At 52.1% G+C, this 61,423-nt stretch overlaps 3 protein-coding genes across 4 annotated transcripts in view; 1 reads left to right on the top strand and 2 right to left on the bottom strand.

Annotated features, from left to right (window-relative positions):
- The first annotated feature begins 4,463 nt into the window (after positions 1-4,463).
- Positions 4,464-22,715, top strand: ROBO3 (roundabout guidance receptor 3). Its single transcript, XM_068977341.1, has 28 exons — positions 4,464-4,623; positions 7,575-7,901; positions 8,194-8,351; positions 9,032-9,152; positions 9,251-9,389; positions 9,688-9,815; positions 10,198-10,322; positions 11,968-12,139; positions 12,441-12,646; positions 13,213-13,294; positions 13,592-13,757; positions 13,958-14,124; positions 14,990-15,111; positions 15,292-15,517; positions 15,738-15,859; positions 16,065-16,236; positions 16,344-16,529; positions 18,658-18,681; positions 18,773-18,815; positions 19,029-19,168; positions 19,713-19,907; positions 20,072-20,210; positions 20,383-20,595; positions 20,980-21,128; positions 21,257-21,367; positions 21,546-21,713; positions 22,200-22,384; positions 22,704-22,715. The coding sequence occupies exons 1-28, from the start codon at positions 4,464-4,466 to the stop codon at positions 22,713-22,715; spliced, it is 4,158 nt and encodes a 1,385-aa protein (XP_068833442.1).
- Positions 22,716-24,615: 1,900 nt separating this feature from the next.
- ROBO4 (roundabout guidance receptor 4) lies at positions 24,616-39,232 on the bottom strand. 2 transcript variants are annotated; one of them, XM_068976907.1, is made up of 18 exons: positions 39,125-39,232; positions 38,215-38,544; positions 37,852-38,009; positions 37,554-37,674; positions 36,937-37,064; positions 36,615-36,843; positions 36,254-36,366; positions 35,388-35,556; positions 35,061-35,246; positions 34,886-34,928; positions 32,385-32,521; positions 31,999-32,262; positions 27,791-27,898; positions 27,471-27,609; positions 27,092-27,337; positions 26,605-26,963; positions 25,381-25,587; positions 24,616-25,243 (listed from the first exon to the last, which is right to left on the bottom strand). In XM_068976907.1, the coding sequence occupies exons 1-18, from the start codon at positions 39,186-39,188 to the stop codon at positions 25,233-25,235; spliced, it is 3,012 nt and encodes a 1,003-aa protein (XP_068833008.1). In that variant the 5' UTR covers positions 39,189-39,232; the 3' UTR covers positions 24,616-25,232. The 2 variants fall into 2 exon arrangements, with proteins under 2 accessions (XP_068833008.1, XP_068833009.1); XM_068976908.1 differs by having other exon boundaries at positions 38,215-38,540; positions 39,125-39,176.
- Positions 39,233-58,345: 19,113 nt separating this feature from the next.
- HEPACAM (hepatic and glial cell adhesion molecule) overlaps positions 58,346-61,423 on the bottom strand; it is a 16,992-nt gene continuing 13,914 nt past the window's right edge. Inside the window, exons 4-7 of the mRNA XM_068978895.1 lie at positions 61,346-61,423; positions 60,195-60,268; positions 59,826-59,896; positions 58,346-58,648 (exon numbers count right to left, since the gene is read on the bottom strand). The exon at positions 61,346-61,423 is cut by the window's right edge and continues 16 nt beyond it. Of these exons, the coding sequence (XP_068834996.1) occupies positions 58,346-58,648; positions 59,826-59,896; positions 60,195-60,268; positions 61,346-61,423 (526 nt within the window). The remainder of the gene's footprint in view (positions 58,649-59,825; positions 59,897-60,194; positions 60,269-61,345) is intronic.

Here is a 61,423-nt window from a genome sequence, read left to right as displayed (position 1 = left end):
GAAAGAGAATAAATTTGTATTGCTGTAGTCTACCTGGGGCTTCCTAGGTGGCTCAGACATCTGATAAAGAATCTGCCTGAACAATGCAGGAGACCCAGGTTTGATCCCTAGGTCAGGAAGGTCCCCTGGAGAAGGGAATGGTTACCCACTCCAGTATTCTGGCCTGGAGAATCCCATGGACAGAGAATCCTGGTGGGCTACAGTCCATGGGGTCGCAAATAGTTGGAAGTGACTTTTAGTTTCACGAGTGCACCCAGTTTGTGGTTTCTGGTTATACCAGCCCTAGGAAAATGAGAGAGAGAAGGGGTGAGGGGAGAGAAGGAGAATGAGAATGAATGGGAGGCAGAGAGAGGAGGTTAGTGGGCTCTGAAGGGGCAGTTGTTATGAGGACTAACTAAACAAATGTTTGTTTATTGGATTTAGTCACTAAACAAATATTTATGGGGTGCTTGCTCTGTACCAAGTTTAATAACAGGAACCAGGAAAGCTCTTGTTCTCCCTAGCCTTTGTTTCACCTGCACTGGGATGTGGATATTTCTACCCGGTTGCCTTCAGATTTCCAGACCTGGTGGTATGTGTTGCACAGGAAACTCCCTTCAGGCTCCTCCTGGGGGTGGGGGTAGGGGTGGGGGCGCTCTAGGACAGGGGCCCTGGCCTATTATCTCAGCAGCTCCAGGGGCTGAGCCAACAGACCCTAGCTCCTGCTGGGGGAAGGCTCCTGCTGTCTGCTTTCCAGCCGGGGGCCTGTTCTTTGCTCTCTGATCCCCCCTCCTGTTTGGCCCTCTGGCCCCTGCCGGCTGGGTCACTGCCCCCTGGCATCACTGCTCTGAAGCCAGCAAGCCTGCTGGGCCATTCACAGGCATAGCCTGGTAGGGGTGGGGGACAGATGTTCGACCCTTGTCCCCCCTCCCCCAACCAAAACACACACATATGCTCAATGTATATCAGTGCCCCAGGAAGGGATCCAGGCAGAGAGAGTGATGGGGGGGTTACAGGCTCTGGGGGGATGTAAATGGACTGGGCGTGTATGTGTGTGTGTGTGTGTACTGGAGAGAGGGAGGCAGGGGCAGTAATCAGTGTGAGAGAGGCAATTACATGCCAGCAGCTCATCCATGACCAGCTGGCATTCAGGCTTTGAACCTCCAAGAAGCTTCCCATGCAGCCCCCAGCTCCGTTGCTGAAAACCCCCAGCTACATTCTCTGGCCTCATGCGATGGCATGAGGCCAAGGAAGTTGGCCTGGGGTAGCTGTACTCTCCAAAGACACTCACGGCCACGCCCATGCACGCCTGCTCCAGACATGCATTTCTTCCCACCAGATGCCATAACCCATCAGAGGAAACTTACCCTCTCTCTCCACAGTCTCTGCTCTCCCCACCCTCCCTGCCTCTTGCCACTCTCCTTTTTGCCAACTTTTGGAGCGCTTTAGATGCTGTCCTAGTGTCCATGTGTTATAGGTTAGGAAACAGAGACAGACGCAGTGAGTTACCTACTCTCTCTAAGAAAGAGGTAGAAGCCAGAGTCATATTGGTTGTGTGTTGGGCGAGGTGGTGGGACACAGGCAGTGAGGAGATAGAGAGAAGGCAAACTCCTTCCAGAACTGCCTGTGGGAACAGCTGGACTTGAAAAGGCACAGGGCAGACACTTGGCTGGTGGTCAAGTGGTTAAGACTCTGAGCTCCCACTGCAGGGGCCAAGGTTCGATCTGAGGGTCAGGGAACTATGATCCCATGTACCATGAAGGGTGGTCAAAAAAGAAAAGGAAGGAAAAAATGGTGCAAGGCTACTGTCAAGCCTGTCCATCTGACCTTAAGAAACGGAGGCTAGACTTTTTCTGCCCAGCCTCTGCCCCACCCTCCACTAAGTCCAGGGCTCCAGGGGCCTTGCCTGGAGGGGCTGGGACTTAGGCTGCAGTTGGGAGGTATTTATTCTTCAGTACACCCCAGCTGAGTACTGCACCCTCTTGGTATTCAGCTGAGCTGATTCAAAGGGAGCATATTCTAGAGATACAAAGAAGTACAAGGAAGAAAAGAGCAGAGAGAAACAAGAACAAAAGGGTATGGGGAAGAGGTGAGGTGGGGAAGAGGGCTGGGAGATTTGGGCCAGGAGAGTCTGGGAAAGGAAGAGAGTGGCCCCACTTTGTCCAGCCTCCACACCTAGGATGCCAGGCATTAGGAGGCAGCCTTGCCCATGGGCTAAGTTGCAGCCTCCGCTCAGGGAACCCTGAGCAAATAGCCCTGATCCCCACATAAAGGGCCAATTAACTGTGCTGTCTCCAGGAACAAATCCGCTAACAGGGTGACAAGCCCCCAGACGCTGGCAGGCCCTGTGTTTGCTGAGAGGCCAACTGGGAGCAAATCAGGGGATTAGGATGGGGCAGGAGCCACATGGCGGGATGCGGATTCCTGTCTGCTGCAGCCCTCCTCACCCTGGAGCCAGGAGGCTGGATTCCTGTCCCAGCTCAGCCTCTGGTGTGATGGAACCCAGGTGACCCGGGTGGGTCTGCAGGAGGGGGAGCAGAGGGCTCCTGAATTATCAGAGCAGAGCAAGTGGTCCGATTTCTCCTGAACAACCAGCAGACAGGTCCAGAGTGTGAAGTCTTCTCATAGGCAAAGATTGGGCCTTCTGAGTTTGTCATTCCTGAAGGGGTTGTTTTCTGAAGGAAAAATCTACCCCTTACCACTTCTCTTATCTGAATGCAACTTCGCTCTGGAGCAAGGACCAGATCCTGGCTCAGTATCCAGTGCTTTAGAATGAACGTGTCACCAGCGCCTCTCCCTCCTATCCCACCTCAAGGTCGGCTCGGATTTAAGTCATCTGGGGGGCCCCAGATCCCTAGTCCAGCAAGGGCAGACAGGGTGCTGAAAGAACAGTTCCCAGGGCGCAGCCTCCCTCTGCTTCCCCCTCCGCTCCCCCATCCCCCACCTCCGCACCTCGGGCTTCTGGCCTTGCTAGTCCCGTCGCGGGCAGAGCTGGGGTGGGGAGGGAGGGAAGGCGCGGCGATAAGAAGACACCCAAACATTCGGTCATTTGCCCTGAGGATTGAGGGCGGTGTTTTGGGACAAGCCCTCACCCCTTGACTAAGTCTCTGGTTCACTTGAGAGCTGCCTGCCTGAAATACTCAACTCTTGACTTACCTTAGTCTGGAGTCTACGTCTGTGTGGTACCCCACTCCTCCCCCAGAATCTTGACCTCTTCCCCTGCCTTCTCCCACTTTGGAAGCAGCCACCCCAAAGCTGATCTCATCATAGAGCCCTCTGACAACCGAAACTCCACCATAAGCGGGGCCTTATATCAGATATTAACTAATAGGATGCCTCTGATCTCTCTTCCTCTGATATCCCAAGACCACCTACAGCCTAGGAAACTCTGTGTGTGTGTGTGTGTGTGTGTGTGTGTGTGTGTGTGTGTGTGTGTAGGTAGGTAGGTATGACTTGGAGGTCTTCAGGTATTAAGAACTCCAGGAAAGTCGGAAGCGTGCTGGGAGCGGGCAGGTGTGTGGGGTGGGTGGGGATTGTTGTGACCTTCCTACCAAGGAGGATCGTTATTAAGTTTGAACAGATTCCTGCGAGTTGTCCATCAACCCCATCTCTTCTCTTGCACTTGCCTTTACAAACACAACACTGCTCTTTGTCTTAGCCCCGGACACCCTAGTTTCCCTTCAGTCTCCTCCAAAAAGTAAAACAATAAGTCAGAGCATAAAATAAGTCAGAGCAGAGCAAATAGACGTGAGCTGCTCCTGGGTTTCCCTGGGCTTTCACCTCAGGTTTTATCCCTGTGGAGTATCCTGCAAGAACCACGAGATTAAGGGGTCTGGGGTAAGGATTCTGGGGTCAAGACGCAGCGTCTCATCTCCGGGTCTCTCCGCTACAAAGCAGCGACTGCTGGGCAGAGAGGTGGACGCACCGCGGAATTACTCTCCACCCAGCCCCAACTCCCGCCCCAAACCACCCAGCCGGCCGCACTCCCGCCGCAAAACCCAGGCACAGGGGCAGACTCCGACAGAGTCTCATCCCTCATCTCGGGTGCTTTGAGAAAGGAGAGAGACTCTCCTGCGGTGCCCAGAACCGACGCGGGACGCCTGGAGCCGGGCGCAGGCCGCGGGGCGGGGACTCCAACTCGCGCGCTAGGCGACTCTAGTCTCTGGCCCTGCTAGTGGCCGTCGGGGTGGGGGTGGGAGGGCGGAGAGAGGCGGATTAATCCCTTAATTACGCGGTGATCGGCGTGGCACCTGCTTTCTCCCGCTCGGCTCCCCGGGGACCCCGGCTCTGGGGGGTGGAGAGAGAAGGAAGGAGGAAGGGCGCGCGGAGGCGCGCACGGTACCCAGGCGCGCCGGCAGGAGAGCGGCACCGTGGCTGGGGCAGCGCGTAGAGGCTGTGGAGGGGCTTACGGCTCCCGGCCCGCGGGTCTTAGACCCAGGGGCTGGGCCCCGAGCCCCCAGCCCCGGGCCCCATCTGGGCGCGCCATGCTGCGCTACCTGCTCAAAACGCTGCTACAGATGAACTTGTTCGCGGACTCCTTGGGCGGGGACATCTCCAACTCCAGCGACCTGCTCTTCGGCTTCAACTCCTCGGTGGCGGCGCTCAACCAAAGCCTGCTGCCCCCCGGAGATCCTTCTCTCAACGGTAAGACCCTGCCCCGCGGGGACTTCAGATCCAGGGATGGGGGTAAGGTGGGAGGGAGGCGCGGACGGGGAGGTCCAAAGCGCTCCTGCCTTGAGGTCCGGGATCAAGCGGCGCCCTCCAGCGCTTCCCAGCGCCTCCCGGGTGGTGGGAACCGATGGGTAGTTTGGGACTTAACGCATCTTAGTGAGGACATCGTCGGGAGGTCGAGGGTTTGGGAGGAGATGGCTACTGAGTCCACCGCTTCTCACCTCCCCAACCGACGCCCACGGCCACCCCAGGTGAGAAGAACCGGAGTATGAGAGGCCCGGACCCACTGCGCCGAGGGTAGAGGAGGGGGCTCAGTCACCCGAGGGCCTGGGCCAAGCCGGGCCACTCGGTGACCCACCCAGGGCGCAGGTTTCCCTTCGGGAGTCTAAGTTTTGCAAGAACTCACTTAGGACGAAGGTGATGACGCCAAAATGTTTAATGTGTTTGCTACAGAAGACGACCGCGGCGGCGACCGTTTCAGGGAAACTTACAAGTTTGCCCCTCAGAGGTAGAACTCACCGCAGCCCCACCCCGGCAGAGCTGCGGCAGGCGGGCAGCGCCGGCGGGGAGGTCATTACCTCTAATTACGGTGATTAATAAATGACTGAGACAGCGCGCTATCCCGGAGCGCGGCGGGGCGGCGGCGAGAAGGGACCACCGGGGGCTTGGGGAGAGCCCGATGGCGCCCCTGCCGGCCACATCGGAAACTCGCGCTTCCCTGAACACCTTTGCGGTTGATACCTCTTTGGAGGTCACAGCCTCCGTCCCTCTGCCTCTAGCCACCCGAATCTATCAGCACCGTGCTGGGGGCTGCAAGGTGGCCAGAAGACCCGGCCAGTGAGTGTGTTTGTGAGCGGGGTGCTCCAGGTGCTGGGGGAGGAGCCCCAGAGCCCCATTAGCATGGCCATTAGCTATTCATTAGCTGCTGCGAAGCATCATCTCCTGAGACCGGGAATGGCAGGGAAGAAATTCCAGGGAAAGGGCGCCCACAGCTGTGTGTACAGGAATTAAGGGGAAAGAGCTGATGAGAAGGGCATGGTAGGTGTGGAGGGAGCAGGGAGGAAGAAATTGGGGAATGATCTGGGATTCCCCAGTCTCTTGACCGTCCTAGGTTCCTAGGGGGGATTAAGCACAGAGCCCTCCCCACAGACACTTTGGAAACCTCTCTGCTCCCCCAGGGCTCTTACAGAGTGTTGTCGCCAACACATTGCCTCCTTTAAACTCGAAAATGTAAGGAGGTGCGTTGATGGTCACATTTTTCGACTGAAGAAACAAACTCAGGATGAATAATATCCCAATGGTAACAAAAGCAGTGTAAAGTTTGACAATAACCAATTCCCATTACACCTGAGGTTATGTGAAGGGCAGAAAGGGAATATCGGAGCCTGGAAAAGTCTGATTCAGGTGGAGACTGTAGAGATCAAGATAAGGTAAGGTGGCCCAGGAGAAGGAGCCCTTAACTAAAGGTAGATTAGCCATATTCATGGTGCCTTCTCCCAAGTTCTTTACATACACCATGGTCTTACGACAATGCATCACAACTCCCACATACAGGTAAAGAAACTTCGACCCAGAGAAGTTCATAATTTGCCCTAGTTCTTACAGCTAGGAAGTGTTGGAGTCTGAGATTCCAACCCTGGTCAGTTCCATAACATTGCTTGAGCGTTAACCGCTCACTAAAGGGTTGCCCGTCTGGTCTGCCTGAATGGGGACTGGAATGGGACAGAGGAGAAGAGACGAGAAACAGAGATTTCCATCTAGGATGGAGGAAATCGAGAAAAATTTCTTCCTTCCATAAGTGGGAGGGAAACTGATCTTGTCCCAAACTGGTTATACACTCTCCCCAGGATAGTACCAGGCTGGGGCAAACCGTGCAGCTTTGTCTCAAGGACTTCTGAGAGCCGGGGCTGAAAATGAAACTCAGTACGACTCAGTGGCTGGAAGCCACTGAGGTCCCCGTGGGTGCTGGAACAGGGCCAGGGTGGGGATGGGCAGGAAGGCAGAGAACCGAAGTGTTGAGTGGTCCTTGGTTATTTAAGGACATCAGGTTAGACAAGGCGGCAGCGACGCCTACTGGCCACTACGGGGTACAAATCCATTTTTGACAAAGCTGGGGGTTGGGTGTCTGAGCTCAACCGGCTCCTGGATCCTGGGTCCCAAACTGAAGGTGAAAAGTGAGCCGAAGGCTGTAGACCAAGTGAGGGGCAGGAGCAGACATGCGGGTGAACGGATCTGAGTGACCAAGAAAAGTCAGACGAATTCCTCTCTCAATGATTCTTAGCCTCTCTTGGCTACATCAACCTGTAGAATAATCAGTTGAAAACTATGCCTTCTTAGAAAAGAAGCGTTACTCACTCTTCCATCATCAGTTGTGTTCAATTCTTGTGACTTAAAAAGACCAGGAAACCTGGTTATCAGGGGTGTCAGTGAGAAGGGCACTCTGCCCAGTTACAGAATTCAGGTTAAGGGCCGCTTCCAGCTCCAGGCCACAGCCCATCATTCGCTTCTTCCCTTTCCTAAGGGGCTCCCGAGGCTGGGCCACAGTCTCTCCATTTCAGTGGACAATCAAGTGTCAGCTTTTCACAGATCAGGGATGAGCCGCGAACCAGCGCGGCTGGGGGACTGGAAACCAGTCGGCTAGAGTCGCGGTCTACTTGCCAAGCCGTGGTCCAGTCGCTTTGCACTTGAACTTGGCAGGAGAGGAGGCAGGAGTCTTCAGGCTCCCTAGGCGCTTGCGTCTCTGCTGATCGTCTGTTCTCAGGCACCTCCTTTCCAGCCTAAGAACATGCGGGGCAGATGCCTAGGAGAAACTCGACCTTACCCAGAGAGAGGATGGGAGGGTCGGCCTCTTTTTCTCTCTGGAGCCTCGCGCTCTCCCTCTGATCTCCGGGTCTGAATGCTCTGCGCCATCCACCCCACCTCAGGGTCAAGGATCGGGCCGGAGGACGCGATGCCGCGCATCGTGGAGCAGCCGCCAGACCTGCTGGTCTCCCGAGGCGAGCCGGCTACGCTGCCCTGCCGCGCGGAGGGCCGGCCCCGGCCCAACATCGAGTGGTACAAGAATGGGGCGCGCGTGGCCACGGCGCGCGAGGACCCGCGCGCCCACCGCCTGCTGCTGCCCAGCGGCGCCCTCTTCTTCCCGCGCATCGTGCACGGGCGCCGCGCGCGGCCAGACGAGGGTGTCTACACTTGCGTGGCGCGCAACTACCTGGGGGCAGCGGCTAGTAGAAACGCCTCTTTAGAAGTGGCAGGTAGGAGTCTGCTGGTCGCTGCCAGAGCCTCGGGGAGGTGGGAGGGCAGCGGGTAATCCCATCCGAAGCCAGTCCCAATCTCACCCCATCAGCAGCCTCCCTTAACCCTTCTCCTTGGCCGGAGGAGGAAGCGGGCCTGGTCTTATCGCAGCCGGAGAAGAGTTCCGGCCTGCGGTGGTGACCCAGCTCTTCCCGCAAACCCTTTCCTGGGTCCTCACCCAGTTACGTCACCCCGCACCCTATTTATTCCTCTGGTCATCCATTCTGGCTCGCTCTCTCTCCCTCGCTCCAGTCCTCCGCGATGATTTCCGGCAGCCTCCTGGGAACGCGGTGGTGGCAGTGGGGGAGCCAGCCGTAATGGAATGCGTGCCCCCGCGCGGCCACCCGGAGCCTTCGGTGTCCTGGAAGAAGGATGGTGTCAGACTCAAGGAGGAGGAGGGGAGGATCACGGTGAGGGGTGAGACCAGGGCTGAGGATCTCACTGGGAGCCAGGTCCTGACAAGGAGCATCCTGAAGGTCAGGCCCTTAGGCTAGAGGTCTGGGACAAGCGTCAAAGGAGGAAGGTCTGAATCTAAAGGTCTTGGAAGGGTGGGGGTGGGGGGGAGGTCCTGGAAGCAATAAGAGATTTTAAATTGGGGCATTAGCCGACCAGAGGCTGAGAGTCAGCTACTGAATGGGGGATAAAGCAGCATGGGTAAGATGGAATTGGTGTAAGAAGGTGGGAGTATGATGATGCCCCATGGACTGGTGGGAGGGGAGGTGGTCTGGGCTACAGGAACAAAGATTACACCTGAGCCTTATCTTGGGCAAATCACTTAAGGATTCCTTAGAGGGCTTCCCTGGTGGCTCAGATGGCAAAGAATCTGCCTGCAGTGCAAGAGACCTGGGTTCGATCCCTAAGTCAGGAGGATCCCGTGGAGATCCTCCGGTATTCTTGCCTGGAGAATCCTATGGACAGAGGAGCTTGGCGGGCTCCATGGGGTTGCAAAGGGTTGGACACGACTGAGCGACTACTACTGCTATAAGGGGCCAACTCCACTGGTCGTCTTCATTGGCTTGCTGTGAGGATCAAATAAACAAGTGTGCAGTCGTGGCCATAAAGGACCCAAGTCTCCATGATTACTCTGCAGATCCGTGGAGGGAAGCTGATGATGTCACATACTTTCAAGAGTGACGCAGGGATGTATGTGTGCGTGGCCTCCAACATGGCTGGAGAACGGGAGAGTGGGGCAGCCAAACTTGTGGTCCTGGGTAGGCTTGTGCAGTTTGGGAGTTACGGGAGTGGGCAGCCCAGGGAGTGAGTAGCTGTGCAGACCCACTGAGTCTTCACTCCCCCCACCCCTCCACAGAGCGTCCCTCCTTCCTGCGTAGACCTGTCAATCAGGTGGTCCTCGCTGGTGCCCCCGTTGACTTTCCGTGTGAGGTGCAGGGGGATCCCCCTCCTCGTCTACGCTGGCGCAAGGAGGATGGGGAACTGCCCACAGGCAGGTGAGAAGGCCCCTCCTACTGCCTGTAAGGAGACCCAATCAGCTCAAGAACATACCCAGCCCTAGAAACCTGGAAAAAGAAAAAGAAGGTAGATGCTTCTCATTGGACCACGCAGTCTGTTCCCAGAGCCTGTGGCCCTGCCCCAACCAGTCCCCACCTCCATTCATGAGTACCAGCTTCTGTCCCTGCAGAGGTCTACGTTGTCCTTACGTACCCTAATTCTGGTGTCCGTCCTGGGGGATGCGAGAAGGGGTCTGTAGTTGTGGCCAACCCAGCCTGGGGGTGGGGAGGGGAGCAGGTACGAGATCCAGAGCGACCACAGACTTCAGATCAGGCGTGTGAGTGCTGAAGATGAGGGGACGTACACCTGTGTGGCGGAGAACAGCGTGGGTCGCGCCGAAGCATCCGGCTCCCTCGTTGTTCATGGTGAGGGCGCCCCTGGGCAGGCCTTGGTGGGCATGGGACGAGGGCAGGTGGAGGATGGGTGGAGGTGGAGAAGGCGGAGAAAGGACAGAGCAGGAGATATGAGTGGGTCCCCTGAGACTCCAGTATTCTTGCCTGGAGAATCCCCATGGACTGAAGAGCCTGGAGGGCTACAGTCCATGGGGTCGCAAAGATTTGGGCATGACTGAGGGACTAAGCACACACACCCTGAGGCTTCTAGGAGGAGAGGAAGGAAGAGAAAGCTAAACAGGCTTGAGCAGGAGACAGATATCTGCTCCTCCCTAAGCCAAGCTCAGGCTTCTCTCTCCTGTTCCTCCCTTAGTGCCCCTGACTCCCTGCTCCTTTATCTCCCTCCCCTTCCCAGTCCCACCCCAGCTGGTGACCCAACCCCAGGACCAGATGGCGGCTCCTGGAGACAGCGTGGCTTTCCAGTGCGAGACCAAAGGCAACCCCCCGCCTGCCATCTTCTGGCAGAAGGAGGGAAGTCAAGTAGGTGGCCAGCTCCCAGGGCCTGTCCACAGCTCCTCCTCTGGGTCTCGGCCTCCCTCCTCTCACATTCTGCAAACTTCTCTCTGGGCTTCAGTCTTACCCTTCCTCCCAGAAACCCATGCAGGTTATTTGGGAGGATTAAATAAGATAATGAATATAAAAGGCCTGGAACAAAGGAGAATATAGTTAGGTGGCAGGGAACAGTCCTATATGGGAATTCCTTGGAGAATCTTTCTGTTTTGGACAAGGCTATCCAGAGGATGTGGGCTTTCTAGGTGGCACTTGTGGTAAAGAACCCGCCAACCAATGCAGGAGATATAAGAGACTGGGGTTTGATACCTGGGTTGGGAAGATTCCCCTGGAGAAGGGAGTAGCTACCTACTCCAGTATTCTTGCCTGGAGAATCCCCATGAACAGAGGAGCCTGGCAGGCCACAGTGCATGGGGTCGCAGAGTCGGACATGACTGAGTGACTTAGCACACACGCACGTGCTGGGGATGTAGCTGATCCAATTAGATCCTTCCTCCTCCCCACGCCTGGGCCTGGACTTTAGCATCTTGCTCTGGAAAGTGAGTTCCATACCAAAGCTGCTCAGGGTAGAAAGTGACAGGCTCATCTACTTACAAAAGACTTCCACCAGGGGGAGCTCACGGTCACCCCTCTTTAACCTTCACAGGCAATTCAGAGTTCTGAGCAGCTTTGGTATGGAACTCGGCATAAAACAAAATTGAACCGGGGTCTCCCGCATTTTAGGCTGATTCTTTACCAGCGGAGCTACCAGGGAAGCCCATAAAACAAAATTTAAGTCTGATTAAACCCACCCCACTAGGAAACCAGGCCACCACCACCTCACTGCATATCCACAGCCCCGATTTTCCAATATCTTTTCTAGCACTGTGAACTGCTACATTTTAATTATTTTCTTAAATGAATAAAAATGCTGATAATAGGGACTTCCTTGGTGGTCCAGTGGCTAAGACTCCGCACTCCTAATGCCGGGGGTCTGGGTTTGATGTCCGGTCAAGTAACTAGATCTCATATGCCTCCACTGAGTTCCCATGCCCCAAGTAAAGATCCCACATGCCGCAACAAATACCCAGTGCAACTAAGACCCGGTGCAGCCAGATACATAAATATTTTTTAAATGCTGATGGTAGTAGAGGGTGGGAATAGACATCAGAGAGGGGCTCAGCGTGGTGTCATTTTCCCTGAGACCCAAACCTGCTTCCCTACCTTCTGTGTATCTAATGTAAAATGTTAGAACCAGAAAGAAGCAGAACATACTTAATATTTCTCACTCAATCTACTGAAAGAGTTTCACGCAATTACTTGATTTAATCCTTATAACTACCCTCTAAGAGTCAAATTTGGGGAAAGTGGGTCTCAGGAAAGTTGCTCAGATTTCCCCAACTAGCTTGCTCAGATTTCCCCAACTAGAAATGCTGAGATGTGTACCCCCAAATCATCTAATAAAACTCTGTTACTGTTGTGAATAGGCTTAACTAGTTTGCCTCAGGTCACAAAACTGGCTAGGGACAGTGTTATGAACTAGCACCTTAGGAATTCTCTGGATCCTGGGGTTGCTGAGAATGCAGAGTTCTCCCTGGCAGCTGCCACTGGGCTCTGTTGCTTGCTCTGTCCCCAGGCTCTGCTATTCCCCAGTCAGTCACTTCAGCCCACAGGGCGCTTCTCAGTCTCTCCCAGAGGCCAGCTCAACATCACTGAAGTGCAGAGCAGGGATGCAGGATACTACGTGTGCCAGGCTGTCAGTGTGGCCGGCAGCGTCCTGGCCAAGGCTCTGCTGGAGGTAAAAGGAGGTACGTGCCTATGGAGATAGGGCTGGAAGGAGGTAATAGCTGAAAAAGGTCTGTTTTTCTTGGATTCTATGTAATATGTTTGCGCGGGGAGAGGCGTGTTCCTGGCACATGTCCGTGAAGTTTGGGAACCAGGTACAGAAGCCACTAATGGATGGCTGATCCCAGGCAGAGAGAACACATGGCTATAGAAGCCCCGCCAATATCCAGGGGAGGGGAAGTGAAGGGGTAGAGACGAGGACAAGGAGCTGGTTGCCTGAACCCAGAACCCTCCCCTGAGATGCCCAAGTTCTTCCTCTCTTAGCTTCCCTGGAAGGACTGCCTCCCATCATCCTCCAGGGACCAGCCAACCAGACGCTGGCACTGGGTTCCTCCGTGTGGCTGCCATGCAGAGTGAGCGGGAATCCCCAGCCTAGTGTCCAGTGGAAGAAGGATGGGCAGTGGCTGCAAGGGGATGACGTCCAACTCAGTGTAATGGCCAATGGTACCCTGTACATCGCCAGCGTGCAGGTTAGGCTCACTCCTGGAGCCCAAGTAACTGAGAACGGCCGTGTGGTCCGTGTGCCCCACTCTAGTGCCGGCTGCGACTTGAACTCCATCTCTGTCCCTCTGCTCTCAGACCACCTAGAGCAGGGGGTCCCCGATCCCCAGGCCATGGACCGGTATTGGTCCGGGCCTCCTAAGAACCGGGCCCCACAGCAGGAGGTGAGCAGCAGGTGAGCGAGCAAAGCTTCACCTGTATTTACAGCCAATCCTTATTGCTCACATAACCGCCTGCGCTCTGCCTCCTATCAGATCAGCGGTGGCTGGCATTAGATTCTCACAGGAGGGTGAGCCCTACTGTGACCTGCACATGGGAGGGATCTAGGTGGCATGCTCCTTATGAGACTCATCCCCAAACTACCTGCCTATTCATGGAAAAATTGTCTTCCATTTTGGCACTGGTCCCTGGTGCCAAAAGGGCTGGGGACCACTGCTGCAGAGCGGACAGCATCCTCCCCATCCTCCTATATGCCCACCTCCACCCTTCACCTTGCTCACTCCCAGTGTGCCAGTGTCTCCACCCTCTCCTGCAGGAGGGGCACATGGGATTCTACAGCTGTGTGGCCAAGAGCTCCACAGGGGAGGCCGCCTGGAGTGGCTGGCTTAGGAGGCGGGGTGAGTTTTTCCTTTGTTCTCTCATTTTTTTGCCAGCACTCTTCCCCAAATTGGCCTCAAAGGTGATCAATACCTCCCCCTCAAACCCCAGAACTGGTTTTATCTTCCAAAGGCCATGGCTGTGGCTGTTGGGGGGAGGACAGAAGTGGTACCTGTGGGAACAGATGTGAGCAGGGTCAGTTCACTCTGTCCCCGGCTCCAGGGTCACCATTCTCACAGCTCCTCTGGGAAAGAGGAGATTACACCGGGGCCATCTTCTCCCCATCGTTCTACTCAAAGATTATGTCCTCACTGCAGAAGACCGGGGAGCAACACCAGACCCCCCTGCAGAACCCAGTACCCCTCCGGGACCTCCTTCGCAGCCTGTGGTCACTGAGATCACCAAGAACAGCATTACTCTGACCTGGAAGCCCAACCCACAAGCTGGGGCCACAGTCACCTCGTATGTGATAGAGGCCTTCAGGTACAGAGGAAGTTTCCAATGCAAACCTGGAAAGCTACCGGGAGGCACCCCTGTGTCTGCAAAGTCTTGGCTGTGGTGGGAAGAGGTTTACCAGTTCTGTCTCCCCAGCTGAGGAGCAGTTGGGGGGGTGGGTGACAGAGAATGGATGAGAGGGAACAGACAGCTTGGGCTGGCACAGCCCTGTTACCTCATTCTTGTAGCCAAGCTGCTGGTAACACGTGGCGGACAGTGGCGGATGGCGTGCAGCTGGAGACACACACGGTCAGCGGTCTGCAGCCCAGTACGATCTACCTATTCCTGGTGCGAGCCGTGGGAGCCTGGGGCCTCAGTGAGCCCAGCCCTGTCTCTGAGCCCATCCGCACCCAGGGTGAGTAAGGCCTGGATCTCTGGATCACAGGTATGGCATGCAACCCCGCAGAGCATCCCCTGCCTGCAAGTTATGGCACCTATCTGCTTCCAGTTTCTGTGCTGGTGGCCGGGCCTGGAAGAGGGAGTCATGCTTCCCTTTCACTGAGGGAACAAGAGAAGAGGCAAGAGAGAGAAAGAGAGAGAGAGAGACTGATTCAGTCATCTTGGTAGCTCCTCCCTTCCGAGCCTTTACTTACAGATAACAAGACTAGAAGGAAACTTGGAGGGACGTCTTCACGTGAGAGATGAGGAACAAGGCCTTGAAAGGTGCAAGGGAATCCCCAGGTCGTCCAGTGGTTAGGACTTCATGCTTCCTTCCACTGCACGGGGCACAGGTTCAACCCCTGTTCAGGGGACCAGGATTCTGCATGCCATGCATTCAGGCAAAGAAAATAAATAAATAAATAAATCTGCAAAGAGCCAACTCATTGGAAAAGACCCTGATGCTGGGAAAAATTGAAGGCAAAAGAAGAAGAGGGTGGCAGAGGATGAGATGGTTAGATAGCATCACCAACACAATGGACATGAATCTGAGCACTAACTCTGGGAGATAGTGAAGGACAAGGAAGCCTGGCCTGCTGCAGTCCGTGGGGTCGCAGAGTTGGACACGAGTTAGCAACTGAACAACAACAAATATATGGAGAAAGCAGGCTACCCTGGCCCACCTCTGGAAGCTCTTCCCTTGACCAGCCATCTCCTGACTCTGGGATGGGCTCCAAAGTACTAAGTAGTGGTCTGTGGGGCAGGGCAGGGGACATACACATGCCCTCAGTTCTGACTCCCTGTCCCAGAGGCCCTTGCTGAGTGGACTGTTTGGTCAGCAGACAGCAGCCCATCCAGGCCAGTGGAGGACCCATGGAGAGGCCAGCAGGGACTGGCCGAAGTGGCTGTGCGTCTGGAGGAGCCTGTAGTCCTTGGGCCTCGGACTCTGCAGGTGTCCTGGACCGTGAGTGTGGCCCAGGGATGAGCGTAAGGGCAGGCATGATGATGGGGGACACAGGGGAATGCATACGGGAGTGTGCAAGGTGCATGGCTGGGGAAGACTGCTGCGTGAAGGAGGGGCTGTGACAGGAGGACTCGTTGGCTCCAGCCCCTCCTCTGGCATCCTCTGTCCTGCCTCCCACAGGTAGACGGCCCAGTCCAGCTGGTGCAAGGTTTCCGGGTGTCTTGGAGGGTTGCAGGACCTGATGGGGGAAGCTGGTCGGTGCTGGACCTACCGTACCCAAGCCAGCAAAGCACAGTGCTAAGGGGACTCCCCCCAGGGGCCCAAGTCCAGGTCAAGGTGCAAGCTCAAGGCCAGGAGGAGCTGGGGGCTGAAAGCCCCTTGGTGACCAGGAGCATTCCTGAGGAGGGTGAGGGAGTGGGGCACAGCGCTGATGGGTGGACAGGAGGGAAAAGAGAGGGGAGGAGGAAGGTTTGCCTGGGGAGGGCAAAGGGCGAGGGGTGGGGGGAGGAGACACGCCTCTCAGTTCCCTAAGAGGTTAGCACTGGGAGGATGAGCAAGGTTGGGGCTGGAGGGGCAGCTTGCAATGACTGTCTGTGTCCTTCTCACCATGCTCCACCCTGGCCCAGCCCCCAGTGGTCCCCCCCAGGGAGTGGCCGTGGCCTTGGGGGGTGAAGGCAACAGCAGTATCACTGTGTCCTGGGAACCTCCGCTCCCCTCGCAGCAAAATGGGGTCATCGAGGAATACCAGGTGCAGGGGTTGAGAAGGGCCTGGGTGGGCAGGCTGGGCAGTGGAGGGAGAAGGTTAGGATCAGGGAGGAGGGAACCTAGGTCCGGGTAGAGGAGAGAGGTTTCAGAGTGCTCTCGCCGAGCGAATTACGCCTGGCCGAGGCGTCATTCCCACCATTCAGAGATCCACTCCTGACTCCCTAAGCCCCGGGTCTCGGCCTCCCCAGATCTGGTGCCTGGGCAACGAGAGCCGCTTTCATCTCAACCGGTCCGCGGCGGGCTGGGCGCGCTCGGCCGTGCTGCGGGGCCTGCTGCCCGGTCTCCTCTACCGGACCCAGGTCGCGGCGGCCACCAGCGCGGGCGTGGGCGTGGCCAGCGCCCCGGTGTCTGTGCAGCTGCGTGAGTCCGGAGCGGGTGCGGGGGAGGAGCTGGGGTTTCGGGAATGGGGCGGGGGGTGTCCTGGGGTAGGGGTGCCTCTACTCCCCTCACCTCTCTGACCCCCGCAGCGTCCCCGCCGGAGCTGGAGCCTGGGCTCGAGGCGAGCCCGGGGCTGGCGGAGCGGCTGGCGAGGGTGCTGCGGGAGCCGGCCTTCCTCGCGGGCAGCGGCGCCGCCTGCGGGGCGCTGCTCCTCGGGCTCTGCGGCGCCCTCTACCGGCGCCGGAGGCAGCGCAAGGAGCTCAGTCACTACACTGGTGAGAGCCCAGCCCGGGGGCCGGAGGCTGGGAGACTCGACGGGGGTGGGGTGGGGTGGGCGGAGCCTTGAGATCTCGCTCCCCCAGGAAGGGAGGCGCGGAGAATGGAGAGAGAGTTCAGCCGCTCAGTTGTGTCCGACTCTTTGCGACCCCATGGACTGCAGCACGCCAGGCTTCCCTGGCCATCACCAACTCCCCTGAGCTTGCTCAAACTCACGTCCATCGAGTCGGTGATGCCATCCAACCATCTCGTCCTCTAACCTCCCCTTCTCTTCCTGCCTTCAATCTTTCCCCGCATCAGGGTCTTTTCTAATGAGTCAGTTCTCCGCATCAGGTGGCCAAAGTATTCGAGTTTCAGCTTCAGCATCAGTCCTTCCAACGAACATTCAGGACTGATTTCCTTTAGGATTGACTGGTTTGATCTCCTTGCACTTCAAGAAGCTCTCAAGAGTCTTCTCCAACACCACAGTTAAAAAGCATCAATTCTTCGGTGCTCAGCTTTCTTTGTAGTCCAACTCTCACATCCATACACGACTACCAGAAAAACCATAGTTTTAACTAGACGGACCTTTGTTGGTAAAGTCAAGTCTCTGCTTTTTAATATGCTGTCTAGGTTGGTAATTGGAGAAGGCAATGTCACCCCACTCCAGTACTCTTGCCTGGCAAATCCCATAGACGGAGGAGCCTGGTGGGCTGCTGTCCATGGGGTCGCGAAGAGTCGGACACGACTGAGCGACTTCACTTTCACGTTTCACTTTCATGCATTGGAGAAGGAAATGGCAACCCACTCCAGTGTTCTTGCCTGGAGAATCCCAGGGGCGGCGGAGCCTGGTGGGCTGCCGTCTATGGGGTCGCACAGAGTCGGACACGACTGAAGCGACTAAGCAGTAGCAGCAGGTTGGTAATAGCTTTTCTTCCAAGGAGCAAGCGTCTTTTTATTTCATGGCTACAGTCACCATCTGCAGTGATTTTGGAGCCCAAGAAAATAAAGTCTGTCACTGTTTCCACTGTTTCCCCATCTATTTGCCATGAAGTGATGGGACCGGATGCCATGATCTTCGTTTTCTGAATGTTGAGCTTTAAGCCAACTTTTTCACTCTCCTCTTTCACTTTCATCAAGAAGCTCTTTAGCTCCTCTTCACTTTCTACCATAACAGTGGTGTCACCTGCATATCTCAAGTTATAGATTTTTCTCCCAGCAATCTTGATTCCAGCTTGTGCTTCAGGAAGGACTCAGCTGCTGGCGGGAGCCGGGGTTGGGGGGGAGGTCACAGGGAGGGTCGCACTGGAGCTCAGCCCCTTGGACAGAGGCAGGGTGCCCACGGTGGAATCCCAGCTGTTGGAAGCAGGGAGGTTGGGGAGGGTTTGGGGGGGCAGGGTGAATTCCAGAGGGGATGGAGTCTGCAGAGAGGGGTGAGATTTTGTCCTTTAGACTCCTGGTCTATGTGGAGGAACAAGCTTTGCAGTCAGCCCCAGTAAAGAAGTGGGCTTCCCAGGTGACACTAGTGGTAAAGAACCTGCCTGCCAATACAGGAAATGTAAGCGACGCGAGTTCGACCCCAGGGTCGGCAAGATGCCTTGAAAGAGGACATGGCCACCCACTCCAGTATCTTTGCCTGGAGAATTCCATGGACAGAGGAGCCTGGCAGGCTACAGTCCATGAGGTCATAAAGAGTCAGATAGGACTGAGTGACTAATACTTTCAGTAGAGAAGGGGCAAGTCTGGTGGAGGGAGGGAAACTCACTTCCTGGAGCCTGGGGGCTGGCAGAGGGAGTGTGGCCACAAGCCCAGGTGATAAATTATCAAGCCTGGTCTGGATGGAAGGGAGGGGGGCCCGCTGAAAGGAGGAGACTTGAGTTCTCCTGCCTGGGATGGTGCCTGTCTGGAAAGGTTTGAGGTCTCTTAGATAAAAGGTTCGGTGTTGGCTACATGCAGGAATCACTTGGGGAGCTTTAGAAAAATACTGATGCCTGAGTCGAAGCCTTAGGAATTCCTATGAACTTGGTCCAGGGTACCGCCCGAGGGGCGTAATTAGGACCAGAGCCAGGGAGTGGACAGGAATATGGGTATTTCTGACTTTCCTTCCCTTTTCCCCCCTTTTTTCTCCCATGGGTTCCTTTTCGGAAGCCTCCTTTGCCTACACACCTGCAGGTAAGACATCTGTCTCTGCCTCCGGGGTGGGGAGTAGGGTTCAGATCCCAGGTAGGGGAGCTTCTCACAGTCTCCCCCTCACCTTCCCCAGTGTCGTTCCCACATTCAGAGGGCCTATCGGCAGCCAGTTCCAGGTAATTCTCTTAGCTCAGCTCCCAAGAATGATCCCCTCCCCCAAGAGACCTGTCCCTCTGTCCCCACACCTGCCTGCCTCCTGGTGCGGCGCTTCTCCCTCCTCCCACCCCTATATTCCCCATTTCAGTCCTCAGCTCCCATTACCCCTGCCTGCCTTACTTTGCTGGCCTCTGCAGGCTCTCTGTCCCCAGTGTTCACCTGCTGTCCCTCAGGCCACCAATGGGCCTTGGCCCTGCTCCCTACCCGTGGCTGCCAGACTCGTGGCCTCACTCATCTCGGAGCCCCTCAGCCCAGGACCCCAGGGGAAGCTGCTGCCCGAGCAATCCTGACCCGGATGACAGATACTATAATGGTAAGGAGGTCTGCTTCCTACCCTGGGAGGGGAGGGCAGCAGCAGGAGGCCCCACACCCTTTCTCCTCTCCACTGCTGGGGTAAACTGAAGGGGGCCAGGGAGTCCCTTCTTGCTGAGGCTGCTCTATCCTTGGGAGGCTCTTGGGAGTTAGGGGAGACTCTCTAGTGCCTAACCTTTACCCCGGCTTGGGGTTAGGGAAGATCACCAGCTTCCCTGGTGGCTCAGATGGTAAAGAATCTGCCTGCAGTGCAGGAGACCCGGGTTCGATCCCTGGGTTGGGAAGATCCCCTGGAGAAGGGAATAGATAACCACTCCAGTGTCCTTGCCTGGAGAATTCCATGGACAGAGGAGCCTATGGGCTATAGTCCATGGGGTCCCAAAGATTTGGACACAACTGAGCAACTCAAACACACACAAACTTTACCCCGGCTTGGCGTGGGGGAAGAAGTGGGATCTTCTCTCACCCTCCATTCTTCTGTCATCCTCTGTTTTCCTGTTTCTGCCCCATCTGCTCCCCTGGGCCTCTCGCTCTCTCCCCCTCAGAAGCAGGGATCTCCCTCTACCTGGCTCAGACGGCCCGGGGCACAGCCACCTCTGCTGAGGGTCCTGTCTACAGCACCATTGACCCGGCCGGAGAGGAGCTGCAGACCTTCCATGGGGGGTTCCCCCCACATCCCTCAGGAGATCCAGGCACCTGGAGCCCGTATGCTCCCCCAGAATGGAGTCAGGGGGACAGTGGTATGACTTCAGTTTCCAACACCCCACTTTGAGCCCTGAGCAGCACTTCCCCAAGAGCATCCTCCAGGCTTCCCCTCTGGGACCTAGTGCAGCACTTTCTTCTGATGTGTCTCACCTCTGCCTCTTTCCTGCCTGAGTCTTGTGCGCCCCCATCCTTTTCTCAGGAGCCAGGGGAGGCAAAGTGAAGCTTCTGGGAAAGCCTGTACAGATGCCCTCTCTCAACTGGCCAGAAGCCCTGCCTCCCCCGCCCCCTTCCTGTGAACTGAGCTGCATAGAGGGGCCTGAGGAGGAGCTGGAGGGCAGGTAAGGATGCTCACTGCCTGCAGATGCCTGTACACAAAGGACCAGCCCAGGGCCTCCTGCCGGGGCAAGGAGGAAGAACATGCTCGGAGAAGAAGGGAAGGGGCAACGGAAGGTCAAAGGGAGGGTATGAAGCTATTCAGTCATCCTTACCCTCCTGCCTCTTTGCCCCCAGCTCAGACCCAGGAGAGTGGTGCCCACCGATGCCTGAGAGGAGCCATGCGGCAGAGCCCAGCTCCGGTGGGGGGTGCTTGGTCCCTCCGTCCCGAGGACAAACCCCCTCTCCCACACCTTCCTATGGGCAGCAGTCCACAGCCACTCTCACCCCTTCACCTCCTGACCCTCCCCAGCCCCCTACTGACATTCCCCATCTCCACCAGATGCCCAGGTAGGGAGGTATATAGTACCTTGCATGTTATAGCCCTCTGTACATCTCTATTCAGTGTGTGGATGGATGGATGAATCTGGGGTCTGGAGGTCTCATGACTGTATCGGGGTGAAAGTGTGACTTGAGGAGAAAAGTGGAGACAAACGAAGTCTCTCACTCTCTCCAGACTTTCTCCATCAGAGAGACCCTGCAAGCTTACCCCGCAAGCTTCCGGGGACATTTTAGAGATGGCTTTCCTCATACTGCACTAGGGTGGGAGCTTTGTGGGGGACATGCTGTGTCTTTTTCATCTGAGTATTAGGTTGACTGATTAGCCCAGTGCCTGCTACAGAGCAGGCACTTAGTGTTTGCTGAGCAAACAAACGCAGTCTCGTCTCATTGCAGGAGGGTGCCCCTCGGGCCAAGCTCCCCTCTTAGTGTCTCCCAGCCCACCCTGAGTAGCCACGAAGGGAGGCCCACCGGCCTGGCTGCTGGCCCTTCTGGCCCCCATCACAGCCCCAGCCCCGTTCCTGCTACAGCCAGCAGTGCCCCTGGTGAGTCTGTAGACCCCTCAGCTTGCCCCACACCTCCGCATCTTCCCAAAACCTTGTTTCTCCTTCACCCTCGAGCCCCTTTCCTGACCCCCTCTCTTATCCACCTGTCCCGTCTCCCAATGCTGCAGGGAGAGCCCGGCAGGTGCCTGGAGAGCTGACTCCTCCATTGCACGGGCCCCGTGCCCGAATCCGGAAGAAACCCAAGGCTTTTCCCTACAGGCGGGAGCACAGTCCTGGAGGTGAGGGGGCCGTGAGCCTAGGAGGTGGGGACAGGAGTGGGGACAGGCTGGAGGAGGGAGCCAGTGAACCCAAACCTCAGGCTGTTCCTTCACAGCCTCCCAGTGCCAGGGAGTGGGAGTGGGAGAAAGACGGGTCAGGAGAAGCAGGAGACCCGGCTGACAGCAGGTCTCTCCCCAGACCTGCCCCCGCCACCCCTGCCGCCACCGGAGGAAGAGGCGAGCTGGGCCTTGGGGCTGAGAGCAGCAGGCAGCATGTCCTCCTTGGAACGGGAGCGGGAGCACAGTGGGGAGAGGAGACTGGTGCAGGCCGCGCCCCTGGGGGCCCAGCGGCGCCCCTACCCAGATGGTAAGGAGGGCCATGGCTACAGAGAGGGTGGGCTTTGGGAGGGCAGCCTAGTGTATGCAGGGTGCCAAGGGTGCGCTCATTTTCAAGCCAGCTCACCCTTGACCTCCAACTGGGTTCATGCATCAACGCCAAAGACACCTGTCTCTCTAGCTTTCTCTGGGCAGAATTTGCTCCAGCTCCCAAATCATATCCTTCCCCAGGACTGGAGCCCAGGTGCAGTGTGGCGGCTGGGCACTCTGTCCCTCCTTTCCCAAGGCCCTCTCTTTGTGGCAGCGGGAGTGGGGGCACTCCCTGCAGGCTTCTGAGCACGTGTTATGTCAGGGCTATGGGCTGGGCCAGTTGCTGCTGCTTCTCAGTCCCCAGGATGGTATGCCCTCCACTCTTCTTCCAGAGCTGAGGTGGCGGTCAGGGCGGCACGAGGCAGGGGGAAGCAGCCCTGTTCGGCCCCCTGCCTGAGTCCAGCTGCCCTTCTGTCTCCTGCTGCAGAAGAAGCCTGGCTCCCCTATAGCCGACCGAGCTTCCTGTCCCGGGGCCAGGGCACGAGCACCTGTTCCACAGCCGGCAGCAACTCCTCCAGAGGCTCCGGCAGCTCTCGGGGATCCCGGGGTCCTGGACGGAGCCGGAGCCGGAGCCGGAGTCAGAGCCAAAGGCCCGGACAGAAGCGTGGAGAGGTGGGGGCCAGGGCGGGCCAAAAAATAAGAGTGGAGGGCTAGGGAGGCTGGGCCAGGGGACGATTACAGATAGGAAGGGATCGAGGGCTTGGGGTGGGGTAGGGGAGTGTCAAAAGGAAGGGACCCTGTGAGTAAGGAGGAAGGGAGGAGCCTGGAGCAAGGTGACAGAGGATGGACACGGATGACCTAACAGAGGGGCCTGGGCTCCATAGGGGAGCAGGATCGGGAGAGGAGATGACCAGCGAAGAGGCACATCCCCAAAGGGGCCTGTTGGCCCTGGGCCAGGGCCTTGCAAGCCAGCCTGTCTCTCTCTCTCTAGGAACCAAGATGACCTCTGACAATAAGCCAGAAGTTCCATGGGGAAGGGCTTGTCCCTGGGCCAGGAGTCTGAACATGAGCCCTGCCCCCTGGTGAATGAGGGCTGAGCAGAGAGGAGCGAGGAGGGGTCTCCTCACGATGATGCCTGGGGCTCTCTGAGGAATTGGCTTGGAAGCCAGAGAGCCAGATCTTTCCTTGCCATCTGATACCCTTTCATAAAAAACACAATAAAAAGAACAGATCAGAGCCCTGAGCCCTGTTTGTCTGGCTTTGTGCAGGACGTAGGGAGGAAGCAGGCTGCGAGCGGGTGTGTATCCTTTGAAGTCCTTCAGCCGAAAGCACTAGGTGAGGGCAGGGCTAAGATGCCACCTGTCCTACCTCCAGAAGGAGCTGAACCACTGTCTCCCCAGTTACCACCAGAGGGACTTTCCACATAACCAACCTTGAGAAACTTGTCCCACCATCCCAGAGCCCCTCCCTAGGTGCTCTCCTCCACAGTCTGGAAATACGCCCTTTACAGCAACAGCAATCTTTCAAAATTCAAGAAAGGAGGAGTTCAAGGGGGGCGTCCTAGCCAAGAAGGAAAAACAGGCTTTTTCAGACACCCATCCCCACCCTTTCACAAAGAGGTACAGACGGCCACCTCTTAGCCAGATTAGTGTGCTAAGTTACTTCAGTTGTGTCTGACTCTTTGCAACCCTGTGGACTCTAGGCCACCAGGCTCCTCTGTCGGTGGGCTTCTCCAGGCAAGAATACCGGAGTGGGTTGCCATGCCCTCCTCTAGGGGATCTTCCCAACCCAGCGATCAAATCCACGTCTCTTAGGTCTCCTGTGTTGGCAGGGGAGTTCTTTACCACTAGTGCCACCAGGGAAGCCCGACTAGCCAGATTAGGCTCATATGTAATTGGTTAGGCTGGCAGAGAAAATTAAAAAAAAAAAAACAAAACACTCCGCTCTCCCAATGCAGGGGGCCGGGGTTCGACCCCAGCTCGGGGAAGTAGATCCTACATGTCACAATTAAGACCTGGCGCAACCAAATAAATTTTTTAAAAAATCAACAGAAAATTTTGGGCTCGAATGCCATAGTCACCATCACTCCTGATCCCACGGCCTGCACCGTTCACTGCATAGACCTGGGTATTGGTCAGTGACTGCCTGGGGCTCTCAGGGAATGACCGCTGAGCCCCAACCCCAAGCTTTGACCTCTCCTGCCAGTTTGACCAAAGTGCATACAAATCTCTTTTTCTCATTTGCTCTGGCATATGAAGTTGGCATGTTTTCAAAAGGGGTTTGACCAGGAAACTAGAAGAAACTCCTGAAAAGGAAAAGCAGACAGTGGAACGGATGTGTATCCGGTGGGGCACTGAGTCCTCAGCCTGAGATCAGGACCCCGGTCGTGCTGAGCAGTATGCTCGTAGTGTGTGGATTCTGCCCCCGACCTTTCCCTCCAAGAGAGGAGGATAAAGCCCTGCCTGCCTTCCGGTGGTTTTCTGTGGCTCAGGCTCTGCAGGTCCTGCTCCTCCTCCATTTCTCTGCTCTGTTCTTTGAAGGGTGTCCACCAGCCAACCATTACAGGTGGTTCCTACCTTTCGTGAAATGGAGCTACTTCGTACATTTTAAGAAACTATCTGGGACTGGTCTTGGGGGCTGGGATTGCTGAAAGCAGGAGTCATCTTCACGGGATAAGTTGCTAAGACCCGCAGAACCTGGAAACACCCTCATCCCTGCCTTTTCTGGATTCTGCTTAAAATCTGAAAGATGCAGGGAATTCTCCCCTTGATAACAGAACAGAAAAAAAGAGTGACACCGGAGGGTCAGTGAATGCCCGATGCTCTTCTAACCCAGGTGCCCTCTGCAGGATATGGTGCTCCGCGGAGTGATCTCACAGAACTCAACTCATCGCAGCTTTATGGTATCAGATTCCTCAGTGACAACAGTATCAGGAGGGTGCATTTGTCCCACTTCAGCTTCCTCCCTCAATTCATCTTGAGCCCTTTGCCTTGTTGCCCAGGTCGGGCCTCACTGCCTCAGTGGAGCCCCTCTTTATGTCCCTTCACAGTGTGGTTGGGACGAGACCGGGAATGGACCGGAAAAGGCTGAGAGGAGGCCCTGAGATGCTCCCTGCTCCACAGTCCTTTCCCGTGAGCCAGTGTTGTCCTCCAGGAAGACGTCTGGCTCCCCCACTTCCTGTGACCCAGGCACGGGTGGGGCGGGGAACACACAGGATTTAGGGCTGCCTCTCCGGCCAAAATGACCTGATTGTGGGCATGGATGGAGCAGAGGGAAAGGCAAGGGCTGCAAGCCAGGTGGAGATAACATTTTGCTCCTGGAGGCTGCAGGTCCGCTTTGTTCTTATTTTGTTTTGCTTTCATTTGTTCCCACAATCCGGGAGGGAGAACGCCAGAGGCCAGGCAAGGTGGACCCCCACAACTGCAGCGAAGCATAGGCCGAGACCCGCAGTCCACAGTCCCGGCCAGTGGCTGATGGGAGAGGAAGGTCTGGTGCTCATCTTGGCAGTCGGGCGGTCAGCTCAGGAGGAGTCTAGGAGAAGTTGAAGGAGGTGGAGTTATCCCCTGCTGCTTCTTATCGCTCCTTCCAGACCCCTCTTGACTCCCCTGAACCATGATAAAACCCCTCCGGTCAAGATGGATTGCTGCATCAGCCAACGAGACACTTACCGCCAGCTTTGGGCACAGGAGAGCTGAGCTGACTTTTCTGGGAAGAGATCCGAGATTCAGGCAGCCAGGGAGGCAGCCCCCTTCCCAGCCACTGGGTGGGATTTTTCTCAATGTCCTCCAACCAGTCTGACCTCCACTCCCACGGGGTCAGGGAAAGGGTGGAAGTCAGAGAGAGGTCGTCCCGAGGGGAGGGAGGTGACGAAGCGTCTGTTAGGGAGGGTAGAGATTTCTGTGGAGGGTTGGCCTTCACTCTTGGGGACTAGTTTAGGGCAGAAGATGTGGGGCTGCTTAAGGCATACACCTGACCCTAGACATAACCCAGTCCCACTCGGTGCATCACCCCAGTGCCACATCCCCAGGGTCCTCCGCCCTAGGGAGAGGAAGACGTTCATTGATTTCTTTGAGAGAACAGCTTGAACTCTCTTCTCCCAACTCGGCCCTGGCTTTCTGTCCTAGGTAATTCCTGCTCTCCTGTTTGCCACAATCCTGACTGCTTTTTTAGGGGGAAGAATGTAGAGTTAGGGTTTGAAAGCTAGGTCTAGGGGATATATGTCCGAGGAAGGGAACACTGAAGGGGCCGGGGGAGTCCTCACTACCTGCCGTTGACTCGGGAACGATGGTCCCGACCTGCTAGACAAACGAAACAGGGAGTCCAGCATCACCTCACCCGGCCATAGATGGGAGAGGAGGAAGGCTTTGACAGCTCAGTGGGATGTAAGAGACAGAGCAGTACTTCCCACAGTGGATGAATCTGTCACTGGGCTGGGGAGGGCAACCTCTCCTGCACCCCACATTTGGTAAGAGGAAGGTCCTAGAGGTAGCAGAATGGACCATACAATTGGCTGCCTCCAGGCCTTGTTTTTTTTTTTTGTTTTAAATTATTTATTTGATTGTGTTGGGATGCTGGATCTAGTTCCCTGACCTGGTTCTGAACCCGGAACCCCTGCACAGGGATCATGGAATCTCAGCCACTGGACCACCAAGGAAAGTCTCTGCCTCTGGGCTTTTAACTTGCACAGTTTATCCTTGTTCTGGGTGATCCTGGGGAAGTTAATAAACCTATGGGACTTATAGTTCCCTCATTTGGAAAAGAATGATAAAGAATATTCCTCAGAGAGCTGTGCGAATGCTGAATATATGGAAGGCACTTGGCCTGGGGGCTGGGACATAGTGACGATGGTGAGGATACTTCGACTCTTTGTCAAGGACAGTAATCTCACGTACCCGTGAAGACGCAGTCTGCTTCCCTCGGCTCCAGACCAAAGCCAAAGCTGTCCGCAGCCACGGCCAGGGCCCGGGCGAAGTGGGCATCAGCCAGGAAGGAGCCATCGGAGGAGCTGACCAGGCTGGCTCTGGCGCTGGGGCCGTTGTCCTCTGAGGCTGAGCCCCAGCCGTTGGCCAAGGAGCCCTCACTGGGGGTGGGTGTGAGGCAGGGCCGAGGTGGGCACAGCAAGCCCCTCACCTCGGACCCCACCCCTCCTCCAGGCCTGCCCATGTCCGCTAGGTCTGAGGCCGTGGGGACGCTGATGTAGCCATAGGTGATGGGAGGGGAAGGCGCCCTTGGCATCGGAGAGACACTGTTCCTAGGGAGAGGTCAAAGGGGAGATGGCATGCTGTTGGGCAGGGGCAGAAACAGTCCAGTGAGGAAGATGGAAGGCACACTCCTGTCTCCAGCCTATCTGTATCCTCTGGCTCCCCTCCGGCCACTCACCTGGGGGTCTCCTCACCCTCACTGAGCTCCAGGCACAGGGCCACCTCCTCAGGGGTCAGCACACTGTCCTGATCCTCCCCCAGGGAGGACAGCGACGAGCTGGACAGGCGGCTGGATGCTGGGCTGGGACCAGAGAGGGAAGAGGCCTGGGGGCTGGAGAGGTGGAGGGTACTGGAGGGAATGAGGGCGGGGACGGGGGCTGCTGGCGGTGGAGGGGAGGTGGGGGCTGGGGGCTCCACCGAGTGCCTGTTTGGGGTAAGACAGCAGGATGGTTAGTGCAGTTCTTCTGGTCCCTGCCGCCCCTCCCGCAGCCCCTCTCAGCAAACACCTCCCACATCCCCAGTACCCCTCCCTGCTTCCTGACCCCAGGCCCTCTTACTGGGTCTGTTGACTCTGAGTGGGGGGTCCACGGGGAGTGAGGGGTACTGGGGGCAAAGGGCGAGTCATCAGCTCACTGGAGGAGCTGAGGAGCTGTGGTCCCAGCGCCCGCCAGGCCACCAGAGCACGGGGCACAGCTCCTGGGGAACAAGAGCCTGGGCGTGAGATCGTAGAACCCTCACAGCCCCCAGGCCGCAGCTTGTCTGTCCCCACCCCGCACAGAGCCAGCCTCCTCAGGGACAGGAGAAGCCAGATGGAGGGGCTGGTGGGCCCCACACCACGCCTCACTCCCTCATTTGCCTCCCAGGGCCCTCCACTCACCTGGGCTTTGGGAAAAGTTCTTGGAGCCTCTGTTGCCCAAGTCACAGGCCCAGAGCTCCGCAGGGTGGCTGGCCCGGAGCAGTGGGGAGCTGTTCGCCTGGTGCAACTCTGCAAAACAAAGAGTTGGGGGGCTGGTGGCCAATCCAGGTGGGCCTTTCAGATCCCAGCCATAGGCTCTGTCTTCAGCCTGATCATCCACTTAAGCTTTTCTCTGAATCCAGAAAGAAGAGAGAATAATCTCCCTCCATCCAGGCAGCTGTGATATAACAATGGAAGGAGCACTAGGCTTGGAGTTAAATCACCTGACTCATAGCCTGGCTCGGCCGAATAGTAGCTGTGTGACCTCAGAGAAATGCATCAACCTTCCTGAGCCTGTTTTGTTTGTAAGCAGCCACTTCAAAGGATGGTTTTACCAAGCAATTAAAAACAGATTGGAAAGTTGCTGGCATCTAATAGATAATTTTAAAAACAATGCTGGGGATTTCCTTGGTGGTCCAGTGGCTAAGACTCTGCACTCCCTATGCAGGGGGCCCGTGTTTGATCCCTGGTCAGGGAACTAGATCCCACATGCTGCAACTAACAGCTGGCTGCAACTATAGTAAAAGATCCTACGTGTTGCAGCTAGGACCCGGTGCCAAAAAAATAAATAATTAAAAAAAAACAACCTCTCTACTGTGTACATGACAATTTCCTGATCTCTGTACCCTCACATCGCTACCTCCTACTTTCATGAATTTTGAGTCTGTGAAGGCAAGTACTCTTTCTTTCCTTGGAGAGAATCTGTTCATTTCCACTTCTCATGTGGTATATATTTCACATGGCTCTGGATAGTCTTGTCCTGATAAACCCAGTGTCTCTCACTTGGAGAGATGAGTTGAGCTCTCAAGTTGAGTTGAATGAGGAAGACAAAAGATGGGAGCCCCAGACCAGCCAGGTATGACGGGAGAGAGTCAGCTAACGGGAAGAGAAACCTTAGAATAGGGCAATGTGTTGTTCTCACTCAGGTGGGCAATGCCTTGCCTGTGGATATTCAATATGTGTTGAGTGAATGAGTGATTGGATGGATGACATTAGAGATGCAGGTGTAAACACAAGGTGAGAAGAATCATGTATGAGATGGCAGCTACCATCTGGCCCACGTGGCCACTTAGGAGACAGGGCTCTGAGTAAATCGTGGCAGTACAATAGCCCTGGCAGTGTGCACAGACTTCATCAGGCCAAAACCAAAATGGATCTAAGTTTAAGCCAGAAGAGAAACAGAGTGATAAAAGAAAGGGATTTCCCCAAGACCTGGACTAGGAGAACATTAATCAAAGAAGAAAAGAAATAGCCTTCAGGTTAATGCCACATGATCAAAAGCCCAAAGCCCAGTTAGGAAAGGGGAGCAGAGACCAGGCAGGACTCCCGACACAGAACTATCTCGTGTCTAATATAAAAGATGTGGGGGCCAGGATGGGCAGGTTCAGAGTGGGACAAAGCATTCATCAAGGATCCATCTGGGCCCTAGAAACCCATGTACAGTGGCCGGACCTTCTAAGCCACTGGATGAAAACTCACACAATGGCTAGACTTCCTCCACCAGAGTTTCCTTTTGCACTTTGGCTGGTTCAGCTTTTACTCATTTCCTTTGATTGTTGTATGACCCAGGGAGCCCTGGAGGCCAGCTTTGAGTGCTCCAACCCCACTCTCACCCGCTTTGTCTTGTCTTGGGCCTGGCTTCTTGCCTAAGCTCAGAAGTGGGGGCACATGCTGTTGGTGTTGATTTGTGTGGAAGGTGAAGGGAAAAGGCTGTATTTATCCCAGCTCATTTTATTTCTTCTAAAGGATTTTTGGAATCCCCCACAAAAAAAAAAAAAAAAAAGGCAAAAAAAAAAACTCACCACACAAAAACCCTGCTTTCCACCTTGCTTGGAATTACTTGAATTTAGTGTCAAAATTATTTGAATTAAACTGTTATCAAAGTGAGGTGGAATCTTGTTGGGTATACCTGAATTGTGATAGATATTTGTTTGAGTGAATTATTTAACGGGGATATTCAATATATGTATTGGCAAAGTGAACTAAGAATCTGACATAATGGATGAGACAGCTGTTGTCAGACTATTAGCACAGAGGTAAAGAAATCCAACTAGGCTCAGATAATAAGAAAAAGGAATAAGCAGCTCAAGGAGGGGCACCGAGAGAGGCTGCCAGTGTTCGAAGACAAAGAATCAGCAGACTTTTGGACTAGATGATAGCAGTAGGGGAGCTCCGTGCCTCTGGATGAGATATTTCCCCCCCACTATCAGGCTGTACTGCGTAGCCTGTGAGGTCTTAGCTTCCTAACCAGGGACTGAACCTGTGACCCCTGCAGTGGAAGTGCAGAGTCTTAACTGCTGGACCACAAGGGAAGTCCCTCTGGATGAGATCTTGTGGTTGTTGCTGTTGCCCACCAGCCCAAGGGAGTTACTATGCTCACCCCATCCTGGAGCAGTGATGGCGTGGAGCCGGATGACGGAGAAAACGGGTGTGATGAGGACCTAAATCTCTAAGTGAGATTAGGAAACTTCGTCTCAGAACGGGAACCTTTCTTAACAACTGACCGTAGGAAGTTGCTCCTCTTTTTGGGCTAGCATTAATGTTTTCAAGTGGGACATACATTATATTCAAATCAGTGTGGTTATCCATGAAAAAGCTACTTTAAAAATGAGATTTATGCAACCTCTTTTTAGCTGGTATTTCATGATCACAGAAGATTCTAATGAAATAGCTCTGAGGCAAAGCTGGAAAGGATGCCAGCTTTGCTAATATTTAGAGTCATAAAATTCTGGATATTGGCCAAGTCCTTAATTACTCTAAATCCATCTTTATCTTGATAAAAGTTGGATTATATCCACTTAACAAAACTGGCTGCTGAATGTTTATAAATCTTACTAATCAGTACAGGAGGCTCATGGAGATGGCAGAGAGTGAAGTCAATGTTCAGAAATGGAGAAACAGAGTCAGCGAGAGAACAGTTTCCCCAGGGGTGCTCCCAGAGAGATTCAAAGTAACTTTTGGAAGCAGATGATTCTGGTTTCAAATTTGAGAGCTGCAGCTTATGGACGTAGGGTTTTAAACAAGCTGCCCCATTCTGATCCTCTTTCCTTATCTGTAAAATTAGAGAAATAACACCTTGCCAATGTGTTGTGAGGATTCAATAAGGTAACAAATATGAGTAAGGCACCTAACATAGAGTAGTTGCTGAAGAAATAGAGACTATACTTATTTCTCTCTGGAAAGTCAAAGCAGATAGCCGGAAGTCAGGAGAGAAATCTGGACAGAAAGGAAATGCTCATTCTCTGGGACGCAAGCTGCGAGTTGGTACCTGGGCGAGACCCATACATCGTGCATAGCACATATATACACATTACATAGTACAGAGGTCATGCAAGCCTGAGGTTTCGTGCTAGCACTAGCCACACTCCTCTAGGTTCTAGAATTACCCGTGTGCTGGTCAGGCACGTTCATTAGACTTGGAGCTGGTAGAGAGCAAGGATTCTGTTTAGTATCACTGTGTTCCCCCATCCCCTATCCCACCCCCTGTTGCTGCTGCTGCTGCTAAGTCGCTTCAGTCGTGTCTGACTCTGTGCGACCCCAGGGACGGGGGAGCCCACCAGGCTCCCCCGTCCCTGGGATTCTCCAGGCAAGAACACTGGAGTGGATTGCCATTTCCTTCTCCATCCCACCCCTAGTGGTGCTTATTCAGTATTTGCTGAATTGAGCTGACTGCAGAAACAGGGCTCACTGCTGGTGTGCAAAACCCAAGCAAGAGCCCCATGTAAAGAAAGTCTGAGGCCTAGGGCTTCCCTGGTGGTCCGGTTGTTAAGAATCTGCTGGCAATGCAGGGGCCATGGGTTCGATCCCTGGTCGGGGAGGTAGGATCCCACATGCCTCGTAGCAACCAAGCCTACTGGCCGCAACTACTGAAGCTCCCACAAAAAGAGAGAGAGAGTCCGTGCACAGCAACAAAGATGACGCATGAATTAAAGAAGATCCTGCGTGGCTCAACAAAGACCCAAAGAAAGAAAGAAAGAAAGAAAAACTGAGGCCAGCATACTCCTGTCTGGGTGCACGGTAATAGGTGCCCATTAGGACAGACTGTGGGTAGAGGGCAGCCCACGATTAGCACTGAGGCTCCTGTCCCCCATACACCCAGATTCAGGCTGCGTGCATCCTCCCATCCTTACCCTGCTTCTTTCTGGCCTTCCAGGCCTCTGCAGGGGCCAGAGACAAGCGTGGGGAAGAGAGGCCCCGGCGGCCACAGAGGCTGTCCGAACTGGGCCAGGGGCTGGAGAGCTGAGCCAGCTGGGGTGTGAGCCGCCTGGCAGCTGGGGCCTGGGGGCTTGGCCGGGCTGGGGGGCTGGAAGGCCCCTCGGCGATGAGGGAGCCATAGAAAGTGCTGGTGTCAGGAAGCAGGGGCACCCCAGGGCTTCGGGGATCCCAGGAGATCACTGAGGTAAACAATGACAGGAGGGATTCCGGTGAATGCAGCCCACCCATGCCCCCCTTTCTCCAGCATCCCGGCTCAGCTGCTAGGCCCCCTACCCCCACCCCTGGGGGAGGGCACGCTCACAAGAGCGGCGACCGTCTAGCGGGTCCCGGGGGTCCACTCCCAGCCGACTGCTGAGGCTGCTGCTGCTGCTGAGGTCTCGAGAGCCAGAGGTGGAGCGCCACGTGTCCGCCAGCCAGGGGGAGTCGCTGTGATCCATCCTGGACAATGGGGGGCGGGGTAGAGAAGCAGGTGGAGGGAAAACGTGATAGGTCAAGACCTGAGCTCAGCAGGTAGCAGAAAGGGTAGAGTAGATGGCGGTACCAGCTTTATTCTCACTGCCTTTCAGGCCCCCCCCAGACTCCTTAAGATCTCTGATCTGCTGTCCCAAACTCAGCGACCCTTTCTTGTCCTGAGATCAGAGGACGTCCAAGTTGCCCCAGAGCTGGGAGGTATCACAGACAGATGGCTGTGTGCTGAGACAGAAAGAGTACACATTGGGAGCCAGATCTGGTGCCACGTAGCTGTGCAACCCGGGGCCAGCTCAGTCTATTAGCCTCTCCAAGCCTGGTTCCTCCAACAGTAAGACCTTCCTCACAAGGCTGATGCTGTAAGCTGAGATGAAGAAGTGAGACATCACTCGGCCAGGAGTGCAGGAGTTTGCAACCTGAATATTGGCTCCTCTGTCTCTAGCCTGGTTCCCTTTGGATGGGGCACCATGCCGGCGGGAATCAGACCAAAGCACTTCTCTGCCTAAAACCCTCAGTGGCTCCCCATGTACGAAGATGGAGCCCAGCTGTGTAGCGTGGCTAACAGGGCCCTCGTTGGCCTAGCTTCCAGCTCCTCAGCTTTATCTTTTGCTCTGATCCATCCTATACCAGAGGCCCTAGCCCAACCAAAAGGCTTGTCTTTCCCTATAAATAGCAGGCTATTTCTTGCTATTCCCTTGGTCTTTCCTCTTTATTTCAGCTTTAACTTGTGTGTGTGTGTGTGTGTGTGTGTGTGTGTGTTTTTAATATAATTGCTTTACAGTGTTGTCTTAGTTACTGCTGTACAATGAAGTCAATCAGCCATATACTTACATATATCTTCTCCCTCTTGGACCTGCCTCCCACCCACCCCCATCCCACCCTCTAGATCACCAGAGAGCCCCGAGTTGAGCTCCCTGTGCTTTATAGCAGCTTCCCACCAGCTCGCTATTTTATACCTGCAGTCAGGGGAAATGTGAAAGTTCCCCACCCAGCCCCCTCCTTGTACTCATACGTGTTTCTGCACTCCCAGCTCGGGATTGCATTTATGCTAGTGCGCCTGTCTCGGCTAGACTGAGTGTTCTCCTGGCAGACAGCGACTCTTCTAAAGAAATGAATGAACAAGGTGATCAGAATGGAATCTCCCTTGAGGAAAAGGATGATGTTCCAGGGGAGACAGGGAAAGTTCAGGAAGGCTCAGACTAAGCCCAGGAAGTAGCTGGAAGAGAAAAACCAGGGAGCACAGAACGACACAGGAACACAGTATCAGCCGGCACAGAACCTTGCTCTGGGCTGAGAGATTGACAGCTAAAGGGGAGCCTGAGAGCTGGCCCTTAATAGGCGCTTGATGCACTCCTGTTGAAAGATGCAGATGTGGAATGTGAAGTCTCTCAGATGAACTCTAATGAGATAAAGAGCAGGAGAAGGTGGGCAGAGGTGCAGTGGTTTAGCGCAAAACTCAGCCAGTAGGAGAAAACAAAGGATGTTTTGTTTCTTAGTGTCTTGTCTCATAACTGGAGACTTGCTCTGGCAGCCAAACGCACTCAGAGCAGATGGATGGATACCTGCAGGCGGGCTGCGTTATTGAGAACAAGGAGTAAGAAGTTTCACATAGGGACAGAGTGCCCTCTGCTGGAACTGTGGGTGGATTAGTGTGAAAGAAAGATGCCTCAATGGGGGTAGGTGATTGCTGAACTCAAAGGTACCGCTAGGTCGATGCTGAATGTACAGAGAGAATGAGAAATCCGACTGGTCCTCCCGTGCTAGCTATTCTCCATCCAGCAGGAGAGGGCAGTAAGTATTAATGAGAGCTCAGTAACAAGAGCACCAGATTAGGGGTTCAGAAGGCAGGTACTGGCCATGTAACCTTGTCTGGGTGGGGCCGCTCACCTGTCAGGTGGTGTGATAGTGACATTAATGAAAGAGAAATTAATTCTCACTTGAAGTTCAGGGGAGATTCAGCTGTTAGGATGACAAATTGCCTGGCGGGAGGGGAGACGGGGCTTCCCAGGTGGCGTTAGTGGTAGAGAACCCGCCTGCCAATGCAGGAGATGTAAGAATCGTGGGTTCAGTCCCTGGGCTGGGAAGGTCCCCTGGAGGAGGGCCGGGCAACCCACTCCAGTATTCTTGCCTGGAGAATCCCATGGACAGAGGTGCCTGGGGGGCTACAGTACATGGGGTTGCAAAGAAGTGCCTGGTGGGCTACAGTGCATGGAGTCGCAAGGAGTCAGACACAGCATGCAGGGGAGAGGAATGCTTCAACCAGTTCTCTGTCCCAGCTCCACTGTCCCTCGGCCCCTCAGCCCCTCCCGCACCTCTGCCCCTTTCCTGTCTCACCTGTGTTTTAAGATGGCATCTTCACTGGTGTACCTGTACAGACCTAGAAGAGGGCAAGAGGAAGGGTCAGCCCAGAGTCTCCAGCACATGGCTAGAGGCCCAAAGCTCTGTTGCATTCTGGCAGGACCCAGAGAAGGCCAGCCAGTCCACCTGCGAGGGCGCTTCACCTGCTCACCTGGGCCCAGGCGCACTCCAGCTCGGCGCCGGCGGTGGATGCACACGGCAGTGCCCAGCAGCAGCAGCCACACCACGACGCCCCCGCTGGCAATGACCTCTGGCCGCTTCAAGGCTGCCCACAGCTGCTCCAGGGTCCATGGGCTATGCGCACTGGGTTGCTGGGCAGCTCGCTCCATGGCCTGCTCTGTAAGGGAATTCGAGCTCAGGATGAGGCAATGAAGATGGGCAGACAAGGGGGGAGGAGCTGGCAGCATGAGCAGGGAGAGGGAATGGTGGAAAGGGGGCAGGGATGGGTCTGGGTGGGGCCAGAGGGCACTGTCCTCACCTAATAGGAGGCAGACAGGGCTGCTGGGCTGCCCAGCGCCTGCGCCAGTGACTGCAGCCACTTGCACGCAGTAGGAACCTGACATGTGTGTGGCAATCTCCAGCTGGGTCTGCTCACCCACCACGGTCCAGTTGGCCGGGGGCAACGAGGTGTTGCCCAGGCTCCAGACCTGAAACGCAAACAGAGATGAGCTTGCCCCCCTCCAAAGCCATCACAGCAGTTAAGCCCCTTCATCTCCAGGTCAGATTCTGGGTATGTGGCCACCCTGTCCTGGCGTTCCCCTGGAGACACCCCCACATGCACCCACCCTTCCTATTTCCTTCTCCCCTACAAAGCGGGTGAGACTTCTCTCTAGACTGACAGAAGAGGGACAAAAGCAATCTTCCGAGGTAGGTGTTAGACCAGTGGTTCACACAGACCAGTGTGATTTAGGATCACTTGGAGGGTTTGTTAAAATCCAGATTGCCAGACCCATCTCTGACATTCTGACCCACAAAGCCTGTCAACGGACCAGAGGATCTGCATTCTAACAAGTTCTCAGACAATGCTGATGTTGCTGGTCCAGAAATCACACTCTGGCACCACTGCCTTAGAAATGGAGAGCCAGTCACAGCATGGTTTGGTCCCTGTTCTGTTTTCCCGCACTTGTGACCCTAAGCCTCACTTTCCATGTCTGTAGACCTGGGATAACAACCCAGGATGGGCTGTGAGATGAAATGAGGTCATGTGGGTAAGCGCTTGGCAGTGTCTGGCAAAGAGTAGAGTCTGTGCTCCGCTGGGCAGGTGCCATTTCTTAGTGCCCAGAGCCAGGGAAGAGGGAAGTCTTGGCAACACTATGGAGGGGTGCGTCAGCTTGTGGGGGGTACCTGGTAGCCACGGATGATGCCGTTGTGGTTTTCAGCAGGTGGTGGGACCCAGCTCACAAGGATACTGCCGTTGCCAGGTTTTAGGGTCACCTCCTGGGGAGGGGCACTGGGCACTGAGGGGGAGGGAGACAAGCTGTAAGGAATGCTGAAGGAATCCTCGGGAATCTCTTTTCGAGAAAAGAGCAGGACTGGGGACATAAGATCCGAGCCATACTGACAAGAACAAGAGCTTCTCTCAGCTCTGTTTTCAGAGCCAGGACAAGAAGGGGCCCAGGAGTGGAAGTCACTATTCCTCTTCCTCCTGACTACAGAAAGGGGCTGGGGGGTATATCACTGGGTTCTGGAAGCATCTGTTCCTGACCTTGTTCAGGCAGCCTCAGGAGCAGCACGTTGCTGTCGGGGCCTTGAGCGCGGCCAGAGGACGGTCTCACTTTGAACTCGTAGTCTTGGCCCCAGTGGAGGCCCCCAAGCTCTGCGCTCTGCCAGCCAGCCAGCAGGGCCTCTGCCCACGGGGCTCCCTGGCCCCCAGGGGCGGCCTGGGTCCTGAACAGGGCCGTGTAGGACTGAGCAGGTGCAGCGGGGCCGCTCACCTGGGGAAGACGGAGGGTGGGGAGGATTCAGGGCTCTTGGGAGCAGCTCTTTCCGGAGCTGTGACTGTTCCAGCCCGAGGTCCCGGGCCTCACCTTCCAGCTGAGCCATACAGCTGGCCCAGGCTTGGTGCCCTTCTTGGGGTCTGGGTTCAGCAGGGTCACGTTTTCCAGCTGAATGTGCACAGCCAGAAGCTCCAGGGGCTCCTTGTAGTCCTGGGGCTCTGGGAGCACACAGGTTGGGGATGGGCTCATAGGTCAGGGGGAAGAAATTAAAGAGTGGAGCATACCTCAGCCACAGAGGAGCCAGAACTCCCAGACTGCCCCTGTCAACGTCTATCCATCCTCAGATGGAGGATGATGATGATTTAGCAGCTCAGTCGTGTCCGACTTTTGCAACTCCATGGACTGTGGCCCACCGGGCTCCTCTGTCCATGGGATTCTCCAGGCAAGAACACTGGAGTGGGTTGCCATTCCCTTCTCCAGGAGATCTTCCTGACCCAGGGATCAAACCTGGGTCTCCTGCACTGCAGGGAGATTCTTTACCAACTGAGGGTAAAGGAGGAACCGCCCCTAAATGAGGTCCCCACCACTCTGACCCTGATCCTGGGTCAAACCCCCACATCCCCTAACCCCAGCCCAAACCAGAGGGCACCACGTTAACTGGTGCCCCCCACCTTGGCCCTGGCCTTTGCCGACTGCCCTCCCCTTACCCTGGATGGACACCCTGGCCACCCGGCTCTGCCGTCGTCCTGCACTGTTGGTGGCCACACACATGTAGATCCCCGCGTCACTCTTCTCTGCTCTTGCCATCAGCAGGGAGCCTTGGGACACCTGTCAGAACCAGGTGTCTTGTGAAGTCTCCCACGTGGGGAGGAAGGCCTAAGGCCTCACGGCTGCCCCTTCCTCAAATACTGCAGGAGACATGGGGCTGGGGGGTTGGGGTCAGGCCCTCAGGTGTGTGCAGCTGTGGCCCGGACAGGGTGAGGTTTGGGAAAGGGCTACACTCACCGAGTGCCGCCCTGGCTGCAGGGCCAGGGGTTTCTCATCCTTCCACCATGAGACAGTGGGCTCTGGGTGGCCCCAGGGTGGCTCGCACTGCAGAAGCACCTGCTCGCCCACTGCAGCCACTGTGTCCCGAGGCTGGACCTGGAAATCCTCCTGGAGGACTGTGAGGAGGACAGAGGGCTGGCACGCAGCAGGCCCCAGCCCTTCCATCCAGGCCCCACCTTGGCACTGCCAACCTGCTCTGTATAACCTACTCTTGGGCTCTGCCTTGTGGTGAACTCTTCAGAGCCCCACCTCCCAGGTCTCCCATCTAGGACCGCCCCGTACCCAGCCCTCCCCTCCCAAGTCTCCCCACCCAGGCCTCACCAGCCATGGACAGCCGTGCGCCCCGGCTCACTGCCGTGCCCAGCCGGTTGCTGGCCTCACAGGTGTAGACTCCCAGGTCCGTGGATCGGGTGCGGTCATCGTGGGCACGTCCCCGGGGAGGGGGCCGCAGAAGCAGGAGGGTTCCGTCCGGGAGGAGGTGGTGAACGTCTGGGGGCACCATGCTCAGGGGGTGCCCGTCCAGCAGCCAGCGGATGGTGGGAGGCGGCTGACCTGAGGCCCGGCAGCTCATCCTGGCCGGGTCGGGGCCCTGGAACAGCTGGTCCTCAGGATGGACTAGGATCTGGGGTGGGAAATCCTGGGCCATGCTTCCTGGGGAGAGAAAAGGAGGCGGGGCCCAGTCCGACTACCAGTAGGGCCCCCAAACCCCTGCATGTCTCATCTGCCTCCTCGTGTCTGAAAACGAGTTCCCAAATAACATACTGGGTTCGTGAGGGCGATCTGGTTGTCACATCTGTCACCCCAGGGTTGACTCGGCTGATCTGGCTGGCTAGGCGGGCGTCCCCTTCTTCCCTCACCACTCTGTGTGTGTCCCTCCCGAAGCTATGCTATCAGGCAAAGAGGACGACCGTCCATGATAGAGAAGGACCGGTCTTCAGTCAAGAGTACAAGCTGTGCTCTCCTGCTAGCACCTCCAAACAAGCTCCTAGATAACATGCTGGGAGGGAGGCGAGAGGGCCAGTGTGCACACGTGGCACGCAGTGAGGGCCTGTGGAGCTCTCAGTCTGTTTGTCTCTCTGTCTCACACTTAACAGCACCACCATCATCATCACCATTGTCTCTGCTACCCCCACCGCCAAAGGGAAACAGAGGCGTAAGGGCCTCCCCCGCCTCAGCCAGGCCTTGGATCAGGGGTGCGCGGCTAGGAGCGGGGAGGCCCAGCTGTACTCACCCGTGAGGAGCAGGAGAGGCAGGGCCCAGTGGACCCCGAGGAGGCGCGCTCCTCCAGCGCCCATGGCTGCTCTCGGGGCTCTGAGCTGGTCCGCAGCACTTGGTCCTACTGCTCTGAGCTCACAGCAGCGAGGGAAGGAGGGGCGGGGCGGGCTGGTGGTGGTTGTTTGTGACCGAGACTCTGCCCCAGGAGGGAAGCAGCTTTAGGAAACCGATGCTTCCTGCCCGGGCTTCAGGGCCTTGGAGAACTGGGAGGAGACCAGAGGAGACAGGCTCTATGACCTTGACCTGCATAACCTCTGACTCTAACCTCAAACCCTAGTCTGGGATTTCCTAGAGGTAATCCTAACTGTAACTCCAGCAGTTTCGATCCTTTAACTCCAAGCCTCTAGTGAACCATTCAATCCCAATCCCAATTCCTTTGTTTCCAGATTACTCCTCACCCCTACCCCACTGCTCGAGTGGATTAGAAACCCAGCGCTGAGATCTCAGGGCACGGGCATTCTGAGGCTAAGGGTAGAGAAAAGCGACAAGGAAGAAAACGGTGTGGGGGGCAGTGTCTCGTGTCCATTTCCCAGGGAGAGGTGGGGTGGTAAGCCAGAAGATAAGGAAGATAAGAGACTCTGGGACAGTCTGGGAGATGCCTACAGTTCACGCCTAGTCAGCCCAGAGACAGACAGATAAACTTCTGGGAGACCTTGGGCAAGTGACTTAACCCTTGAAAGTCAGTTTCCTTATTTGTAAAGAGGAAATAATAACAACAACAACAACAATAATAGTTCCTACCTTGAGAGATGGAATAAGAGAAGAGATGAAGCGTAAAATCAACCTAGTACAGTGCCTAATGCTTTGTAAGTCATCAGTAAAGCTTAGCCAGTACTGTGATTTATTTATTTTTATGCACACCTCATTACTGAAACTATTTGAGCATCCTTGGCTGGGATATTTTTTAGGCCCTGGAAGGATAGTTAAAGTAAATGACCTTTAAGAGTTTTTCCCAGCCCTGGGACTTCCCTGGTTAGGAATCCACCTTCCAATGCAGGGGGTGAGGGTTCGATCCCTGGTTTAGGAACTAAGGTCCCACATGCGTGTGGCAAAAAAATAAAATAAAAATAAAACATTTTCCCAGTCCTGAAATATTGTGTTTGTAGCAGACAGACCTGTAGCTTCTGAGCCTGCAATGTCAGCGCACACCCTGCTTCTCCCCACCCCCTCCCTAGAGATCCACTGCTCTCCCCTTTCAGAGCCCAGCTCCTGTTTACAGGTCTCTTCCTTCCAAATCTGGAATCTCAGATATTTCCTGGAGCTGTTCCCGGAAGACCAAGGCCAGGCTCTGGGGGCTCAGCGGAAGAATGTCCAGCCTTTGTTCCCCATTGTTCCTGGCCAGCTCCTTTGTGGGGCCCCTAACTCAGCCGACTGCCTCCCTTCCTCCCCTGTCCCAGCCTGGCTTCCATGCCAGCCCCAGCCCCAGCCCCAGCCCCAGCCCCAGCCCCAGCCTTCATAGCCTGAAAGAGGAAAGCCTCCCTCACGCCTTCTTCTCCCCTCAAATGCAGAACAAGTCTGATTAAGACAATCAGGGCAAGAGAACATTGTGTTCTCTACAAACTGGGCATTTCCAAGGGGTAAAGAACAGACAGAGTGAAAGTTACAGAGTGTCAGAGCTGGAAGAATAGGAATTGGTGTCGGAGAATAGAGTTTGGTATTTCAGAAGTGGAGGAGCAAAGGGAAGTGATGAATTCCACGGGGCGTGCAGGGTATATGCATGCCAGGCAGAGCAGAGTAGAATTTATGGGGTCAAGGATCTGTGGGGCCAGCATGATCAAGGGGGTATTCAGATGGAGACTGAAGTCAGCCAAGGATGAGCAAGTATTAGGGAAATTACATAATTTTGTCTAGGCTTCAGAGACAAAGCAGAGCAGGCCTTGCACCTTGCCTCTAAGCTGCCTGAACACTGCCCTGATTGCGAGTGCCCTGACTGCCTGATGCGATTGCAAGGCTTGTGGCACCATAGATAAGATAGGGGACAAATCTTGACATTTTTGAGCCCTTGGAGTGGGGGTGGTCAACCAAGCCCCAGGCTTAACAACATTTCAAGTTTTACAAGACAAACAAATAGCATTAACAAAAAGCCAGAGATGCAATTTGCTCAGATTGATGATGATATCAGTTTGCATCTGGGAACCCCAAAAAGCAATCTTTGAAGTCTCACACTGAGCAGATGAGCTGCCTGGGACCTTTTCCCAAGTGGGACTCCAGATGTGCTATGACAGGGGACTTCCCAGTGCTATTTGAGTCTGGATGTTGGTCAAAACCCAATTTGCTGAAGTATCCTCTGGTTTCTATTTCGCCTTTCTTTTAATGTTACTATACTGAAAGTAAGCTAGGTAATTCTCTAATAAATATTGGTATTGTTTCTTTGTGTATAACAAGTGGTTTATTTTGTTAACATAACCTTTGAACCTGAGACGAAAGTGAAAACTTTGGCAAAATGACAAGGAAGGATGGATTTACTGCTGCTGCTGCTGCTAAGTCGCTTCAGTCATGTCCGACTCTGTGCGACTCCATAGATGGCAGGCCACCAGGCTCCCCCGTCCCTGGGTTTCTCCAGGCAAGAACACTGGAGTGGGTTGCCATTTTCTTCTCCAATGCATGAAAGTGACAACTAAAAGTGAAGTTGCTCAGTTGTGTCTGACTCTTAGCGACCCCATGGACTGCAGCCCACCAGGCTCCTCTGTCCATGGGATTTTCCAGGCAAGAGTACTGGAGTGGGGTGCTATTGGAGACTTACTGCACATCCAGCCAATTTGGGATTTCTCAGGTCCAGAGCCCCCCAAGCCTGTCTGACTCTGTGACTGCCTGCCCTGCAGGAATGTTGCCGTTAGCAGTCCTCTCTGGTCTCTTTGGCTTATACATTGGACTGGGGGAGACTAACCAAGTTCTCTCCTAATGATTTAATGGCAGCCTGATTTGACTCAAATCTCTACACTCTAGAAAGATGGTGTGTTTCTCTTGAGGAAAAGGACAAGTCTCAAAGGAATTCAGATTCATGACTAGGTGGTCTTCAGGTGGGTAGGAATGGGTAGGTGACTCAGGGAGAAGTGCCTGGAGGCTCTGCAGCTGGGAGAGGACTCCCTGCCCCACAGTCACATGACCCCTCCCTAGAGATGCTGTCAACACAGCCTCTTTCCTTTCCCAGACTCTGCAGACCCAAGTGCTAAGAACTGATGGGGATTGAAGGGTCCCTTCACTCTGAGCTGTTCCTTTGGATATTAAGGCTTTCTCCTCTCTCAGTTCAAGCATCCAGGGCCCTCAGGGATCCGTGGAGTGAAGGCCAAGGGGACTTCCCAATAGCAAGGCGTGTCTGGATGGCTCCTAGAGGCCGTGATGCTCATTTCCAGCAATCTGCCCCCCACCCCCCCGACATCCTGATTGTCTCATTCCCACACACTAAGGAAGAGCTGACAGTGTGAGTCATGGGGATGACGTTGGTGGATGGGAGCTGCCTCCAGCTGTTTCGAGGAGGCTCTGCTTTGGGACTCTGGTGATGTTCTGACAAGTGACCACTTTAAACAGTATCTTCCTTACCTTCTGGTCTTAGAGTTTTGTGTTTTTGTAACTCTTTGATTGCTTGTAAGAGGGAAGAGAGAGGAGAGAGATTGTAAGGTGCTCTTTATAAGGACCCTCCAGGGGACATTTCTTCCTACCTCCAGCTCCCGGCTTCTCTGGCTTCTTCTGTGTTTTCTGGAAATGAAGCCAGGGCTCCTGCTGACCAGGCTGGTGGGGTAAATGGTACTAATTCAGGTGGGATTAGATGTTACAGTCCTGGTTCCACCTCTTATTGGCAGAGGGACCTTGAAAAAGTCATCTCTGAGCCCCACTTTCTTCATCTGTAAATTTTCTGTATGAGGTTTGAGGACAGTGGTGCTTTGAAAACACTAGGTATGCATGCAAACCAGCCCTTGAGTATTCTGGAAAGGGTATAGCCCCTCGCTGACCACTAGAACCATAGCCCCCACCACCCAGGACACTCTCTTTGGCCATGAGATCCTACCCTTTCTGTCTTCTTGTTTTTGGTTTGTTTCCCTCTTTGGGTGAGTTTGGCCCCAATTTCCAAATCCTCCTCTGTTCCAAGATGCCAAAGGTCGGAGGGAAGTTGAGACAAAAGAGAAGACAGGAATGATCTCCTCTTAGCCGAAGGGGAAGTTGCCCAGACATCATTTCACTGGCTGAGCTTCTGTCCCCTCATTCCTGGGCAATTTCGGTGTCCGTGTGGAAATCACATCTAATACTCACAACTCCACAGTTTCTTGACTTCCTTAGCACCAGTGTCTGTGAGTCACATCTAGATCACACACTGGAGATTGGAACAAGTGGAGATTTCAAAGGCTGTTGATGTCAGTATTTGTCTGCTCATGTGTCCAAGAAGAAAAAAGACCAGACCAGTTATTGTACTTTGTGTCCAGCTTGTCAATGCCTAACTCTGCACCCCCACCCCCACCACCAACCCGGCTAAAGAAATGACCACCAGGAACACACTTGTTGTTAACATGTTGAGGTTCTTACTCTTTGCAGCTAAGGGCATGCATATCATGGGGTGCCTCAGTAAGAAGGTGCATTTGTGCTAAGTCAAGTCTGATTCTGTGACCCCATGGACTGTAGCCCACCAGGCTCCTCTGTCCGTGGGATTTCCCAGGCAAGAATACTGGAGTGGGTTGCCAGTTCTTTCTTCAGGAGATCTGTCCAACCCAGAGATTGAACCTGCGACTCCTGCTTGGCAGGCAGATTCTTTACCACTGGGCCACCTGGGAAGCTCTAGTAAGAAGGTGTCAGAACCTATGATAAGATTTGGGTTTTGACTGGGTAATAGGAAGCAGAGCTTTGGTCTAAATTGGTTGCTTTTGGGGATCTGGGACAATTCAATGATTCTTTGCAGCAGAATGTCTTTAATAATTTCCTTACTATGTAGTATATCAAATGGTTCTTTTTCTTCCTCTTCTATTATAAACATTACTGCTCTGAATCTTTATTTTGTATGTCTCCCAGTATAATTAAGATTTTCTTTACAGAATACCTAAACCTAGTTGTCGAATTTCTGGGTCTGTCTTAGGGCATACAAATTTCAATTTCAGATGCTAAAGACGAATTGTTTTCCAAATCAGATTGATTGCCCCAATGTCCTTAAAGTCACATCTTCATAATAGTTGGTGGACTTCTTAGTTTTTGACAATCTAGGATGCAAAATAATATTTTATTGTTGTCTTAATTTGCATTTTCCTGATTAAATAATGAAGCTAAGCATCTTTTCAAGTGTTATCCACCATTTGTGTTTTTCACCTGAAAAGTATTTATTTCTATCTATTGCTCATTCTTCTGTTGCTTATTTCTCTTTTTCTCAATAACTTTCGAGAGTTTTGTATAGCCTGGAAAATAATTCTCTGTGAATTAGAGATATTGTGAGAACAAGTTTGGCCTCATATTTTCTCTTTCTTTGTGCTGTAATAGATGTTCTTAATTTTTCATAGATATATTTATTAATATTTATTTTATGTTTAGTGCATTTTTTTCTGTTTTTGAAGAAATTTTTCTCTATACTAAAATAAGGAAATATTCTCCCATTGGTTCTTCTAAATATATTCAAGTTTTACTTTTAAGTCTTTGATCTATCAAGAATTGATTATTTTTTAGGGCTTGAGGTAGGGATATACCTTTTTTTGTTTTCCAGGTGGTAACCAGTTATCCCAGCATGACTTACTGCTTAGTCCCCAGTGACCTGCAAGTATTGCTTGATCACACATCAAATACCCATATGTACATGTATAGCTTGTTCATTGGTCTATTTGTCTAATTCTGCACAAATCCCATCCTATCTCAGTTACTAGAGGTGTATAATGTTTTGCTATCTGGTAGACTTCACTTTCACTTTTCACTTTCATGCATTGGAGAAGGAAATGGCAACCCAGTCTAGTATTCTTGCCTGGAGAATCCAGGGACAGAGGAGCCTGGTGGGCTGCCATCTATGGGGTCGCACAGAGTCAGACACGACTGAAGCGACTTAGCAGCAGCAGCAGAGTGAATGCTCCTCAGTTACTTTCCAAAGCTGTCTTGCCTATCTTTGCTCCTTTAGCTTATCAAGTCCTTGAAAACTTTGTGGAATTGAAATTAAATGCATAGGAAAAATGGACATCTCATAGCATTAAGTCTTCCTATTCATGAACGTGTACACGTTAATTTATTTGGTTCTTCTTTTTTTAAATTATTTTAAAAAATATTTATTTATTTATTTTGCTGCATCAGGTCTTAGTTGTGACACATGGATCTTCTGTTGTGGCCCTCACACCTTCTAGTTGCGGCCCTCACACCCTCTAGTTGCGGCCCTCACACCCTCTAGTTGCGGCCCTCACACCCTCTAGTTGCGGCCCTCACACCCTCTAGTTGCGGCCCTCACACCCTCTAGTTGCGGCCCTCACACCTTCTAGTTGTGGCCCTCACACTCTCTAGTTGCGGCCCTCACACCCTCTAGTTGCGGCCCTCACACCCTCTAGTTGTGGCCCTCACTCTCTCTAGTTGTGGCCCTCACACCCTCTAGTTGTGGCCCTCACACCTTCTAGTTGCGGCCCTCACACCCTCTAGTTGCGGCCCCCACACCCTCTAGTTGTGGCCCTCACACTCTCTAGTTGTGGCCCTCACACCCTCTAGTTGCGGCCCTCACACCCTCTAGTTGTGGCCCTCACTCTCTCTAGTTGTGGCCCTCACTCTCTCTAGTTGTGGCCCTCACTCTCTCTAGTTGTGGCCCCCACACCCTCTAGTTGAGGCCCTCACACCCTATAGTAGAGGCCCTCACTCTCTCTAATTGTGGCCCTCACACCCTCTAGTTGAGGCCCTCACACCCTCTAGTTGTGGCCCTCACTCTCTCTAGTTGTGGCCCTCACACCCTCTAGTTGCGGCCCTCACACCTTCTAGTTGCGGCCCTCACTCTCTCTAGTTGAGGCCCTCACACCCTATAGTAGAGGCCCTCACTCTCTCTAATTGTGGCCCTCACACCCTCTAGTTGAGGCCCTCACACCCTCTAGTTGTGGCCCTCACTCTCTCTAGTTGTGGCCCTCAGTCCCTCTAGTTGCGGCCCTCACACCCTCTAGTTGCGGCCCTCACGCCCTCTAGTTGAGGCCCTCACACTCTATAGTAGAGGCCCTCACTCTCTCTAATTGTGGCCCTCACACCCTCTAGTTGAGGCCCTCACTCTCTCTAGTTGTGGCCCTCACTCTCTCTAGTTGTGGCCCTCACTCTCTCTATTTGTGGCCCTCACACCCTCTAGTTGTGGCCCTCACTCTCTCTAGTTGTGGCCCTCACTCTCTCTAGTTGTGGCCCTCACACCCTCTAGTTGTGGCCCTCACTCTCTCTAGTTGTGGCCCTCACACCCTCTAGTTGTGGCCCTCACTCTCTCTAGTTGTGGCCCTCACACCCTCTAGTTGTGGCCCTCACACCCTCTAGTTGTGGCCCTCACACCCTCTAGTTGTGGCCCTCACTCTCTCTAGTTGTGGCCCTCACTCTCTCTAGTTGTGGCCCTCACTCTCTCTAGTTGCGGCCCTCACACCCTCTAGTTGTGGCCCTCACTCTCTCTAGTTGTGGCCCTCACACCCTCTAGTTGTGGCCCTCAGTCTCTCTAGTTGTGGCCCTCACACCCTCTAGTTGTGGCCCTCAGTCCCTCTCGTTGTGGCCCTCACTCTCTCTAGTTGTGGCCCTCACACCCTCTAGTTGAGGCCCTCACACCCTCTAGTTGCGGCCCTCACTCTCTCTAGTTGTGGCCCTCACACCCTCTAGTTGTGGCCCTCACACCCTCTAGGTGTGGCCCTCACACCCTCTAGTTGTGGCCCTCACACTCTCTAGTTGTGGAGCTGGCTTAGTGGCTCCATGCCTGTGGGATCTTGGTTCCCTGACCAGGGCTTGAACCTGCATCCCCTGCATTGAGGGCAGATTCTTAACCACTGGATCATCAGGAAAGTCCCTACTTGGCTTTTCTTTAATGTTTAATAAAGCTTCATAATTTGCTCTATATAGGTACTGCACATATTTTGTTCAAAGTATTTTTAGCCAAATTGTTAGACCTCCTGTTGAGATTATGAGCAAGGATAGATGCAAGAAGCTCTACCAGCCTGCACGCTTGTCCCTGTGCAACACTAGCTGTCCCTCCCGTAAGGAAGCAGAATCTGTTCCCAGACACCTTGGAGTTAGACTGACCTTGTGAGTCACTTTGACCAACAGAATATAGTGGAAGTGATATATGGAACTTCCAGCTCTAAGCCTCAAAAGGTCTTGCAGCTTCTGTTCTTGAAACATTGCCCTGAGACTATTATATGAAGACGCTCAATTTACCCCCACAGAGTAAAAATGAGCTATTCTAGCTGATGCCTAAACCTGCTAGCCAACTGTAAATATCAGTCACTAGACTTAGTGGCAACCCATCCAGTACTCTTGCCTCGAAAACCCCATGGGCAGAGGAGCCTGGTAGGCTGCAGTCCATGGGGTCACGAAGAGTCGGACATGACTGAGCGACTTCACTTTCACTTTTCACTTTCCTGCACTGGAGAAGGAAATGGCAACCCACTCCAGTACTCTTGCCTGGAGAATCCCAGGGATGGAGAAGCCTGGTGGGCTGCCGTCTATGGGGTCATGCAGAGTCGGACACGATTGAAGCGACTTAGCAGCAACAGCAGCAGGCTTGTGAGTGAGGCCACCTTAGGCTCCAGCTGCAGTTCAAGATGCCAGAGGATACAATCACATAAATGACCTCATGCGGCACCTGCAAGTGAATTGCCTAGCTGGGTCCAGCCCTACCCGCTGACACAAAGAATTGTGATAGAATAAAATGGTTATTCTTTTAGGTCATTTAATGTTGGAGTGGCTTGCTACAAAGCAATAAAGAAACGAGACATTGTGACATTATGTCTAGTAGTTTGTAGATTCCTTTCAAGTTTCTATATAGAAAATTTTGTAATCTAAATGAATTTCTGGCTTTTAAATTTCTCATCTTTATGCATTTTGGTTTCTTTTTCTTGTTTTACCAGGACAGTGTTGAAACCAGGAGTGAATATGAGTATCTTTGTTTAACCTCTTCATTTTAAAAGGAATAGGTCTAATGTTTCACAATTAAGAATGAGGTTTGCTGTTGGTATTTTTTAGGTATTATTTATCAGGTTTTAGAAGTTTTTTATTTCTAGTTTGATAATGCTTTTATCATTATTAAGTTCTCCAAATGTTTTTTCAGGTATCTAGTTTGTCTCCTTTAATCTATTAATGTTGTGGGTATCATTTAGGAACTTTCTAATTTTAAAGTATTCTTGCATTCCTGGCATAAATATAGTTTGGTCATGATATATACATCCCTTTTTAACACATTCCTAGATTCCTTTGCTTACATTTGTTTAGGGTATTTTGTATGTATGTTTATGAGACTGGCTCATAATTTTTTCTCTCATACTTTCCTTGTCTCATTTTGTTATCAGGGTTTCACCAGTATCATATAATGAGTTAAAGAGTATTCTCTCTGTGTTTATTTTCTGGAAGAGTTTGTATAACGTAGAAATTATCTGTTCCTTGAACAAATAGGAGGACCTACTTATAAGAGCATTTGAGCTAATGTTTGCTTTGTTCAGTTCAGTTCAGTTGCTCAGTTGTGTCCGACTCTTTGAGACCCCATGAATCGCAGCACGCCAGGCCTCCCTGTCCATCACCAACTCCCGGAGTTCACTCAGACTCACGTCCATCAAGTCAGTGATGCCAACCAGCCATCTCATCCTCGGTCATCCCCTTCTCCTCCTGCCCCTATTCCCTCCCAGCATCAGAGTCTTTCCCAATGAGTCAACTCTTTGCATGAGGTGGCCAAAGTATTGGAGTTTCAGCTTTAGCATTATTCTTTCCAAAGAAATCCCAGGACTGATCTCCTTCAGAATGGACTGGTTGGATCTCCTTGCAGTCCAAGGGACTCTCAAGTCTTCTCCAACACTACAGTTCAAAAGCATCAATTCTTCGGTGCTCAGCCTTCTTCACAGTCCAACTCTCACATCCATACATGACCACTGGAAAAACCATAGCCTTGACTAGACGGACCTTAGTCAGCAAAGTAATGTGTCTGCTTTTGAATATGCTATCTAGGTTGGTCATAACTTTTCTTCTGAGGAGGAAGTGTCTTTTAATTTCATGGCTGCAGTCACCATCTGCAGTGATTTTGGAGCCCCCCAAAATAAAGTCTGACACTGTTTCCACTGTTTCCCCATCTATTTCCCATGAAGTGATGGGACTGGATGCCATGATCTTCGTGTTCTGAATGTTGAGCTTTAAGCCAACTTTTTCACTCTCCTCTTTCACTTTCATCAAGAGGCTTTTTAGTTCCTCTTCACTTTCTGCCATAAGGGTGGTGTCATCTGTGTATCTGAGGTTATTGATATTTCTCCCGGCAATCTTGATTCCAGATTAATTTCTTTTTTCTGATTCAAATTCTGTTGTATATAGGATCCCCAGACTTGTTGATCTTACACGTGGAAGTTTGTACTCTTTGACCAATATTTCCCATTCCCCTACCCCTCAACCCCTGGTAAATACCACTCTACTTTCTGTTTCTCTGAGTTTGTCTTTTAAAAGTTCTCTATATAAGTAATATTGTACGATGTTCATCTTTCTACGTCTGATGTATTTCACTTAGCATAATGCCCTCAAGGTCCATCCAAGTTGTCACAAACAGGAAAATTTCCTTCTTTTTCATCGCTAGATAATATTCCAGGGCATGTGTATACCACATTTTCTTTATCCATTTATCCCCTGATGCATGAATATGGAAACCTAGGTGTTTCTGTATCTTGGCTATTGTGAAGAAGACTGAAATGAACATGGAGGTGCAGATATCTCTAGACATCTAGATTTCAATTCTTTTGGATATATACACAGAAGTGGGATTGCTAGATCATATGATAATTCTATTTTTAACTTTTAAAAGAAGTTCCATACTTATTTTCAGAGTGGTTGTGCCAGTTTGCATTCCCATCAATGGTGCACTGGGGTTCCCCTTTTTCTCCGGTCTCTCATCAACACTTATGTCCTTTTTTTGGTTTTGTTTTGCTGGTAGTCCTTCTCATTGATATGAGGTGATATCTCATTGTGGTTTTGATTTGCATTTCCTAGATGATTAGTACCATAGCTTCTTTCTTTTTTTTTTTTATTAACTAAATCCATACTTTATTTGGATTTCCTTAGTTTTTACCTAATGTCCATTTTGTATTCCAGGATCCTATCTAAGATACCACATTACATTTAGTCATCTGTCTCTTTAGGTTCTTCTTGCCTGTGATGGTTTCTTAAGCTTGCCAGTGTTTTGTTGTTGTTTTGATTTAATATTTTAAAACTGAATTGAGTACCACAGTTTCTTTATCTAGTCACCTACTAAAGGTGCTTCCAAGTCTTAGCAACTTTCAAATTCATTTGAAATATCAAATGAATACAGCTGCTATAAGCATCTGTGTGCAGGTTTTTGTGTGGACATGTTTTCAGCTCATTTGGGTAAATACCAAGGAGTGCAGTTGCTTAATCATATGGTAAGAGTGGGGCTTTCCTGGTGGCTCAGTGGGTAAGGAATTCACCTGCAATGCAGGAGGCACCAGAGACACTAGTTTGAGCCCTGTGTTGGAAAGATCCCCTGGAGAAGGAAATGGCAACCCACTCCAGTATTCTTGCTTGGGAAATCCCATGGACAGAGGAGCCTGGAGGGCTACAGTCCATGGGGTCACAAAGAGTTGGACACAACTGAGTGAAGCACATGTAAGAATATATTTACTTTTGTTTAAAACTGCCATACTTTTTTCAAAGTGTGTGTACCATTTTGTATTCCCACCGACAATAAATCAGAATTATTATTCTCTATCCTTATCACATTTGGTGTTGTCAGTGGTTTGGATTTTGGCCACTCTTTGTGCAGTGTTGTTGTTGTTGTTTTTAAAATAATTGTTGTTTTAAATTGCATTTCCCTGACGACATATGACATGGAGCATCTTTTCATGTCTTTACTAGCTATCTGTATATCTTCTTTGGTGAGGTATCTGTTCAGATCTTTTGTCTATTTTTTAATCAGGTTGTCTGTTTTCTTTTTGTTGAATTTTAATTTTGTATATATTGGGTATATTATTGTATATATTAACTTTGTATATACTGGGTAACAGCATTTTGTTTTTCATATTTCATCAGATATGTCTTTTGCAAATATTTTCTTCCAGTCTGTGGCTTATCTTCTTATTCGGTTGACATTATCTTTCAGAAAGCAGGAGTTTTTCATTTAGCGAATTCCAGCTTATAATCATGTCTTCCATGGATTGTGCCTTTGGTGTTGTATCTCAAGCATTGCTGTATCCAGAGTCATCAAGGTGCTCTGTTATCTTCTAAGAGGCTGTGATTTTTTCTTTTTTTTTGGCCATTCCATCCAGCATGCAGGATCTTAGTTCCTCGACCAGGAACTGAAACTTGCAGTGGAATTGAGAAGTCACAGTCATTGGACTCCAAAGAGGCCCCTTCTAGGAGTTTCAAAGTTTGATGCAGATTTAAGTTTTAAAATTTCTATTATAATTTCTTCTTTAACACATGAGTTATTAAGAAGTGTTCTTTTGTTATCTATGTGATAACAACCCTCCTAAATTTATTGAGATTTATGCCTTAGTCAATGCACATGGTCAATATTTGGAGAACATTTTGTTTATTCTTCAGAAGACTATATATTCTTTAATTGGCATAGATCTTTGTATATTTTCAAAACAAACGTTGTGTATTAAACTACTGAAATCTTGCAAATCTTTACTATCTTTTCAAGTCCGTTTTACCAATTGCTAATCGAAGAGATGCTTTGAGATCTTCCACTGCAAAAATAGATTGCTAAATTTCTCTCTGTAACAGTATCAATTTTTACTTCATATATATACATGCATATGTATATTTATGTGTGTATATATATATATATTTGGCCATGCAGCATGTGGGATCCCTTACCAGGGATCAAAGCCAGGCCCCTGCATTGGAAGAACAGAGTCTTAACCACTGGACCACCAGGGATGTCTCTTATTTCATATGGCTTGAAATTAATTAATTAGATGCACATAATTCAGTTTTAGTGTTTGTTTTGGGTGAAAACAGATCTTTTGATTTTATGTAGCTACAGACACTATTGAGGCTTCACTTATAATTCCCCAGAGTTTCCCTCTACATTGAAAGCTATTCTGTGTGCATACCTGCAATTCTGTGTGCATACCTGCAGGCTGCAGGCTGGGAGTACCAGGAATTAAGGTCATAAAAGAAGCCCTAAACTAATGATGGATGGGGATTCGCTGGATCGACACCCCAGTTTCCTTGCCTCTCAGTGGGGATTATCCTCAAATCTGTTTAACGCCATCTCCCAGGGCTCCCAGCAGCATTGAGCTCCACAGTATTAGCTGGTTTGATAACATATCCCTTATTGGTTTTGATCTCTTTGCCGATCCATTTCTTTACTCCATTACTGATGTCTCCTGAAGTAAACTATTTGCACCCAAATTCAAAGTACCCCATTTATTCCTAATAACAAAGGAGACATCTGTTTAACAGGAGTTAGCCAGGACTGTCTCAGCAAACATGATGTGGGAACATCCTACTGTAATGAGACTTTTGGTCCTAAGTCCATTTATCTTTTATACTAACTATCCCCGCTTCCTGTGGCTTACTATCTGCCTGGCACATCTTTCTGCAGCACTGCACTTTAAACTTTTCCAAGTCTTTGTTTGGGATGTGTATCATTTAAACAACATTATAGCTGGATTAAAAAATCCTGTCCATCAGGTTGCATTTTAACTAATTCAGGCCATTTATAATTTATTTATAATCTATAGTTTAGCTGTGTTTCTATCATCTTATTTTTTTTTTTCACTCTCTATTCTCCCATTTTTCTATGCTTCTTTTTTTTTTTTTCTTCTCTTGGCTTTAAAAGAAATTGATTGAGTTTGTGTTTGTTTCCTAATCTATCAGTATGGAACTTATACCAATTCTCTTATTTTCTTCTTTTTGCAGTTACTCTGATAATGTTCCCTTGAATACTTAATAAAATCTGAAATTAATATTTTTACCACCTTCTCCTTCCAAAATAATTTAAAGACTTAGGAATAATTTAATTCTGATAACTCTCTCCCTGATTTACATCTTATTATTTTCCTGTATATTATTTATAAGGTTTTGAAAGCCACAAATGGATATTATTTTCATTTTATATGATACTATTTAATTTGTCAACATTTTTACTAATTTTTGGTCACTATTCTTTCTTCATCTCAAACCTGTCTTTTGGAATAATTTTCCTTCTTCCTAAGATGTGTCATTAGGAGTTCTTTTAGTGTTGATGGTAAACTGTAGTTTTTGTCCATCTGTTAATATATTTTACCCTCATATTTGGAAGACTGCATTGGTAGGTACAGTATTCTAGGTTAATAGCTATTTTTACCCATCATTTTGAAGATATTGTTCACTTTCTAATGATTTCTTTTATTATTGTCTAAATGTGTAACACCTTTTTCCCTTTGACAACCTTTAAGATTGCCAGCTATAAATTGGCACTTGCCGTCTACCTCTACAAGGAGGCAGTCATGAGTCACTGCAGGTACTAAACCAACACTCCTCTGAGAGGAGTTCAGGGTGAAGATCAGGAATGAGGCATTCTGTGTTCTGGGAAAAATTTGGCAGAACAGGTCTTCCAATAGATATTTTCAGGAGAAGATTTTATGAGCCTAATTCTTTATCTTAAAAAATACTTATTTATTTATTTGGCTGTGTTGGGTCTTCGTCATGGCACAGAGGTCTTTGCAACTCATGGAAAGACAGCTCTCTAGCTGCAGCATGCGGGCTCTAGAGTGTCCAGGATTTGGTACTTGTGGCTCTAGTTGCTCCACTGCATGTGGGATCTTGGATCCCAGACCAGAGACTGAACCTGCGTCCCCTGCTTTGCAACGTGGATTTTTAACCACTGGACCACTAGGGAAGTTCCTATGAGCCCAATTCTGGCATCTCCTCGTATCTTCTAGAAAAGCATTACAATCATTAACAGGGACATCTGCTCTTCATGACTAGCAGCAAGCCTCCACCAAAATGTATGCCTGACTGCAGGTATCCCCTCCTTCACTAAAATCATATTACACTCACCTTCCCTATTGCCTCTGCAGCAGTTTCTCAGGGCTATCTGAAATGCTGTCTCCTAGGCTATAGTCCTCATTTTGCCCCAAATAAAACTTAACACACAACTCTCATGCTGCGCACTTTTTTCTCAACAAGACTGTCTCTTTTCCTTTGGTATGCTCCAGTTTTACATTTTAGGTAGGTGTGGAAACCTTCACAAGCACCTTGTATGTATATTCATGTTTGAATGTGTATATTTATGTTTGTCATGAGTTCTACAAAAATTGCAGTCATTACCTGACTCATTTGAAAAGACCCTGATGCTGGGAAAGATTGAGGCCAGGAGGAGAAGGGGACGACAGAGGATGAGATGCTTGGATGGCATCACCGACTCAATGGACATGGGTTTGGGTAGACTCCAGCAGTTGGTGATGGACAGGGAGGCCTGGCATGCTGAAGTTCATGGGGTTGCAGAGTTGGACACAACTGAGCAACTAAACTGAACTGAACTCAACTCTCAAAATACTGCCTCTCCTCCATCTCTCTATTCTCCCCTTTGAGCTCTTGATGAAATGTTGGACCTTTTCATTCCACATGAAAAAAGCGAAAGTGAAGTCGTTCAGTCGGGTCCGACTCTTTGTGACCCCATGGACTGTAGCCTACCAGGCTCCTCTTTCCATGGAATTTTCCAGACAACAGTACTGGAGTAGGTTGCCATTTCTTTCTCCGGGAGATCTTCCCAACCCAGGGATGGAACCCGGGTCTCCTGCACTGCAGGCAGATGCTTTACTGTCTGAGCCACCAGGGAAACGCTCATTCTACATGACCTGAGCCTTAATCTCTTTTTCTCATGTATTTCACTTCCTTGTCTGTCTGTATCTTATTCTGGATAGTTTTTTCAGATAAACTAACTCTCTTCAGCTGTATTTAACCTCTTTCATTTACATTTTTATTTCAATAGGTCATATTTCTGTTTATAAAAGTTCTATTTGTTCCTTTTCAAACTTGATCACTTTTGATAGTCTTATCGCTTGCTCATTTTTTATAACAGTGTCTTTTATTTCTTCAAGCATTTCATAATTATTTTATGTTTTATGTATGATAATTTCAATATTCGAAGACCTTGGTGGTCTAAATATATTGCTTCTTACTTGTTTCCTTCTGTGTTTGATGTCCTTTCCTTGTCAACTCATCTTTAATTAGCCTTAGTCTCTGAAAATTTAAGGAGATGGTTTTCTTCAGAGAGGATTTACATTTTTATTTTGGGAGCTTGGGATGCTACCAACTGGAGGCCAATACCAACCTAATCTGGGAGTCTCAGGTTCAGCTCCCGCACTTTGCCACTGGCACAAGTCTGGTCTTTGTCCGTGCTAATATAAACATTTGTGCTGTGCTTAGTTGCTCAGTCGTGTCTGACTCTTTGTGACCACATGGACTGTAGCCTGCCAGGCTCCTCTGTCCATGGAATTCTCCAGGCAAGAATACTGGAGTGGGTTGCTGTGCCCTCCTCTAGGGGATCTTCCCAACCCAGGGATTGAACCCACGTCTCCCGCATTGTAGGTGGATTCTTTACCATCTGAGCCACCAGGGAAGCCCAACTGAAACATTTGCCCCTGGTTGATCCACATTTTATGAGTGCTAAGAAGTAAGGATTCTACTTACTAAGCATTTTTTACATGCTGCTCCTGTCTGGAATATGTGTCCTTTCATCCTTTTCTTTCCTCCACCCGATTAACCGATCTTTCTAAGACTAAGTTCAGGCTTGTTCTCCTCCAAGATACCTTTGCTGAAAATCCCTAATCTGGGTTAGATGCTGCTTTTACATGCTTCTAGAGCACCTTGTATCTACTTCTGTCATTGCGTTTTCCACACTGTATTATGCTAACCTGTTTATTATCTGTGTTCCTCCATGAGACTGTCTCTTCGGTATGTCATGGCATAGTCACACTGTCTCCCCAGCGTCTAGCACACTTCATGGTCCATGAATAAAAGAAAGAACATCAGAATGAATGAACGAGTGTGTGATGATTTTGGAATCAACAATTTGGGATTTCCAGAGAGGGTGAAGGATGACGAAGGAAGATGAGAAGAAAAGGGAAACAACTGGTATTTTTAGGTGATTTGTTTGTTCTCCTTGATTAAGTGAAACAAAGTTATCACTTCATTTCATCAAAAGTTTATTGAGCATCCAGAATGTGCTAGGCACTCTGCTAGATGCCAGGAATACAAAGATGAAGATCAAAACAAAACAAAAACAAAACCACTGCCTTGCTCCACCCCCTCCCCCCATTTAAGGCAGATTTGACTTGAGCCTGGGAAGCCGGCCCCTCAGGGATGCAGCACTGGGGATTAGAGTACAGCTTGCCCTCATCTCGCCTTAATCGTCACCCTTGCCTCTCCAGGTTGACTGGGATGTACCTGTCTGAGACTACATCTTGCATCTCCCACCTGCCTGAGCAACTTGTGGAGGGGGGTGTTCCCCCCCCCCCCGCCCCCGCACACATTGTCTCCTAGATCGGGCACCTGGGAAAGTAAGGGGAGCAGTTCTTGGGTGAGGAAGCAGAGCTGCAAAGGCATACCTGCACAGATGAGCCTGGAGAAGTGCATAGGGGCAGGGAGCTGGGAGGACCACGACCTGCAGGTTATGAGGCAGGGAGGGAGTCAACTAGAAATGTTGCTGCCCTTGGGCTGGGACAAAACTTGTCCTACGTGGAGTGGTGGGGAACTGGGACCTCGGGAGTTCTTCTGTGGGATGGTGCAGGGTCCGAACTGGAGCTCAGGGAGCTGAGGAGGGACCAGAGATGCGCTAGAAGTATCAGGGAAGAGAGGTCAGCACACACAGAGGGCTTCTTTTGCATCATTTTAATCGCCTTCTATCTTCACAAGGTAGATGACTGTCTTTCCTCCAAACTGTTCAGGAAGTGGTGGCAGCATGGGTGTGGCCTAGCTAGACAGTGGACCAATCTCTCCATATTCTGTGGGTTTGTGTAATTAGGGAGCCTGCCCTGGCCTGTCTCCTGGGCCCTGCACACCCGGGAGCAAGGCAGGTGAGAGGCCTGAGACCAAAGATTCCATCCGGCCTCTAAGACGCAGTGGTGGGTGGGGAGAGCAATGAGCATCTTTCTCCTTCCACTATTTCTGGGGAGAGTCGAACTTCATCTTCTTAAACCTTCAGGAAGCTCGACAACCTTTCCTGGAGACAATGATTGTTTGAAAGGCTTATTTTGTGCAAAGCCAGGGAGAACCAGTAGATAAGAGGGGTCAAAAGACAGATCCTCACTTGATTTAGCTTTCTGAGTCTGGGAATGAGTGAGGAGCCCCTTCTCTAGGGACTAGAGATGAAAAGAATGCTGGGCACGCTGCTGAAGTGGGCTTTGGGAGGAGGCCAAGCCTAGGAGGCTTGAATCCTTTGCTCTGGCTAGACCCGGGTTGTGGGGGCGGGCAGGTGGCAAAGAAATGCCCTTGAACCCCTCCCTGGCCAACTGGTAGGTACCCAGGTCCCAGATGTCTGAGAAGGGTGCCCCAAGGTCCTGTCTTCACAGTGATTTTCTGGGCTCCCCCTTAGGTCAGGACAGTTGTACCTTTGAGGCAAGTGGCCTCTCTAATCTGGACTTGCTGAGAAAGTTCCCCAGGAACCAGGAGTTCGTTCCTGGAGAGCAAGGGGAGAGGGTGGGTGGGAAGCATAAATGCGTCCTAGGAAGGACACAGGATAGTCATCAGGGTTAGGTTACTGATGTTAGTTTCCATAAGCCTCTCCGGGGATTGGGCCGTAAATTTAATTATCTATATGGTCCTAAGAGGGCATAACCCACACCCACTGAGAACACAGCCAGTGATCAGGGAGCAAACGCACCTCGATTTCACAATCTGGTCCACCCTCCGCCATTCCCGCCTCGTCCCCGGACTCCGCAGGCTCACAGTGGTCCCCGCGCCCTATCCTCTTGCCCGGCGGGACCTCGCCTAATCCCTCGCCCCTCGCGGGCCGCAGCCCCGCTGCCCCGCCCTCCCCTGGACGCGGGCCTCGGTGTGCGGGCGCCTCCGGAGGACGCCAGGAGGCTCAAGCGCTGATCTCCACCGGCCCGGCCTCGTCTTGCTCGCGGATCAGGTGCACGCCCGCAGTCCGCAGTGTGCGAGAGGCGCTGCGCGAGCGGCCAGGCGAGCCGGGGGCCCGGGGCGGCGACGAGTGCGTCCGGCCGGTGGCGGGGGAGCGCGCTGGGGAGCGCGGGTAGCGGCGGGCGGAGCGGATGGGTAGCCCGGGAGACCGGCCCGGCAGGGCCGGGGACACGGAGTAGCCCGGCGGGCCGGGCTCCGCCGCGCTCCGAGGCTCCGGGGCGGGGTTCTCCTCAGGCTCCGGGGAGTCCTGCAAGGATAGTTGCCAGGAGGGCTCAGCGGACAGCTGGCCAGGGCTGGGAGCACGCCTGGTGTTCCAGGGCCCTGGGAATACCGAGGTGAAAGAGACACAGTCCCCTTCACACTCTGATCTCCTGGAAGGCTGCAGACCTAGGTCTGGTTTCTCTTGCAACATAGGACACAAAACTGTGGTTTTCCCAGTAGTCATGTATGGTTGCGAGAGTTGGACTATAAAGAAAGCTGAGCGCTGAAGAATTGATGCTTTTGAACCGTGGTGTTGAAGAAGACTCTAGAGAGTCACTTGGACTGCAAGGAGAGACAACCAGTCTATCCTAAAGGAAATCAGTCCTGAATATTCATTGGAAGAACTGATGCTGAAGCTGAAACTCCAATACTTTGGCCACCTGATGCAAAGAATTGACTCATTGGAAGAGACCCTGATGCTGGGAAAGATTGAAGGCAGGAGAGAAGGGGATGCCAGAGGATGAGATGGTTGGATGGCATCATCAACTCAATGGACATGAGTTTGAGCAAGCTCAGGGGAGTTGGTGATGGACAGGGAAGCCTGGCGTGCTGCAGTCCATGGGGTTGCAAAGAGTCGGACACGATTGAGCGACTGAACTGAACTGAAGGACACTTAACATGGTGCCTGGCACACAATAGGTGCCCATTAAATGTTGAAATGCATTAAACTGAGTGCTTTGACCACTTATTCTCCGCTTTCCACCTGCCTTGGACGGCATGGGACAGAGTTGGTTGTGGAACAGCTGGGAAGTCACCCAAAGCCCGTGTCCAGAGATCTGGGTTTGAAGGCTAGTACTGCCACCAATTGGAGAAGGAAATGGTAACCCACTCCAGTATTCTTGCCTGGAGAATTTCATGGACAGAGGAGCCTGGCAGGCTACAGTCCATCAGGTTGCCAAGAACACAACTGAGCAACTAACACACAGACACACACTGCCACCGATTTACTTGTTTGATTCTCAACAAGTCATTTACCCTATTTTATTATACAAAAATGATTTTTATCCTATTTTTCTCATCTCTAAAGTGGGGATGACAGAAATATTTCTCAGGGTTATTCTGAGTCCTAGAAAGGGATGTCAACATAGCAGGGCTACGGTAGCACCAGAACATGGCAGGGACTGATGGGGTGTTTGTGGGGCACTTAGCCCAGAGCTGCTTACCTTGTCTTTCAGGACATAGAGTGCCACTGGGTTCTTCCGTTCCTGTTCTCCACTTCGTGGGAGGGTGTCTGCTGCACAGGGCAAAGAAGGGGGCAGCTGGCGCAGGTCCAGAACCCTTTCCACCAGCCAGCACCTGTACTCCTTGCTTCCCAGCGGGCAGTCGGGGTCCCGCCACAGCCTCCACCGAAGGATCCGCCATCCCCGGGGTCCTACCTTGGCTGCTCCTCTCCCTGCTCTGCAGTCTTCGTGCAGTTGGTGGAGGAAGGGGCCCTGCAGAGCTGGCTTCCTTGTCGCCCAGATCTGCCTTTTCCCAGCAGCCCACTGCTCTGAGTGACGATGGGATGGGTGAGTGGGCGGCTGGGAGCTCACCTTCAGGTTTCAGGCGGTCATCACTCTGATCCATATACTCCATGGAGTTTTGCTTCTCCAGCTTCCTCTTCTTCCTGCAAATCAACCCAGCACCTGGTGAACACAGCTGCTGAGTGTGAGCAGAAGTTCTGGGCGTGGGGACACAGGGGGGCAGTATCTGATGGCCATAAATGAGGCGGTGTAATAGGAAGACGGGCTGGGTGTGGTGGGATGGGGTATATCCCATCTAGGTTTGCAGCCTGAGTCTGGCCCTGGCAAGTCATTTAACTCATCTGAGTATCTGTAAATTGCAGAGACTCACACTAAGATAATCACACTGAAAGGTAGTGCGCTAACCACACAGTGCCTGACTCACAGAAGGTGATCTGCAAGTGAAACCATTATTAACAATGCTGGGATTGTTGGGGTTGTGAGCACAGGATGTAATTCCATATACAATGCATGCATTGGTAAGATGGATCTCCTGGGAAGAGCTTTGGGCCCTGGGAGGAAAGGCATTTAAAGAGACTAAGAAGATGGGGACTTCCTTGGTGGTCCAGTGGTTAAGACTTTGCCTTCCAGTGCAGAGGGTGTAGGTTCGATCCCTGGTTGGACAGCAAAGATCACACATGCCTTACAGCCAAAAAAAACAAAACATAAAACAGGAGCAATATTGTAACAAGTTCAATAAAGACTTTAAAAATGGTCCACTTAGAAAAAAGGTGTTTGTTTTTTTTTTAAATAAATAAAGAGACCAAGAGGAGCTTAGTGGTGGTCCAGTGAATGGTTAAGAATCCACCTTGCAATTCTGGGGACACAATTTTGAACCCTGGTCTAGAAAGATCCCACATGCCTTGGGGCAACTAAGCCCGTGTGCCACGACTACTGACTCAATGTGCTGCAACTACCGAAGCCCCTGCACCCTAGAGCCCACGTTCTGCATCAAGAGAAGCCACCACAAAGAGAAGTCCACCCACTGACACTAGAGAGTATCCCCCCACTCACTGCAACAAGGGAAAGCCCATGTGCGGCAATTAAGACCCAGCACAGCCAAAAATAAATACAAATAAATAAATAATTTTAAAAGAGAGAGAGAGACTAAGGAAAGAATGGAGCTTGGGGCTGGGGTGTGTAGAAGGATTAGGGAGGGGAACTTGGAGAGTTACCCAGACTTTTTGGAGGGTTTCCAGCAGGCACAGACAGTCACCAAGGTCACAAGGAGGAAGATGCCTCCTGTGGACAAGATGATG

This window comes from Capricornis sumatraensis, chromosome 8, assembly GCF_032405125.1.
Source record: "Capricornis sumatraensis isolate serow.1 chromosome 8, serow.2, whole genome shotgun sequence".
Classification (NCBI taxonomy): Eukaryota; Metazoa; Chordata; class Mammalia; order Artiodactyla; family Bovidae; genus Capricornis; species Capricornis sumatraensis.
The sequence above is the reverse complement of the archived record's forward strand: the minus strand, read 5'-3'. Positions and strand labels throughout refer to the sequence as shown.

Excerpts from the sequence above, each read along its gene's own strand:
- ROBO3 (XM_068977341.1), top strand. The coding sequence starts at position 4,464 with ATGCTGCGCTACCTGCTCAAAACGCTGCTACAGATGAACTTGTTCGCG. Across the intron at positions 9,816-10,197 it reads CGGCTCCCTCGTTGTTCATG|TCCCACCCCAGCTGGTGACC; the intron begins GTGAGGGCGCCC and ends TCCCCTTCCCAG. Across the intron at positions 20,211-20,382 it reads GAGGAGGAGCTGGAGGGCAG|CTCAGACCCAGGAGAGTGGT; the intron begins GTAAGGATGCTC and ends CTTTGCCCCCAG.
- ROBO4 (XM_068976907.1), bottom strand. The coding sequence starts at position 39,188 with ATGGGCGCTGGAGGAGCGCGCCTCCTCGGGGTCCACTGGGCCCTGCCT. Across the intron at positions 38,545-39,124 it reads GCCTCTCCTGCTCCTCACGG|GAAGCATGGCCCAGGATTTC; the intron begins GTGAGTACAGCT and ends TTCTCTCCCCAG. Across the intron at positions 37,675-37,851 it reads TGCAGCCAGGGCGGCACTCG|GTGTCCCAAGGCTCCCTGCT; the intron begins GTGAGTGTAGCC and ends TGGTTCTGACAG.